This window comes from Helianthus annuus, chromosome 5, assembly GCF_002127325.2.
Source record: "Helianthus annuus cultivar XRQ/B chromosome 5, HanXRQr2.0-SUNRISE, whole genome shotgun sequence".
NCBI lineage: Eukaryota > Viridiplantae > Streptophyta > Magnoliopsida > Asterales > Asteraceae > Helianthus > Helianthus annuus.
Window position 1 is genome coordinate 139,908,545 of NC_035437.2, and position 72,089 is coordinate 139,980,633.

At 38.2% G+C, this 72,089-nt stretch overlaps 1 long non-coding RNA gene across 2 annotated transcripts; it reads right to left on the reverse strand.

Moving 5' to 3' along the window:
• Window positions 1-21,863: 21,863 nt before the first annotated feature.
• Window positions 21,864-31,522, reverse strand: LOC110940264. Of its 2 annotated transcripts, none has more exons than XR_002592942.2 (7): window positions 31,164-31,522; window positions 29,635-29,719; window positions 28,624-28,779; window positions 24,833-27,321; window positions 23,304-23,388; window positions 22,293-22,448; window positions 21,864-22,138 (listed from the first exon to the last, which is right to left on the reverse strand). It is a non-coding gene; the product is annotated as an uncharacterized LOC110940264 (long non-coding RNA). The 2 variants fall into 2 exon arrangements; XR_002592943.2 differs by having other exon boundaries at window positions 22,293-22,453.
• Window positions 31,523-72,089: the final 40,567 nt, after the last annotated feature.

The following is a 72,089-nucleotide window of genomic DNA, read 5'->3' on the forward strand; positions in this document are numbered from 1 at the left end:
ATGTCTGTATATTTCCCGATACACACAATTTTGATCTGATTCTGAAATCTTCTCTGAAAAAAAAGTCGTGTACCTCCTCTGCTGCATCCAGATATATGCTGACCTGGAGGTGCTAGGCAACGACAGCTTCTGCTGCATCCAGATACATGCTGACCTAGCTGTACGTTGTCGCACTATAGATCTAATACACCCGAAAGAGGCCCTCTAGTGCCCAAAAGAAACCCAATAAACCTATATCAAACTGAGAAAATCTCATTTGATTTGTATATTATACCATCTCTACTAAGATCTATTCTTTTCTCTTCTCAACCTAATCCCAGTTAAGATTTCAGAACTCTGGATTGGACTTGTGAAATATGTGGTAGGGAAGATACTTGCATGATAGAGTGTGCTGTTTATATTTCCAGGATTTGATTTGTATTTATTTGGGTGTTCATGGTTACGAAATCAAAACATGATAAAACAGGTTAAATGCAGAACTAAACACAGACAGGATATCTTAATGTATGAATTCAGTATACTCACCTACTACGATGAATCTTTGTGCATACCTTGATCGTGGGGGTATATCCTGAAGTGGGACACGCTCGTATTTCAGAAAATAAAATTACCTTAACGTATCATATGGTAATGGTACTTGAAATGTTCATGCATTTTGTTTAAGTGGACAAACATACTGGTAATCGTCTTGAACTGCTTTTCACGAGAAAAATTAAAATAAAGAATTATATGATTGTGTGAAACAGTTTGCTTGTGCTGATATGATCTTCTTACCAGTGATTCTCACAAAAATAGAGTGTTTATTGTTTTTGTTATTTATTTGCTTTCAGAAAAATATAAAAAATCCAAAAATAGTGTCATTTTTCTGTTTAAAATTCTTAACGTACGGAAAACTGTTATTCTTGGAGGAATTGTTACTAATAGGGGGAGACGGTGTTAGTAAGTGAGCTCAAAATTTTCAATCAGGCAGGTTCTTGTGTGTTGAGCAAAATGTTTTGCGTGTTGATGATTTTGAAAAAGCTCAATCTGTTACACAGTTTAACTAATCTCTTGAAAAATAATAATTTATTTAACTTATGTTGAAAAATTCTTATGGTTTCTCGAGATGTTTGTTTTATAGTATACAGATTGAAGCGGGTTGTTGCTGAGAAGTTGCTGTGAAGTGTGAAGATGAGAGTTTGATTGGCTGCATGGTAGAACCTCCTTTCTAAATTGCAGACAAGTTTGAAGAGTTTGAAGATTGCTTTGCAAATGCTGAACTGGAGTTTACTCAAACGCTAACGTGTTGAAGATTTGGTGATTGGATGCATCAGCTTAGGGGGAGTCTGTTGCTGACAGTCTGTTGCTGACAGAAGCTGTTGAAGCTGAAGCTATCCAAAGACCAAAGACAGTGCAAGATTACTTGAAGATTGCAAGAAGACTGAAGACAGAGTTTTGACTCAAGACAAAGTTTTTATGAAGCTATTGTCAAGGGGGAGTTTGTTGGTGCATATTTGTGACAACAGCTTGGATTTGGTCTTTGGATATCTTGTAATTAGTTAAACGATAAACAGTTAGCGGGTTTAGCTTTGTAATAGTTAGTTGTAATGTTTGGGCTAACTAAACCCAAGGAATTGGGTGATGGGGGCGAATTGGGCCTGTCCAATTCGCAGCCCAAGAGTGTAAACCTAGCCCACTTGTAAACCTTGTGTTATATAAACAAGGTTAGACATTAGGGTTTAGGTTAATCAGCCAAAACAGAGTTTGAGTGACCTTGAAATTCGTGAGAGTTAGCTTGGACGAATTTAGGGTTTGTGGTTAGGGTTTGATTGATTGTAATACGTTTGTTTGATAATCAATAGAAACCCGGTTGAAAGTGATTTCTGTTTCTACACTTTTCTGCTAATTCTGATCAAGAGGATTCCGCACTCTTGATTGGAAAGACGATTCTGTTACGATCCATAGACTCAAGGGGACTTACAATTGGTATCAGAGCATTAGGCTCTGATACCAATTGTAAGTCCCCTTGAGTCTATGGATCGTAACAGAATCGTCTTTCCAATCAAGAGTGCGGAATCCTCTTGATCAGAATTAGCAGAAAAGTGTAGAAACAGAAATCACTTTCAACCGGGTTTCTATTGATTATCAAACAAACGTATTACAATCAATCAAACCCTAACCACAAACCCTAAATTCGTCCAAGCTAACTCTCACGAATTTCAAGGTCACTCAAACTCTGTTTTGGCTGATTAACCTAAACCCTAATGTCTAACCTTGTTTATATAACACAAGGTTTACAAGTGGGCTAGGTTTACACTCTTGGGCTGCGAATTGGACAGGCCCAATTCGCCCCCATCACCCAATTCCTTGGGTTTAGTTAGCCCAAACATTACAACTAACTATTACAAAGCTAAACCCGCTAACTGTTTATCGTTTAACTAATTACAAGATATCCAAAGACCAAATCCAAGCTGTTGTCACAAATATGCACCAACAAACTCCCCCTTGACAATAGCTTCATAAAAACTTTGTCTTGAGTCAAAACTCTGTCTTCAGTCTTCTTGCAATCTTCAAGTAATCTTGCACTGTCTTTGGTCTTTGGATAGCTTCAGCTTCAACAGCTTCTGTCAGCAACAGACTGTCAGCAACACTTTTGCCTCCAGGGTCCACTTAAATCTGTTTGTCTGGAGATAATCCTTCAGTACTTTCATGAAGGGAAGAGTCATGTCTGCCACCTTTGATAGGAAGCGGTTTAAGGCGATTAGCCTTCCATTCAGCTGCTGAATGTCCTTTAGGGACCTGGGGGATCGCATTTCGGCTACAGCTTGAGTTTTCTGCGGATTAGCTTTGATTTCGCCCTTTGTAACTACTACTCCCAGGAATTTCCCTTCTCCTACCCAGAAGCAACACTTCCCAGGGTTCAGCTTCATATTCACATCTTGCATAGCTCGGATGGTTTCGGCTATATCGTCTATCATGGCCATCTCGGTTAGGCTTTTTATGACAATGTCATCGACGTACACTTCAAAGTTCCGTCCCCGCTGCTCTTTGAAAAGGGTATTCAAGAACCTTTGGTAAGTTGCCCCAACATTTTTTTAGCCCGAAGGGCATTTTGGTGTAGCAAAAGGTTCCCTCGTCTGTGATAAAGGCGGTTTTTTCCTCGTCTTCCATTGACATTTGTATTTGATGATATCCTTTGTAAGCATCCAAGAAACACTTTAGGGGATACTGAGATAAGGAGTCCATTTGGACGTCTATCTCTGGGAGGGGATAGCAGTCCTTGGGACATGCTTTATTCAGATCTTGAAAGTCAATGCACATCCTCCACCCCCCGTCTTTCCTCTTGACCATGACTGGGTTGGCAACCCAGGATGGATACTTCACTTCTCTTACTATTCCAGCTCTGAGCAGCTTCCTGGTTTCTTCATAGGCGGCCCTCCTCTTGCTAGGACCCATTCTTTGTTTCTTTTGCTTTACTGGTCTTGCCCAGGTGTATGTATTGAGTCGATGCTCGGTCAGACTCCTTGGGATTCCCGTCATGTCTCTGTACTGAAATGCAAACATGTCTATGTTGAAGAGAAGCAGCTCCTTGAGGGCACTCTTACATTTGTCACTCAGGTGGCTTCCCACCTTAACCGTCTGCTCCGGGAACCTGTCACAAAGGACCCACTCTTCGACCCCATCTTTTTGGGGTTTCTCAGACATCACTCCCTCAGAGACAGAAGATACTACTTCGTATGCAGATTTTACCCAAGCCAAGCCTTTTGGTGTTTGGAACACTAGAGCTCCATGTGGAGTTGATGCCTGTGCTTTTAAATCGCCAATCCCAGGTCTTCCCAGGATTGCGTTGTATTTTGAGGGTGCTCTGACCACTGTGAAAGTTAAATTTATGGTTCGGACACGATCCCCTACCCCGACTGTAAATGGGAGTCTGATCTTTCCCAAGGGGTGTGACACACTGTTGTTGAAACCTACTAGGGGGATAGAATCTTCCTCGAGCTGATCACTCACATCCCTATCAAACCTTACGAAACAGGGTTCATATATTACCTCTACTCCGCTTCCCCCATCCACATGTATTCTGGCTACCTTGTGCCCAGCTATTATGGCTGAAATGTTGAGGGGGAGCCGCTTTACCTCGTTTTCCTCCAGGTGTGGCATCAAAATGGGGGCTTTCATGCGGTCTAGGGGGCCCATGACTCTGGCTTTTACACTCCTAGTAGTATCAAACTCATTCCTTCTCTTGATTATGTCGACATCTGCCCTTCCAGGCTCCCTCACGTCTTTACCCTTGCGGTCCCCTCCCCCTTCCTTAGTTTCTTTAACCAAATGAGTCAGTTTACCCGTTTTTACCGCGGCCTCTATTTCCCACTTTAGATACATACAATCATCAGTTTTATGACCGAATCCCCTATAAAAGTCACAGTATTCGTTCGGTCGTGCCTTTGGCCCTGGTTTTATGGGTGGTGGTCTTGGGAAGGAATTCTTCACCCTCTCCGTGGCCAGTATTTCACTTGGAGTTTTGGTGAGAGGGGTGAAGTAGTCAGAGTAGGGGAATGGGCCTCTCCCCCGAGGCCTATATGGGGAATACGAGGGTCTCGTTCTATCATGCAACATTCTATCGAGAGCTGGTTATCGTGAGTAGGGTGTATCTATTTCGGGAGGTTTTGGAGCTGGGTTGACCCTTCGGGGAGGGGTATCCATTTCTTTAGCTTTGCTGACCGTGTCTTTGCCCCTGACGAAGGCCCTGACCCTGTCCATGAGATTATCGAATGAGTGTGGGAACTCCTCCCTTAGTTTTTCACACAGCTATGCATGCGTTAGCCCGTTGATGAAGCTACTGATCTTCATAACCTCCGGGACGTCTTTGATGTTCATACTTTCCTTAACAAACCTCTCCATGTACTGATCTATCAATTCATTGTCCCTTTGCCTTATATGCATGATTTCGTTTGGGTTTTTTATCACTTTTCTTTGCTGACCGAAGTTCCTCAAAAACTTCTCACTTAACTCTTCATAGCTGTCAATTCCTCCTGGGGGAAGACTGTCAAACCAGAGCCTGGCTCCCTCCATTAGAGTTTGCACAAACATGTGGCACCAAACTGGGATAGGCCACCGTCCCAGTTGTCCTGCAACTTTGAAAGCATGGAGATGATCTTAGGGGGCATGGGTGCTTCAGCGATTCTCCTGGTGAACTTTGAGATTTCAGCTAAGTCCCGAGGGAAGTAAGGCTGATCCAGACCATCATTGCTTTGATTCTCCTTCTCATTTTCTATTCCTTTCTGTTTCTTTCCCGTAATGAGATCTTCTCTCTCCCCCGAGGACATCTGGCAGAGGGCTGTCATGAAGGTTTCTAGTGGGTCATTGCCACCGTTTTTGCCTTGCGGATCCACCCATTCCTGGTTGGATGGCGTGTCAAAGGATAGTCTAGCCCTGAGGCTATCAAGTCTCTCCTATCTTTCTAGATCCTCAAGATGTTTTTTCAACTTTTCCCTGTGCATGGAAACAAAATCTGGAGTGATGGCTTCCTCCCTTTCTAGGGTTTCCACCTGGATTTCATTCTCTTCTTCGTGGGTAATGTCTTCCACTGTGACCTTATCACGATCATTTTGCACCGTCTGGATGATTCGTGAGCTGGGTGGTGTTGCCAGGTTGTTTCTCTTAAAATGGGTTATCACAACGTCAGAGTTTTGGAGTGGGAGCACCAGCTAGACTGAAGGTCCCACGGATGGCGCCAATGTCGAATACCCAAATCCCTGATGACATTCAAAGGGTCTTCGCTGATGTCGGAATATCCCAGCCTTCGTTGCTACAAAAAAAATAAATCGTTAGCCTCGTCACGGAGGGCCCCGAGGGGGGGGGGGGTCGGTGACCAAGCTCCGGTGTGAGAATAAATAACTTACCGGAGAGTATGAGAAGCTTATTCCGATAAGTGTGATCACCGGAATGTTTCTCTATGGTGTGAATCTAATAAATATGTGTGTGTATTTAATGTGGGAGAATTATGGTCGGAATAATTATGAGAGCATTTAGTGTGGTACCTTAAACTTGCCTTCTTGATCGTCTCCTCTCTACCTTATATAATTGAGAGACCTTATCTCACATGTGGGATATTAACAAGATGATCCAACAGATTATGTCAGTCTTCAGGGGGCTCAGACACGTGTCTGACCCCTAACGGTAGGATTTCCTTCTCATTTAATGTTTCCGGCTAAAAAGTACAACGCCAGCCAAAGATCCTCTTCATGTCATGTATTAAATGCAGCTTGTGTTCTCTGATCTTTTCCTTCCCACTCGTTTTCATATAAGGGAAACCTTAATGGGCAAGTTAACCGCTTTTTTGGGCCTTATCTGTTGGGTCTGCATGGTAATAACCCAAGACGGGTAAATGGAGCAATCCATTGGCCCGTCGTCACCGGCAACCTTTATTTTTATCTTGTGGCTTAGATGACTCGGTACAAAAATATAACAGATGCATCCAAAAACATGAATGTAGCTAACATTTAGCTTAACATTAAAAAACAATTCATATAGAGAGACATACTTTAGATTCTATTGTGGTGACCGTTTACTTACACAAGTTGTTTTCATTGATTTGACCTAACACTATAAAAAATATCATTTAGTTACACACAAAAAGTACAAAAAAAAAAAAAACAAAAACGTCTCACTAAAGATCCTTGTAAGAATGGGCGGCAAATAAAAAAAGTGTCACTAGAAGCAGTGACGCCAAAGCCTTTTACTGACACTTTTCGATATGCCGCACATGGACTTTTAGTGACACTTTTTTTTTTTGCCATAATATAAAAGGTAAATTTAGTTACATATCTTTGTTGTTTTAGTGGCACTTTTATTTTCACAATATAATAAAAACCTTTTGTGACACAAATTTTGCTTCAAAAATCACATTTTATATACATACATATATATATATACAATTAAAATATAAAATAAAAGTTCAATCAAATTGTAAATGTAAAAATCATGACATTATAACTTCAACAGTAAGCTCGATTCGAAAGATATTTCAAATGTTATCAAAACATTGTATAATAAGTAACATATTCCAAATTCTAGATATTTACACAAGAAGTCTAAGCATTTTGTTGAGGTAAGAATTTCACTATCATAAAACTTTGCTCCAAAGCTTCTCATGATATCTACCATGCCATCATCAACCATATAAAGAAGCACTATACGCTACTAGAAAATGGGACAATTTTCTATAGAAATTTCCTACACAATTTTTTTCGTCACAGATTACAACACTTTTATGACGAATTGCCTCCAAAATGTTTTTTTCAAGATTTTGTTACAAATTTTCGATGCATCCACGACGAAAAATAAGAAAACCCTAATTAATTTTCAGTTGCGTCACAAATATGTCGGAAATAACCTACAAAAGGTTAATTATTATTCTTTACCGAATAAATATTTATATAAGCCAAAAAATATGGGAAAATGACGACGTTTGCTACACATTTATGATGAAAAATAAAAACCCTAATTAATTGACAGTTGCATCACAAATCTGTCGGAAATAGTCTACAAAAGGTTAATAATTATTGTTTACCGAATAAATATTAATATATGCAAAATAAATAAGGAAAAATAATAACATTTCCTACATATTTATGATGAAATATTTATTTATTAATTATTAACATAAACCATCCGTCAGAATTGCGTCACAATTTATGACACATTTCCGACAAATATCCTTGTATTAAACATAAAGGCCAAAGTGACAACCACGCAGAGTGAACCTCAATACAGATGAAGACATAATAAGATTAGTCAAATGAGCAGGACAATAGTTGGTCTTTAAAATAACACATGATTACCAACTACATGCCTAACTTAACACATAAGGGTAAGGATCAAATAAAAACCACTAATTAATGCGAAAACCCGAAAACTAACTACAAAAGCGAAGAAAAAACATACCATTTTTTAATTATCTTTCGCTATTTTTTGTATATAAAAAAACCTTTTTTTCAAAAAAAAAAAATTTGTAGTGCACATGCGTAATAGTACACATGTGTATGTGTACTACACGTGTGTATTATTACACATGTGCATTACAAAATTTTTTTTTGAAAGTTTTCTTTATATATAAAAAATATCAATTTTTAATAAAAATTTGTAAAAAAATTGGTATGTTTTTTAGGTTTTTTTAGTTTGTTTTCCCGTTAAAAGGGGTTTTCATTTGAACTTTCTCCGGTCAAATGAAAACCACTAGTTAACGCGAGAACTAAATAAAAAAAGCATAACAAACATACCAAATTTTTTTTTACCAATTTTTGCTAGTTTTTTAGTATTAAAAAAAACTTTTTTTTCAAAAAAAAAAAAAAAATTGTTGTGCACATGTATATGTGTACTACACATGTGTATTATTACACATGTGCATTACATTTTTTTTTAAATGTTATATATATGTGTATATATATATATATATATATATATATATATATATATATATATATATATATATATATATATATATATATAGGGAGCCGCTAGAATGAAAACCACCTCGAGTTGTAAGAACCGCGAGAACTACACCCCACGGAGCGCCGTTCGCCATAATTTTTTTTTACAAGTAGATTTGTATATTATAAACACAGCCGTAAAAAATCATGGCAAACGGCGCTCCGTGGGGTGTAGTTTTTTACACCACAAGTTTGGTGAAAAAAAAAAAGAAAAAAGAAAAAAAAATTAAAAACACCAAACTTGTGGTGTAAAAAACTACACCCCACGGAGCGCCGTTCGCCATGATTTTTTACGGCTGTGTTTATAATACACACATCTACTTGTAAAAAAAAATCATGGCGAACGGCGCTCCGTGGGGTGTAGTTCTCGCGGTTCTTACAACTCGAGGTGGTTTTCATTCTAGCAGCCTATATATATATATATATATATATATATATATATATATATATATATATATATACAGAGAGAGAGAGAGAGTAAGCTGCCATTTTGGTCCCTGAGGTTTGGTCACTTTTGTCAATTTAGTCCAAAACTCAAACCTTTTAAATCTCAGTCCCTATGGTTTCACTTTTATTGCCATTTTGGTCCAAAAATGAAATCAGTTGATATTTAGCTAATAAAATCCTGTTATTTTGTCCTTTTTCTCTGGGGCAAAACGGTCAATATAATTTTATTATAACACATTATTAATTAAATCAATGAAATCAGCTAATATTTGGCCATTTTGCCTCTAAGAAAAAAGATAAAATAACAGAATTTTATTAGCCAAATATCAACTGATTTCATTTTTGGATCAAAATAACAATAAAACTGAAACCACAGGGACCCAGATTTAAAAGGTTTGAGTTTTGGACTAAAGTGGCAAAAGTGACCAAACCTCAGGGACCAAAATGGCAGTTTACTCATATATATATATGGTAAGGTTCATGCGAGAACCACCTTTATTGCGAGAACAACGAGAACCAATGTGAACACAACCTAAAATAGCTAAAAAAACCTAACCCCCACCCCAAAAAAAAAAAAAAAAAAAAAAAAAAAAAAAAACCTAAACCCCCCTCCCCCACCCCCTCAAAAACCTAACCCCCCACCCCAAGCTAAAATGCTAAAAACTAAACCCCCAAAAAACCTAAAAAAATCTAAATTTTTTTTTAATTTTTTTATGTTAAAATCGCTACTTTTAGTAGGCAAAAAAAAAATTTTTTTTAAATTTTTTTTTTTTGCTACTAAAAGTAGCGATTTTTTTAAAAAAAAAATTGTGTTTTTTAGCTATTTTTAGGCATTTTTGGTTGTGTTCACATTGGTTCTCGCGGTTCTCGCAATATAGGGTGGTTTCTAACGGATCTTTGTCCTATATATATATATATATATATATATATATATATATATATATATATAATAGCGTTTTTTAATAAAAAACATTGTAAAAAATTGGTATTTTTTTGCGCTTTTTTAGTTAGTTCTCGAGTTCCCGCGATAAAAGGAGTTTTCATTTGAACCTTCCCCTATATAGATATATAGGTGGGGTTTAAGAGAAAACTCCTTTTATTGTGAAAACTAACTAAAAAAGTCTAAAAAACATATCAAATTTTTTTTTTAAATTTTCGCTACTTTTTATATAAAAAATATTCAAATAAAAAATTGTACTTCACATGTGCAATAATACGGAAAAGCCTAAACCACCTAACCCACTCGCCACCGACACCCCTCCCAAAAACCTAAACCCCTCACCCCCCACCCCACAAAAACCTAAATTCACACACCCACCAAAAGCCTAAACCCCCCACCCCTGTCCCACAAACCTAAAACTAAACCCTAAACATAAACCCGAAAAAAAACCTAAAGCCCCCACCCGCACCCCTCCCTACCCCCTCAAAAAAAAAAATAAAAAAAATAAAAAAAACCTTAAACTCCCCTCCCCCTACACCCAAAAACCTAATACTAAACCTCCAAAAAACGTAACCCTAAAAGGTAAAATAAACTCAAAAGCTAACTTTAAGCACATAATGTACATGTGCAGTACATATATAATGCACATGTATAGTATAGTTTTTTTAAAATTTTTTTTATATATATAAAAAGTAGCGAAAATTTGTAAAAAAAATTAACATGTTTTAATTTTAGGATTTTTAGTTAGTTTTCAAGTTTTCACTTTAATTAGGGGTTTTTAATTAAACCATTCTCTCTCTCTCTCTCTCTCTATATATATATATATATATATATATATATATATATATATATATATATATATATATATATATATATATATATATATATATATATATATATATATATATATGTATGTAGGGTCATGATTTAGAGAAAACGGTGGAAAGTGTGAGAACGGAGAGAACACTTATGGATCGTCAGATCAAAACAATCTATGGACTAGATGACGTGGTGGCGTTTTCGTATATAAGATCACTTTTGTTAGTGTGGCGCGATTCATTAAGGGTAAAATGGTCTTTTGACTTCTCTAGACAAAACAACAAATTCACGAATGAAACGCTATTAAAATACCGCCTTAACACACATAGCACACTTCATCCTAATCTAAAACGCCATTAGATATAGAACGCCAAACTTTGTGTATAACAGATAAAGCTGAACAAACACTACTGAAAACGACGGAACTTAATTACTAGCATTTACTATAATAAAAATCGCGCCTGAAATACGTGACAAAAACTTCCTATATAAACAACCACTCAGAGCTACTAAAATCCACACCAAAACCCCAAACGCCATATTTTCCTCTATACCATTTATCTTAGAAACGCCAAAAAACCCAAATATCAAAGATTCCAAACCATGTTTCTTTTATATACACTATTTCCTCAATATAAACGCCAAAACATACAAAAACCACAAAAATTCAAAAATGCCATTTCATGGAGATTCAGTTTTGTTCTCAATAAAGTTTAGCTAAATGGGATGGACAACATTGTTAGACATCTTTCTTGACTGAGGATTAACAATGTTGTCCATCTCGTTCAGCAAAACATTATTGAGTTTTGCATGACCAAAATTAGAGGTTTTTGGTAGTTTTATTTAGTGGCATTGTTTTTTTTTTTGGTGTTTGATTTGCTTGACCGATCTTTTATTGTTTGTTACGTAACTTCGAAGTAGCATGTTATGAACAAATAGGTCGAAAAAAGAATGGAAAAATATGATGTATAAAAATGATGTAAAACGCCAAAACTGAGATCTGTCTGTGTTCTATAGGAATGAAATATACAAAACGCCAAACTACTCTACACTGGCTCTCGAAGACCATCTATGTGTGTTCTGTAAGAATGAAAAATACAAAACGCCAAACTACTCTTCACTAGCTCTCGAAGACCTTGTCGATCTTCTTTTAATTACAACATGTTTGCATGTCGATGCGTAGTGTCCATATCCTTTGCAGTTCTGACACTGTCTTTCTTTGGCCCCGGGTTTCGACTTTGATTTCTTTTTCTCGATTGTTATCTCCTGTTTAGATTTCAGGCGCTTCCGAGAACCAGAACCTTTGGATTTATACCCAACAGGGACTCTTATTGGATACTTGTCATTTTTATATTTAGCGGTTATCTCGGCAAATCTATCCCTAGTACTAGCGGGAGGAGCAACAATCTGCATATCTTGAACCTTCTTCATATAAGATTGAACATGATCCTTGTATAAGGATAGCTCCTCTTTATTACCAGATAAACGGTTCAAAGTATATTCCGTTGAAAAAATAATATCTCGCATCATACTTTGCACATCGGGATCAAGCTCGGTCATATATTCACGACTAATTGAGTATTCGGGAGAGCAATTTGGGGAAGCCTCTTTGCGGCATCTATTCAGAATGTACTGTTTGGAAATTCCCTAATGTCCTTAATTCTCAAAACATAGAATATATGTCTACATAGCAAACCAAACTGTTCAAAACGCCTGCATGAGCAACTGCATGTGCAATCAGACTTACGGAACATTACCTGAAAAACGCCAAAAACAATATCTCTATAACGCCATGCAGAGAATGTTTGTCTAAAAAATAAAAAAAAAACACATTGGATATGATAAAACGCCATTAACAGAAAACGCCATATAAAAACAAAAATCCATTGTTTACCTCAAATAAGGATGTACAAAGCTGTTGGAAGTCATTTATGTAAAACTTAACAAACCCATCGGGTTGATCTTCGTAACGTTGATTTATGCAATCCGCAATTCCAATTAGCTCAGTTTAACGTCACAAAAAATACTTTTTGTGTATATGTCAACAGCTTGGCCTTCCAACAATTGGTAATTACTCTTCAACTGAGGTCGTTTGCATCGAGAATCATGATCATTTTTCCGGTGTGTGTGACGCTGTGCTTCTATTGCAGTTTCATAATGAGTCATGAACTCAAAAAGAGTAGCTTTCGAATTGCACACTTGACCAAAAAAATGATTCTCACTCTTCGACCTCGATGTCGTTCGCATAAGACCCGTCATCTCTTCCATTCTATAGTATGCAGGGATCGAAGATTCCCTGAGTGCAAGAATATCAGATAGCCAGTCATTATCTGCTAAATTGAACCCTGCGATAACCGCTTCCCATTCTGATTCAAACTCTTCAGGTGTGAGAATATCCGTCCACACAACACCACAAATACGTTCTTTAAAATTGGTGGAATTGCAAAGCCTAACACCAACCTATGTATAACACGAAAACGCCATGCATAAAAAACATATAAAATTACACAAAGACAAAACTTAATTAAAAGAACATTAATAAGGTACAAAACGCCATGTATTTGAAAACGCAGTGTATCCTAAAACGCCAAAAGTAAAAATAAGCATACCAACCTTCAGTGAAAGTTTATGCATCACATGCCACATGCATAACTGATGTCTCGTGTCAACAAATACAACAGAAATAGCCTTCTTCATTGCTGGATCTTGGTCAATGACAACAACTTCTGGTTGAGAACCAGCAGCTTTTAGAAAAACTCTCAACAACCAAATATACGTATCAGCAGTTTCCGACGCCAATAATGCTACACCAAATGAACGGTACAAACACCCTAGAGTATCTGCATATGAAAACGCCATGAGAACTGAAACAATAATAAAAACGCTATTGCATGTAAACTAATAAAACGCCATTGCATGTAAAGTAAAAAAAACGCCATATCATGTAAACTAATAAAAACGCCATTCCATGTAAACTCATAAAACGCCAAAAAACAGAAGAAGTTGAGTAATAAAATATTACTTGTTGGAACGATACGTGGCATCAAAAGTAATCACATCACTAAACACGTGGTAATTTCGTTTGGCTTGATCGTCACACCAAAAAAGTCCCTTCAAATGATTTTCTTCATCTGTGAAGTAATCATACGAAAAATTATGTCACACCCCCAAAATACCACATGCGGAACCCCCGCGAGGCGTGTGACGTACCAGGATCTAGCCACCAATCACATTGAACTAACCATAATATGTTTAACAAATTTCCATTCATTAAATAAAACATCCATAGAACATAATCCAAATTAAATAGTGAAAGCGGAAGCAAATAATAATTCATTGTTTAAGTGTTTCAAAGCCCAATGTATATGAATTCAGTAAACAAGACATGCATAGCCCAACACTGCGACCCATGACCACTCCAGCCATCCAGATAGCAAGTTCCCATCCAAATTACCTAACGACCTGCGAGCATACAACAAGTGTATCAGACAAAGCTGGTGAGTTCATAGTTTTATGAAAACGTTGGTTACCAAGTGTTTAGTTTAATCCGTTGAATTTAATGTTGATAATATCCCGAATACAAGACGGCTCCTGATTATTTTTCCCTTTCTCCAACGCTCCTATCAAAGCATTGGTCATGACTAGGTCATTAGTTCACACCCGTCCTCTCAGGTATGGGGTGAGGTTGCCAAACCTAAGTAGCGCTACCAACTAATACCCTGTTACCTCTCAGGTAACAAACAACAAGGAAGGACTTTAATGGTGATAGGATGAGTATATTATCCAACATTCCAGATTTACTCAAAAGACATATTCCTCTCAGGAATACCCATGATTTACCCAAAACCTATCCCTCTCAGGGACACCCACTGACTGTCCCAACCACCGGGACGCATGCTCTAGAGGAATGAACTCACCTTTGATTTGCTCGGTATGTTTTATCACCCTTCCAGTTAGTCAACCAACCCTACCGTGGTTACCAGTAACAATCAGTTTCAAGATTTATCAATTAAGTCATGTATTTCAGAGATTACATTTACCACAAGTATCACAGTACATCACATAACACATACTCAGTTCCCATCCCATGCATGACATACAAATATCTCACAAGCAACCATTAAACATCCTAATTTGTTCCACATATAACAGTTTCATTGGACATAAACATGTAGCATTCACAGACCATACATCATCACCTGTTAATCTATCATGCCATTGTTTCATTGTACAGACTTGTCGGATCATAACACAAACATGAAAATATATCAATCATTTAAACCACCACACCCTATAATCGTTTCACATCAACAGCCTATTACCGAAACCCTAATTATGACGATCTTGACCCGGTTAACCATTAAATCAGAACACACAATTTCACTGTACATAATCACACAGATGTAGTTAACACTTATCCCACAATCTTCATCTAAAATCAAACAATGCATCAGTATATCACGAATTCAGGATTTCATATATGCAATCATCGCACTCATGATCATAGCAATCAAGACACCAAACATAGCAACCAACCAAATGATTACAAAGTAACAGCCGAATTTGATGGGACACTTACCGAGATATTGAAGCACTAGATTGTTCGAAATGGAGGACTTCAAGGACCCAAGGTCGCCGTCGCATAGAGAGAGAGAGTTCTAGGATTTCTTTTGTGATAAAACAGTTACGTGTGATTTATTTACAAGGGTTATGTTTATGACTTTGGGCCGAACAACCTGGGCCGAGGCCCCTTAATGACGAAAAACCATCTATGGCGAAAGACCCTATCTTTCATCATAAGGTGGTTAGCGAAAGTCCCAGACTCTCGTCGAGACGAGTATGAGACGAAAAACTTTACCAATACGTTCCAAAACCTTGAATGGCCTAACACAACGTGGATTAAACTTGTCGCGCTTACCGAAACGCACCACACCTTTCCAGGGCGAGACTTTCAACAAAACACGGTCGCCTACAGCGAACTCCAAGGGTTTCCTATGCTTGTCAGCGTAGCTATTCTGACGGTCGCGCGCCGCCGCCATATGGTTTCTGATCTGTACAATCTTTTCAGAAGTTTCAAGAACAAGTTACGGACCTGTGACCTGGCTGTCACCCACCTCAACCCAACAAAGAGGAGAACGACATTTCCGGCCGTACAACGCTTCAAATGGAGCTGCCTGGATGCTAGTGTGATAACTGTTGTTGTAGGAGAACTCGATCAGCGGAAAATGTTTCTCCCAGCCCTTACCAAAATCAATCACACATGCTCACAGCATTTCTTCAAGTGTCTGGATAGTGCGCTCACTCAGCCCTTATCCATTTCCTTGATCGCAAGGAATTACGCAGATTTCGTGAGGCGCTCAACGATCACCCAGATGGTATCGTTTCCGTTTTGAGTTCTCGGCAAACCAGTGTCGAAATCCATAGCAATCTGCTCCCATTTCCATAAGGGTATTTCTGGTTGTTGCAGCAGGCCTGAGGGTTTTTGATACTCGACCTTGACTTTCACGCACGTCAAACACTTACTCACGTACGTCGCGATGTCAGCTTTCATCTTTGGCCACCAATACAAGACTTTGATGTCCTGATACATCTTATATGAACCTGGGTGAACAGAGTATCGAGACTTGTGCGCTTCGTCCATCACAAGTTCCCTAAGATTTCTAAACAAAGGAACCTATATCCGTTCCATAAAATAGTATATGCCGTCGGATCTCTTTTCAAGTCGTTTCTCCCTACCCCGCAAATACTCAGCTTCCACGTTTTCTTCCCTCAATGCTTCAGTCTGAGCCAAACGGATCTGATCAGGAAGATTCGAGTGAATAGTGAGTTGTAAGGCTCGCACACGCTTTGGCTTCGATTCCTTTCTACTAAGGGCATCAGCTACCACATTAGCTTTACCCGGGTGATACTTGATTGCGCAGTCGTAGTCGTTCAAGAGTTCTACCCGGCGACGCAGTCACATATTCAATTCCTTTTGGTCGAAAATATGCTGAAGGCTCCTGTGATCGGTGTAGATGGTGCATTTGGTACCGTACAGATAATGCCTCCAGATTTTCAACGCAAAAATCACAGCTCCCAGCTCCAAGTCGTGAGTCATGTAATTCTTCTTATGAATCTTTGTTAGGATCTGAGTTTGGATTGATTGTGATTTGTGTTTGAATTTAGATGAACAAATGAAAGAGTAGTGCAGCGGAATTTAAATGGAAGCAAACTTTTCACAATCAAACAGAAGAAATGCTTTCAAGCATACATTTTCACCACTGAATCAAATGATTAAATTTAATTTTAAACTCCGATTACAATGTATGTATGTATGATATGCAAACTCCCCCTCAGCCCGAGCTCAGTGTTTGTTCGTGCAGAAAGAAGATGGTGAAAGAGCTAACAGAACAGTAAAGAGTACTGTTCTATTTATAGGCACTTGCAAACCACTGAGCATCTAAGCTGATGTCACCATGAAAGTGACATCTAACCTCCTAACAAACTCTAACCTCTGATCTATACAAGCACTGCTATGCTAACTACTGATATTACATTTCATTACATAAAGCAAATATGAACTGCTGCTGCATCCTTCCACTGCTATGAACCCAACAATACTTGTCATGATCAGCAGTGCTTGAACCAAGGCAGTAGATTGAGCAGCAGAGCTTTAGTTCTTCAATCAGACTTTGACTTGATCAGCAGTTGTAGGTCAGCAATTTGCATGATCAGCAGATAGGAGGTCTGCAGATGTTGAAACCACTTTCAAGGGGAGTGATTTGCAATCAAACATCTGTTTATTCTGGATCCACTGCCCTGATCCAGTTTTGGCTTTCATTATCTGTTCCTTTGGTAGGGTTCAATCCCAACAATCTCCCAGTGGAACAGATAATGCCAAAACTCTTCATTATTGTAGATCTTTATTGCCTCAACAAAAGTTCCCTTATTTGCCCTTTGAATCGCAATTCAAAAGTTAAGGCATCTGTATCATCATCATCCCTGCTAAGTGGAAGATCAAGGAGATCCTGCAAATCTTCAAGACTCAGGCCAAGAGCTTGTTCTCTTGTTAATTTCTTCACTTCGCCATCAGACCTAATCATAGTCAATACGTGGGTCTGTTTGTCAGTTTGCCACTTTTGTACTTTTGAGCCTGATGGGTTTCTTGGGAGATTTTTATTTGTAGAGGAATTTGGTGATGCTGGCCTGTTCATGACTGGCTGAGCAGTTCTTGCAGATTGCTCTAGTTCAGATTCTTCTTTCAACATTAGAATAATGCCCTTTTTCACAATGTCATTTCCAGCAATTAAATCTCGAACTGTTTCAGCACCCAACTGGCTTTGACTCCTTCTTTTGTAGATAGCAGCACCAGTAGGAGCAGTGGTTCGTTTGGCTTGCAGCTTTGGTTGTCTTTTTGAAACCTCTGCTTTGGAATAGTCAGGTTTTTGTGGAGCTGTTGGATCTTTCTTCCTGAGCTCCTCCAACCTTTTATAGGTGGCCCTGACCCTAGCTTCTCCCCACTTTGACACAGAATTCTTTGACCCATTATCAGCAGTGATTAGCTCCTCTTTCATTCTCTTCAACTCTAGTGCCTTTTCAGCTTCAAACTGTTTGAATTTTTCGGGGGGGAGTCTGCTGGACATCATTTTTTATCATTTCATGAATCCTGGCTACTTCTTTTTCAAGCTCAGGAATGGTCCAGTTTTTATACATGTGTTTCTCCCCCTTGTATTTCTTGTAGGTCATGATATTTTCAAAGTAGTCTTTTCTTAGGGTCTCATCTGCCCTTTCTGAAATTTGTTGACTAACATTTTTGGCAAATTGTTCCATTGATCTGACCTGTGTAAGGAGAAACTGATAGTTTTGCTGAAATTCCCTATCAGATTTCCCTTGTTTGTTTTTGTTAGCGATATCCTCTGCTTGTTTGGCTTTGATTTCCAAATATTCTTCAATGTTGTTTGGCTTGGGATATCCTCTAACTGAAGGCAAGCTCCTTTTGGCAGGGTTGTCCTCATAGTAGAAAGATTTGATTTCATCTCTAACTGCTATGAGTTCTAAAGGAAACACAACACCTGCAGGAGGTAATGGCTTTTGAATTTGAGTTGAAGAGAAAGGAATGGGTTTTGAAACTGTGACAAGTGCTTGGGATTTTGAAGCTGTTGGTGGTGGTGATGGAGAATCATCATCTGATATGATAACCCTTCTCCTTTTTATTTTAGGAGAGGCAGATGATGTTTTGGGTGGATCAGTGGAAGTGATTTGAGTGGCAGTGGTTTGTGACTGACTAACAGCTGTTGAAACAATTGGTGTTTCAACCACTGTTGTCATTACAGCAGATGTTATAACATCTGATGTCTTCTGCTTTATGGCAGGAAGTGATGGTAGAGATGTTGTTTTTGGTGGTGATAAGGCAGTGGTAGTGGTGTGTGTTGAAGTGGTGTGTGTTAAAGTGAGAGCAGTTGTTGTAACAACTGAGGTACCAACAGATGTTGGTACAACAGAGGTTGCAACAGCTGTTTGGGTGGAGATTTGATGTTGGTGGCATTTGGATGGTGGTTTTGGAGTATGCTTTTGAAAACTGGATGGTGTGGATTTGGGTTTCCTTACTTTTCTAGTAAGATTTCTTTTTGGAACAGGATTTTGATCATCCTTTTCACCAGAGCAACCCTGTTCATTCAGCTTCATGAAAGCTCTCTTCTCCCCATTCCACCTTGACTGATCCTTTGCCGCTCTGGGTCACATCAACCTTCTTGCTTCCATCTGGCAAGGGAATTTCTCTGAGCATTGCATCTTTTTCTGTATCAAGACATAGCCCATTATCAATCCCTTTCTTTATCCACTCCTTAATTTTCTCCCCCTTTTTGGCATTATCTGAGGGGATTTCATCAATTAAGAGAACTGTCGGAGGAGCAGTGCCAGTGGTTGTCAACAGATGGGCCTTGAGAGCCTTAATGTCATCCTTTGTATCTTTGTACCTGGACTCCATTACATTTTTGAGCTCTTGAACATGTTTTTCATGCTGCTGCTCAGCCATCTGGTGTTGTTGGCGGAGAAATGGTTGAAAAAAGATTCCAGAGCTCATTTGTAACATCTGCTGGTGGTGGAGCAGGTGCTTGAGGTGGAACAGCAGTGGATTGTACCATTTGAACTGTCAACAACTGATGCAACATGTCTTTGATTTCTACAACAGTTGTATCCAGTTTTTCAACGCGTTCCGTCTATTCCTGGTACTTTAAATCATCACCCAATTTAATGGGATCATCTGATTTCCCACTAGCAGTGGTTTTATCAGATGTTGAGGTAGGGAGTGTACTCCAAACATCAACAACTGATGCTCCTTTTTCTTGGTACTGGGGTCTTCTTCCATCAACACTTGATAATCTTTTGATGGAACCAGTGGTTAATATAAACTCACTAGCAGATAACAGAGATGTTATGGAAGGAATTGCCTCCAAGGAAGTCTTATTGATGTAACCATTGTCCAGGTGTAAACCTGTAGGTTCAACACTTGTAGTGGCTGCTTCACTTGGAATACCACCAAGAGTTACTTGTAACTCAAGGGGTGTAACCTCCTCAGGTTGTGTTGGTGGGTTAGCAAAGATTGATACATCAGGCCCAGTCTTTTGTTGAGGTATGTTCTCATGGATAGGTGATTGAGAAGGACTGGTTTGTGCCAGGTTCAGATCAATTGCATCCAACAGTAGTTTGGTGTTTGGTGGAATTGGGGATGTGAAGGTAGGTTTAGAAAGCGAAATTGCCCCGGGTTGGGTTGTGGAGGATGGAAACGAGTGCTTCCAGAGCCTCATGATGTGGTGACCCTGTTTGTACAACCTGTTCTTTTTGTGAAGAGACAGGAGGAGTTTCAGGTATGGGTTGAGATATTTCTACCAACTGCTGTGAGGAAGTAGCAGCAGTGGTTTGTTGTGACTTTTGTGCTGTCACAGGCAGTTGCTCTGGTATCTCATCCTCCAGAGTTGCCTTTTTGATAGGTTTGGGGGGGTTTTTGATTTTTCTTTTTCGGTGGTTTTTTGGTGATTTTAGGTGTGGGTTTCAAGGCAGTTGTTTGGCTACCTTGATCACCTTGACCAGTGGGCTCAACAGAAGATACCTGAGGAGCTTGTGTTTTGCAAGGTGTTGACATTCTTGTGTTTTGCAAGGTGTTGACATTCTTGTAAATGTTTCAGACGTTAAGCTTTTTATTTGAAAAGAGTCACCTTGATTTACTACCGCAATATCATTCTTACTGATTTTTTTCTCAAAATAATAGCTTATAAATCTTGGAAACAGTAAGAATGATTTCGTTTCAACATTTTTAACCAAATCATTGAAGATTACCTTGGAATAGTTGAAATTCTCTCCTTGTAAAATAGCATATCCCAAGTTTTGAATCTTCAGTGGGATTTCATTAAAAGAGGTGGTTTTATTTGAAACACACGCGAGGAGGGTATGGAATAAAAATCTTGTTGCAGGAGGGAAGAAGCCTTTTTCTAAGGTATCCCTCTTCATCTTTGTGTCTGCATACCCTCGCTCAATGAAGTCAATTTTTAACTCGTTTTTAGGGAAAGAATTTGTACCTTCCAGATCAGCGAGCTGAAAGATCTCAGATATGGATTGCGGTGTTATTCGGACTGCTTTCTTCTGCAGAGTAGAGTTGATGGCTATGACATCTTCTCCTTGTTTTTCAAGGGTACAATTTTTCCAAAACTCTCTCTGAGTTTGTAGGTAAATGAGTGCATCAACGGTTAACAAAGTTTTGTACTTTGATGCGTTGATTATATCAAGGATGGAGTCAAATATATCGATGGTGCCGGGTTTTGTGAGAAGACCCAGTAGATTATGAGACGGTTTGTGTGGAATTTCGGTGGAGGTAGCCTTTCGAGAGGCCCCTTTGGAAGCTTTTGCGGATGACTTCGATTTTGTCATTTTGAAGATGAGAATCGAAGATGAGAATGTGGAGAAATTTGATGGAATGGATTGGAAACTGCTTTGAGAAGAGAATTTTTAAGAATTCAATTCGACAGTGAAACCCTGTTTGGGTTTTGAAAGGGGGTTTTATTGATGAAAAGTGAATGCTGACGTGGCAGCGGTTACAAAAGGTCTGACCACTAAGTACTGTCCGCATGCCATCCCCTGGTGAAGTGAAGGACAGTACTTTTGAACAGTACAGTTTGTGAAAACAACTGGTGAAGACAGTAGTTGTAATGGTGTTACGCCCAAAATTTCATCTTCCTAAATGTGATATTATCATACTATAATTTAACAAAAATCGGGCATGACCCGTCCATAAAACGAGCATACCCCTGTTTTAAACATAAACAAACTAGATACAATTCTACAATTCATTCAACAAGATACTACTAAAAACCAATACAACAAATTTTGGTTCAAAAACATTTGAACAAGCTAGCGGAAGCGTTTGGTATGACATAACATGAACACGCGCTCGCTCCGATTCTCCAAGTCGCCTGAATTGAGGATTTACCTACATTCAATCAACAAAGCTTTAAAAAGTTAGTCATTTACTTATTTACTTATAAAATCGTCACTTTAGTTCCATTCGTGTATGTGCTTTCATTTCTCTCATGCATTCGATTACCCAATTAAATGGGTATGACATATATTTTCAAACAACTAACCCGTTGGTAGATGATGACGACCAAACATAAAATGTTGTATAAACTAAAACGTCCATAGCATATTCTAACCGCATAAGTTACTTCAATCCGATTATCCTTTCAACATTCAACCGTTTCATTATTATATCAACACTTCGAAAGTCCGACATTCATAACCTGCACTTTCAAACATACTCAATAATAACTTGGTTAGCCAAACCCGTAATCTCAACATATTCATTTACTACATCTTCATAAAAAGGACGTCAACCATTTAAATGCATCCAATTAACTTATATTCCAAACCCAAGGGCATTATTAGTAACGCTATTTCTCAAATGCATCCAAATCATGCATTCGCACATACTTGCACACATACAAACTTACAATCATACACATCTACATACCTAATATACATTTAATCATACCTACAATCATGTATTCATATCTACGTGTTCCGTACGTATTTTTGTATACATTTACATGTAATACATGTCCAACTTCATTACATACATCTATCACACTCTTATATAAATTACATGAGGCTTAGACTTGGGTTTACAACTTATAATCGTCAAGGAAACACTCGAAATCATGTTTGGGAGGCCCGTCGTAGTTCACGGATAATATACCGAAGCCTACGGCGCATAAATCACATAAATAATATTTTTGACAGAACCTTCACCCGGCCGTGTCAGTTCACCACCCGGCCGTGTCAACTCTGCACTGTTCCTAGCCATTAATCCTTACCGAAACGGACATAACTCTCTCATTTTTCATCCGTTTTGCGTCACGTTTCTTCCTACATGATTGTAATTTAATATTCTATCATGTGATCTTGAAGTCCAACATCCGAGTTAAGGAATTTCTTAACTTATACATATTCGGCTTGTTATTCATCTATGAATTATTCGACCCATTCGTGCATTTATCGAAATAATCTATTGATTTGACCTCAACTTCATATGAACTTAATAATTAAAACATTATATTACTTAAACAACTAAAGAAGTGATTATAGAAATCACTTACCTTGAGTACTCCAATAAGTGTATTTGTCACCTTGCCTTATCTTGACCCGTTATCCTCCTATGCTTGAGCTCTCCTTGACACGTTCCTATTATCTCATTCCATTACATCCATTCAATAGTTAGTATACGTAATCATACGCACCACTAATCACACTTCTATTCACGTCTCAATCGCTTAACGAGTTCAACATGTATCACAATACTACAATGCTAATCAATCTAACAATTTATCATTCCATCATCACAAAAGTCATACATGAGCTTCTAGCATGCATAATTATGTATTTACATCATGTTCATTATTGTTTCAAAATTCCATACTTAGAATGATAACATTTTCTAAGTTAGGCAACTTGTTTCATACATTAAACATTTCATACCATTTCTTAACACCTTGGTTTTTACACATCCATTCTACTATTTTCTATCAACAACCCGTTTCAACCCGTTGGTGCAATCATATGCATAGACTAGTTGGTAAGTGTTTTAGACACTTAAAAGAATCAAATAACTTACTAATAATTTATTAAAATCAGTAGTTCATGATTCATACAAGTGTGCATAAAAATACAACTATTTTTACTTAATATTTATACTAAAAATGTGCAACAACTTTCTGCGCAGCAGCTGTTCACGACACATTTTAACCCATTTATCTTCTGATTCAGTTCTTCATGTTCAAATATGAAATGATCTACACTCAGAGACCTTTCTAAGCATATAAAGATCGTAACAATCGGACGTTCCTATGATTTTATATGAATTTTACAAAATCAGCACAGAAGCTGAAATGCTTCCAAACAGCTTGCTGTCAAAACAGTATTGCCGACTTTGGGCACTGTTTTGGCCTGTTTAACATCCGAATTCAACAAACATGTTCAAACACAAAACGTAATATGTTTAAATAGCTTTTTGAGCATATAAGGCTCGACCTCACAGGTCCTTCCTATGATTTTATATGATTTTTGCAAAATTGTTGCGCAACAAATTTTAATCCTAATCAGCTTTGTTACTCGATACACATAGCATGTTATTTTGTACACAACATCATCACTAAGCACTTTTCATACTTGTAATACATAATCGCCTTCATTACTATTTAATTAACATTCCATACAAGTGATAACACACACTAACCTATACTAGGCATTTTATCAAACACTTGGTGTGCAATCTACTTTCCAAGCATAGTGTACAAGTGGTTTAAGCATGTTCTTCCCAAATTCATCTCATGAACCATTACATTCAAACAAAATCATATTGTCACCTACATCATATTACTATCAAAACCTAATTCATAACACATGCATCAACATAATCAAAATCATCACTAAACACATGTTCATCATAGTCTTTCTCATACTCATAAACATGGTTTCCTTCTAAATCCCTAAGATTACTAAAATTCAGCCATGATTCGATTTAAACATGATAACATTAGCAAGTATTCATGCCAATTTTTGATCGAATTCATACATTCATCAAAACCCACTTCACGGTTGTTCTCCAAAACTGAGAATCGAGACATACCTTATGATCCCCTTGTGATGGTGATCATTAATCCATGAGAATTCATGAATTTGAGCCTTGAATCATCCCTTAATTTGAAGCTTTTTTTGAAGAACTAGGGCTTGGCTTCTTGAAGCCCCTGTACGTTCGAGAACACACACGAATTGTGTGTTGTGTGTGTTTATTTTTTTTATTTTAATAACTCAACTTCCATTTTACTCCAATTAGTCCCTCATGTTGGCACTTAGAACACATTTGGCATAACTCTCTCCATTTAATAGTTTTGCCATATACTTAAGTAGGTTAATTAGCCTAGTTATTTATTTCATGATGTGTCTTATATGGACATACGACAAATATAAACATTCGGGTTTTGGGGTGTTACAAGTCTACCCCTCTTAAATAAGGTTTCGTCCCCGAAACCTTTTTCATTTAAAATTAAACCAATTCTACTCTTACCCCTTTCAAGTTGTTCATTCACAATACTTATGTTAGATTCTGCTCCAGAGCTCTTATTAGTGTCTTTCACTTCATATTGCTAGTTTCTAGCACATATTATCCCTAGCATTTTATTCATCGAATTTATTCCAATTGTATGCAGTTATTAACCATACATACTAAGTCTATGGCTTGTTTCTAACATCCTATTTAAGCATATTACATTTGTATATTTACTAATTGAAATAAGTCGGTTTATTTCATTCTACTCATACATCATATGATATCTTTCATTTTGTTCACTATGAGCCATCCTAAACATTCCCTTACTATCGTTACTTCCGATTATCCTTAAGCTCATAGGAGGGGTCGATATATTATCATACGCATATTACAATCATTTAAAGACTTATTGTTACAATCAAAATCACCCTTCTTAAACTCTCTTATCCATACTTAACACAAAAATTAAGCATTATTTCCATGGTTACTATCGTTATTTATGCCATGCGTATCTTTTCTACAGTGTCTTGTTCAAATGAACATGGCCAACAAGCCAAGCATCAAGGTTCGTATTTCTTAACGGTACTTGTCATCACTTACATTCTATTAGAATTACCACAGTTACAGGCATTCATGTTCTATACCACTTGACGATCATTACGAACATTTTGAAAGTCATTCTACATCTTTGCATTACGGTTTGTATATATATATATTCTATTCTAACACATCAGCCTCTAGTCGAGTCATAACCTCCTATTTAAGTTATGACTCTTTTTATACACATCTGACGGAAGTAAATTCCATTGATTCGTTATCCATACCTTACGATGATCATTCCTTTCCGGTTAGTGACATTGCGTCTCCATTCTTCAAGCTCACCTATGAGCATGAAACTTGACAAATCATATCATTAACTACCGAGTTCAAATGGCGGTTGCCATCTGACCCGTATGTCCCATTTATCCTTTCTACCATTCTTGCTTACAACACATTTACATAAATATAATCATGTATATATATATACAAAAGTTTAAACATAATTTGGATCATATCACTTAAGGAATATTTATTTGTTTTGGTATGTAATCACTTCACATTCGAATATCTTCCTTCTTATCATTCCTTTGTTCATTTGCATTACATTTACTTATATGTCTTGTTTGACGTAATCATGGTCAAACTATTGACCCTTCTTATGTAGACTAGTTTTCGCCTTTTTATACCTTAAGTCCGCTTCGCGGATTTGAACATTGCATTCATGCCTTTCATTCCTTTAATCCGTCTCGCGGATTCAAGCAGTGCATCCATATCTTTCATTCCTTGAATCCGTCTCGCGGATTCAAGCATCGCATTCGTATCTTTCATTCCTTGAATCCGTCTCGCGGATTCAAGCATCGCATTCGCATATTTCATTCCTTGTATCCGTCTCGCGGATTCAAGCATCGCATTCGCATATTTCATTCCTTGAATCCGTCTCGCGGATTCAAGCATTGCATTCGCATATTTCATTCCTTGAATCCGTCTCGCGGATTCAAGCATTGCATTCGCATATTTCATTCCTTGAATCCGTCTCGCGGATTCAAGCATTGCATTCGCATATTTCATTCCTTGAATCCGTCTTGCGGATTCAAGCATTGCATTCACATATTTCATTCCTACAAAGTACTCTCAATCCCCCGAGAGTCTTACTAACCATTTCACCCACACGCCCAGCTGCTACCAAACTCTATCGGACATACCTGTAATAATTATCACGGTCTCACGAACTTCATACGTTTCTTGTGTATTGGCCAGGTACACATTCCACGTACTAGTTTCGTGTCTTCGCGTAATTGTCACCTTATGTCCGAAGAATTCAGTTTCGGCTCGTGTAACATTTTCAAAAATTATTTACCATGTCGTTATCATAATTTGTTCAAAATTTTTTATTTCACTTGCTTAACCATACCATTTCATACGCCCATACGTTAGGTTTACGTACCTGGGGTCAATTTGTTTCATTACTTGCCTCGATGCCGGTCCTAGACCGCATTCACGGATCATCTCTTCCAACAATTGCGCTTACCCTTCACAAAACATTTAACACATTAGTATCATCGTCATCATTAACGTTGCTTGCATCAGCCATCTACACAATGTCATGTTTACATTTAATACGGATCATAAGCTTTCAACACATCATAGTTCATTAGTCCATATTACTTATTTACATTCTTACATTTCGAGCTTCACTTCATACATTCGTCTTTTGTTTCATACCATTACGCACAACCATTCACTATCAATTTGTTCTATCCCTACACGGCTTACTTAGTCTCATAAGAACTCAATGGAACCATGAATCGGGCTTCCGGGATGGACGGTTAGTTAAAATTATGAAAACTTGAAATTTCAGCGGACTGAAATTATGTAAGCCGTCGGCGACGGATAAGATGCCCGTCGGCGACGGGCTTTTAAAAAGGGCGTCGGCCAGAGTTCCCGTAAGCAGTTAAATAGGGCGTCGGCCCAAAAAGGGGCGTCGGTGACGGATAACATCCCGTCGGCGACGGCCTCACGTTTACTAAAATCGCTGCATTCTTTGTTTTGAGCTTATTAATCGTTTTTCGGTTCGGTCCAGCCATACGGTCCCTGAACTTCTCGTTTAACCTCCAACTTTACTTCCCGTATATATATATATATATATATATATATATATATATATATATATATATATATATATATATATATCTATATATATATATATATATATATATATATATATATATATATATATATATAGCTTAAATATTTACATCATACTCGTATTAAACGAATACTTAAAATTTTACCTCATTGGCGACCTCGGAGCGAGCACACACTTTTGCACGAGCCTTCGGTTTGAGTTCAAGCACTATTACTCTTGCTCGAATCCCTCAAACCTAGGCTCTGATACCAACTTGTTACGCCCAAAATTTCATCTTCCTAAATGTGATATTATCATACTATAATTTAACAAAAATCGGGCATGAGTCGTCCATAAAACGAGCATACCCCTGTTTTAAACATAAACAAACTAGATACAATTCTACAATTCGTTCAACAAGATACTACTAAAAACCAATACAACAAATTTTGGATAAAAAACATTTGAACAAGCTAGCGGAAGCGTTTGGTATGACATAACATGAACACGCGCTCGCTCCGATTCTCCAAGTCGCCTGAATTGAGGATTTACTTACATTCAATCAACAAAGCTTTAAAAAGTTAGTCATTTACTTATTTACTTATAAAATCGTCACTTTAGTTCCATTCGTGTATGTGCTTTCATTTCTCTCATGCATTCGATTACCCAATTAAATAGGTATGACATATATTTTCAAACAACTAACCCGTTGGTAGATGATGACGACCAAACATAAAATGTTGAATAAACTAAAACGTCCATAGCATATTCTAACCGCATAAGTTACTTCAATCCGATTATCCTTTCAACATTCAACCGTTTCATTATTATATCAACACTTCGAAAGTCCGACATTCATAACCTGCACTTTCAAACATACTCAATAATAACTTGGTTAGCCAAACCCGTAATCTCAACATATTCATTTACTACATCTTCATAAAAAGGACGTCAACCATTTAAATGCATCCAATTAACTTATATTCCAAACCCAAGGGCATTATTAGTAACGCTATTTCTCAAATGCATCCAAATCATGCATTCGCACATACTTGCACACATGCAAACTTACAATCATACACATCTACATACCTAATATACATTTAATCATACCTACAATCATGTATTCATATCTACGTGTTCCGTACGTATTTTTGTATATATTTACATGTAATACATGTCCAACTTCATTACATACATCTATCACACTCTTATATAAATTACATGAGGCTTAGACTTGGGTTTACAACTTATAATCGTCAAGGAAACACTCGAAATCATGTTTGGGAGGCCCGTCGTAGTTCACGGATAATATACCGAAGCCTACGGCGCATAAATCACATAAATAATATTTTTGACAGAACCTTCACCCGGCCGTGTCAGTTCACCACCCGGCCGTGTCAACTCTGCACTTTTCCTAGCCATTAATCCTTACCGAAACGGACATAACTCTCTCATTTTTCATCCGTTTTGCGTCACGTTTCTTCCTACATGATTGTAATTTAATATTCTATCATGTGATCTTGAAGTCCAACATCCGAGTTAAGGAATTTCTTAACTTATACATATTCGGCTTGTTATTCATCTATGAATTATTCGACCCATTCGTGCATTTATCGAAATAATCTATTGATTTGACCTCAACTTCATATGAACTTAATAATTAAAACATTATATTACTTAAACAACTAAAGAAGTGATTATAGAAATCACTTACCTTGAGTACTCCCATAAGTGTATTTGTCACCTTGCCTTATCTTGACCCGTTACCCTCCTATGCTTGAGCTCTCCTTGACACGTTCCTATTATCTCATTCCATTACATCCATTCAATAGTTAGTATACGTAATCATACGCACCACTAATCACACTTCTATTCACGTGTCAATCGCTTAACGAGTTCAACATGTATCACAATACTACAATGCTAATCAATCTAACAATTTATCATTCCATCATCACAAAAGTCATACATGAGCTTCTAGCATGCATAATTATGTATTTACATCATGTTCATTATTCTTTCAAAATTCCATACTTAGAATGATAACATTTTCTAAGTTAGGCAACTTGTTTCATACATTAAACATTTCATACCATTTCTTAACACCTTGGTTTTTACACATCCATTCTACTATTTTCTATCAACAACCCGTTTCAACCCGTTGGTACAATCATATGCATAGACTAGTTGGTAAGTGTTTTAGACACTTAAAACAATTAAATAACTTACTAATAATTTATTAAAATCAGTAGTTCATGATTCATACAAGTGTGCATAACAATACAACTATTTTTACTTAATATTTATACTAAAAATGTGCAGCAACTTTCTGCGCAGCAGCTATTCACGACACATTTTAACCCATTTATCTTCTGATTCAGTTCTTCATGTTCAAATATGAAATGATCTACACTCAGAGACCTTTCTAAGCATATAAAGATCGTAACAATCGGACGTTCCTATGATTTTATATGATTTTTACAAAATCAGCACAGAAGCTGAAATGCTTCCAAACAGCTTGCTGTCAAAACAGTGTTGCCGACTTTGGGCACTGTTTTGGCCTGTTTAACATCCGAATTCAACAAACATGTTCAAACACAAAACGTAATATGTTTAAATAGCTTTTTGAGCATATAAGGCTCGACCTCACAGGTCCTTCCTATGATTTTATATGATTTTTGCAAAATTGTTGCGCAACAAATTTTAATCCTAATCAGCTTTGTTACTCGATACACATAGCATGTTATTTTGTACACAACATCATGACTAAGCACTTTTCATACTTGTAATACATAATCGCCTTCATTACTATTTAATTAACATTCCATACAAGTGATAACACACACTAACCTATACTAGGCATTTCATCAAACACTTGGTGTGCAATCTACTTTCCAAGCATAGTGTACAAGTGGTTTAAGCATGTTCTTCCCAAATTCATCTCATGAACCATTACATTCAAACAAAATCATATTGTCACCTACATCATATTACTATCAAAACCTAATTCATAACACATGCATCAACATAATCAAAATCATCACTAAACACATGTTTATCATAGTCTTTCTCATACTCATAAACATGGTTTCCTTCTAAATCCCTAAGATTACTAAAATTCAGCCATGATTCGATTTAAACATGATAACATTAGCAAGTATTCATGCCAATTTTTGATCGAATTCATACATTCATCAAAACCCACTTCACGGTTGTTCTCCAAAACTGAGAATCGAGACATACCTTATGATCCCCTTGTGATGGTGATCATTAATCCATGAGAATTCATGAATTTGAGCCTTGAATCATCCCTTAATTTGAAGCTTTTTTTGAAGAACTAGGGCTTGGCTTCTTGAAGCCCCTGTACGTTCGAGAACACACACGAATTGTGTGTTGTGTGTGTTTATTTTTTTATTTTAATAACTCAACTTCCATTTTACTCCAATTAGTCCCTCATGTTGGCACTTAGAACACATTTGGCACAACTCTCTCCATTTAATAGTTTTGCCATATACTTAACTAGGTTAATTAGCCTAGTTATTTATTTCATGATGTGTCTTATATGGACATACGACAAATATAAACATTCGGGTTTTGGGGTGTTACAAATGGTAATGGAGGATAGTGGATGCTTTTCACTATCAGTAGATAGCTCAGCAGTGGATGCAACACTAATTATGACCATCAGTGGTTAGCAAAGGAAAATGAGAACAAGGGATGACTTTCAGCAGTGGACAGACTTTTGTAGTAGCACAGACTTTTGAACCCATCAGTGGTTATGGCAGACTTTTAGGATTTTAATGAAAAATTCATTTTTAGCTATTTTTAAGGATAGATTTTTGATTTTCTGAAAACATTTTAATGCTTTTATTCATAGAAAAACAGGATTTTGCCTGTTATTCCATGTTGAGCATGCCAATCCTAGAGATCAAGCTTTCAAAGGTGGATGTGTCTAATGCTTTGGTTAGCACATCTTCCAGCTGATCCTTAGTTTGAACATGATGCAGAGAAATCAAACCTTTTTCATAGCAATCCCTCACAAAGTGATGTCGGATGTCGATGTGTTTGGTGGTTGAATGGGAAACTGGATTTTTGATGATATTTTCTGCTGCCTGGCTGTCCAACATAAGTGTTGTCTTCAAGGCAGTGATACCAAAATCCAGTAACTGATTTTGAAGCCAGAGCAGTTGGGCTGTATAGCTTGCAGCAGCTATGTATTCTGCCTCAGCAGTGGATGTGGAAATAGCTGCTTGCTTTTTGCTTTGCCAAGACACTAAGCAATTGCCTAGGAATTGCCACCCTCCTGAAGTGGACTTCCTTGTTTTATCACATCCAGCAAAGTCACTATCTGAGAAACCTGAAAGCTCAATTTTACCATCAGCTGGATACCAGATACCAAGTGTGGGAGCACCTTTGAGGTATCTGAATAACCTTTTTACAGCAATAAGGTTTGACTTTCTAGGGGCTGATTGGGATCTTGCACAGACACATGTTGCAAACATGATGTCTGGTCTAGATGCAGTTAGGTACAATAAAGACCCAATCATGCTTCTATATAAGGTCTGATCAACCAAATCATCCTTTTCTTCAGACATGACCAATTTATTGGTTGCAATGGGTGTACTACATGGCTTACAATCATCCATATCAAATTTCTTTAAAAGTTCTTTGGCATATTTGCCTTGATGGATGAAAGTACCATTTTGCAGTTGCCTTACTTGGAGACCAAGAAAGCACTGGAGTTCACCCATTGCACTCATTTCAAACTCAGCAGTCATGAGTTGTCTGAACTCCTCACACATTTTATTACATGTGCTTCCAAAAATGATGTCATCCACATAAATCTGGACAATCATCAAATCCTTTCCTCTCCATTTTAAAAACAGTGTTTTATCAATCCTGCCTCTGGTGAAACCAATGGAAAGTAAAAAGGTGGACAGAGTTTCATACCAGGCTTTTGGTGCTTGTTTCAGGCCATATAAAGCTTTATTTAGCTTGTAGACATGATCTGGATTAAATGGATCCTCAAAACCTGGAGGTTGACAAACATAAACCTCCTCTTGAATCTTACCATAGAGGAATGCACATTTGATATCCATTTGATACACCTTGATGTTGTGGTTGACAGCAAAGGCCAGAAAGAGTCTGATAGCTTCAAGTCTTACTGCAGGGGCAAATGTTTCATCATAATCAATGCCCTCTTCTTGTCTGAAACCTTGAACCCCAAGCCTGGCTTTATTTTTGACAACAATCATCAGTTTTATTTTTGAAGACCCATTTTGTGCCAATAGGACTCACACCCTCTGGCAATGGAACAAGCTCCCATACTTGTTGTCTTCTAAACTGTTGGAGCTCCTCTTGCATAGCTTCTACCCAGCTGTTGTCTTTCAGTGCCTCTTGGTACTTGACTGGCTGATGAAGTGATAGAAAACCTGCAAAAAGACAAATGTTTTGGGACTGCTTTCTTGTGAGGACCCCTTCATTGATGTTGCCAATGATTTGATCTGGTGGATGAGATTTCAAGAAGATTAGCTCTCCTTGGTATGGAATAATGGCATTGAGTGGTGAAGGCTGCAGATGTGTATCATCTGAGCTAACCACTGCTGGTGACTTTGATGGCCCAGCAGTGGCTTCAGAAGGTGGTGGCATAGGGGGTAAAGGTGTGGACACCTGCTGACTTTGATCCACTGTTTGAGGACTTTTGTCAGCAGTGTTTGATGAGGTGGAAGCAGTGGTTAAAGGGCTACTTTGGTCAACAACTGTCGAGGTAGCAGTGGTTGAGCTTTGACAACTGTTTTGAACAACTGATGCTCTCCCTGTTGACGCAGACTTTTGAGGAATGATGATCTCATATCCATAGTCTGGTGATGAATCTTCTAATGGACCTGCAGTGTTAGTCTTGACAGCAGTATTTTCAAAAGTGAATTTTTCAAGATCAAACAATTCTGCCGGATTTGCAGGGATTTTCATTGATGAAAGTTCATTGAAATTTACATTCAAAGTCTCTTCCACTGCTTTGGTCTGTGTATTAAACACTTTGTAGGCCTTAGCAGTGGTTGAGTATCCTAGGTGATATCCCATATCAATTTTGGCTGCAAACTTTGAGATAGAATCTTTTAAGTTTAAAATGAAACATGGGCAACCAAAAACTTTGAAATATGAGATTAACGGCTTTATTTTATACAGAATTTCATAAGCAGTCTTTTTGTGCCTGGGGTTGATCAAAACTCTGTTTTGGACACAGCAAGCAGTGTTTACTGCCTCTGCCCAAAAAGTTAATGGCAAACCTGAATCTGCAAGCATGGTTCTGGCAGCCTCAATCAATGTTCTGTTCTTTCTTTCAACAACCCCATTTTGCTCTGGTGTTCTAGGGATGCTGTACTGCCTTACAATCCCTTTCTTCACACAGAAGGCATCCAACTCCTTATTTTTGAATTCTGTGCCATTGTCACTCCTGAAGACTTTTACTGGAAGGTCAAATTGCTTTTCAACCTGTATCACAAAGTCTTGCAAAATGCCTGCAGTTTCATCTTTTGAGTGTAAAAAGAAGGTCCATGTAAACCTAGAGAAGTCATCAACAATAACTAAGCAATATCTTTTCTTTTTGAGAGTCATGACTTGCACTGGGCCAAACAAATCCATGTGCAGCATTTGCAAACACTGGGTTGTTTTGGACTCTTCAATGGACTTAAAAGAGCTCTTATGTTGTTTTCCTTTTAAACAGGAAACACAGTGTTCAGGACATGAAAACATTTTTTGTGGTAAGCCTCTTACTAAGCCATTTTTTGAAATTTCATTGATTGTTTTGAGATTTGTGTGTCCCAGTCTTTTGTGCCATAGCTCTGTCTCTTTGTTAGAGGCAGCTGAGAACAGACAGGCATCAGCTCTGGGACACTCTCTTAACATGTCAACAACATAAACATTGCCACTTCTTTGAGCAACAAGTTTTGTTGAGCCTTTCTTGATTATTGCTTCTATCTTACTAACCATTTCTGGTCCAACAATCCTACAACAATCCTTTGTGAAGAATGATCCAAACCCTTTATCACTCATTTAAGATACACTCAGGAGGTTGAATTTCAGATTATCAATAAGATTGACATTTTCAAATTTTACATTTCCAGACTTTACTGTACCAGACCCCAGAACTTTTCCCTTACTATTATTACCAAAGGATATATCACCCCCTCCATGAATTTTGAAATCTTGAAGAAGGGCTTTACATCCTGTCATGTGCCTGGAGCCTCCACTATCTACATACCAAAGATTATCTAAGCATGCAGAAGCTCCCTGCACATGAAGTAAAAGGATTAGTTCATAGAGGTCTCCAAAGCCAACAGGGTTTTGGATGGGGTCTCAACAGTGTCTGGGATGGAGGCAGATGCATGGACAGTGGTTAGCACAGGGGCTTGAACATTTTTGAGAATGTTTTTCTCTAACCACTGTTGGGGGTCTTGGCCCATCATCTGTTGATAACCAAAAGGATGTCTGTTCACTCTTGGTTTAGAGGGCCTTTTGTAAGCCTCATAAACATGTGGAATCCTTTGGTATGATGGTTTTTCCTTGCCTTTTCTGAATTGATTGGCACGGGGTGCATCAGTCACCTGTACATCTCTTTGGACAGACTTTTGGTTCAGCTATTTTGTGACAGCTGTTTGGACAGGGACAAACAGTGGTTGTTTCTTGGTGAACTTGACAGATGATGTTGATGGACTCAAGGATGTTTTTGCAGTGTATTCATTCTTTTTTATGTCAAAGTTTTTGAGATACACACATCCTTGAGTTTTGTGATTATCTTTACCATAGATGGTGCAGCTTTCAGCAGGTAAAATGATGCTTGTTTTGTTGATATCATATGCTTTTAGATGAAAACAATCTTTTGTTAGATGATTCTTCTTTTCACAGAATTCACAAAACAAGTTTTTGATTTTTTTCTCTTTTCTTCCTTTTCTCAGATTCCTTTGCAACAGAGTTTTGAACCTCTGTTGGGATATCTTTGATAGGAATGACCTTTGCTTTTGGAGCTTTGACACCATCAGTGGTTGTGAAATCCATTGGTTTGAAATTTTCAAGGATATCACACTCATCAGACCATGTGGGTTTAAATTGGTATTTCTTAATTTCTTCAAAAGTTGAAGATCCCACAGATCTTTCCAGAGTAATTTTGTTACCAAGTTTGTCAGTTATTTTAACTTCTTGGCCACTTTTGATGGTTGGTATGATTTCAGAAGAAACAGCTTGTATTGCAGCAGTGTTTACAAGATCATCATATTTTCTATGTCCTATACCAAACTTGACATTGCTTTTAAGCTGTTTCTCAAGCATAACATCATACCCTTTACAAGATTCTACCCATCTTTCACAGGTGATCTGTATAGACTCTAACTCCTTTTTGCAAACTTGGTATGTTTCTACCATAGTTTGGAGTTGAGTTTTGGTTATGCTTTGTTCTTCTTTTAAGCTGCTGATTTCTTTATCCTTTTCAGCCAATTTGTTTCTAAGTTCTTTTAATGACTTTTCGAATTTGACCTCATCAGACAAGATTTTATCCCTAAGATTTTCATTCACCTCTTTAATGTTAGCAAATGCAATAATACAATTGTCTGAACACAGTTTTTCAAGAACTTGAGGTGATACCTTAGCAGCAGCCATCATGGCACAATCACATTGATGATCTTCTTCTTCATCAGCTCTCTCTTCTTCCTCACCATCTTTCTTCAAATCTTCTTTCTCTTTGCCATCTTTGGACCAAGGGTCGGTCAGTGGTTCAATCAGGGTTTCTGAATTTTCTTCCAGCAGTAGTTCACCAGCAACTGCAGTAACCAATGCTTCAGCAACTTCATCCAATGTTTCAGCACTTAGCTGTTCTCCTTCAGTTTCAACCCCTTCTGGTATTGATTCTAATGCCATCAAACAAAATTCATCATCAAAAGCATCATTAGAAGCATAGAGAGCAAAATTTTCATCACCAAGTTCATCAGGCATGCTGCTCCAATCAACAAAGCCTTGTATGAAAAAGCTTTGCTGATCTGGTTGTGTCGCTGTTGGAGCAGCTTGTTAGGTGCAACAGGTTGCACTTGTGCCTGAGGAACAGGGGTTTGAACATACTGAATTTGTGGAACAGTGGTTTGAACATAATGCACAGGCACAGGGGTTGCAGCATAATGAGTAATGTTAATATGTGCTGCAGGGGCATATTGGGTATAGTGCATAGTGTTTTGTTGTTGTGGTCTAGGGTTTGAGCCAGGATGAGTGACTATGGGACCAGTGGTTTGACTCCTACATTCCCTAGCAAAGTGACCTAGCCTATTACACTTGTAACATTTGATTTTTGACTTATCCAACCCCACCCTTAAATTCCCATGAAGCCCTGGGAATTTTCTCCCTGTTCTTTTGTAGAATTTTCTTGTTCTAACACTAAGCAAAGCCAATTGATGCAAGATGTCCATCTCTTCTAAGTCAGTGGGATCAAAATGTTGCAAATCATTCAGCTCAAAGCACAGATTATCTGACATCTGGTTTTCAGTATTTGCAGTGAAAGCATAATTTGCAGAGTGAGAATCAGAGTTGTTAAAATTACCCCCAATAGTTATATCAATAAAGTGATCATAACTCTAATCCTTACTGCTGCTACCAGATTCTTCCTGACCAAACAGAGCTGTGCTGCCAAATGAACAGTCATCAGCAACTTTACCAGACTCTTGCAACTTCCTTTCTGGTTTAACTCCCTTTCATAGGTCAGGAGTCTACCATGGAGTTGGGTCAGGGTCAAATCTTTGAATTCAGCTGAATTTCTGGTGACAAAAGCAATTGTGTCCCATTTTTCTGGCAGTGATCTAAGGAACCTGCTATTTTGGGTTGCATTTGGAAATGTAACCTTAACAAGCCTTAGTTCACTGATGAGACAACTGAAACGTTCAAATTGTTGGGTTAGTGATTCCCCTTTGATGTGACAAAATGTTTCATACTGCTGATTCAGAATTTCCCTGTTGTTTTCGATGACCTCTTCCGTTCCCCCGAATTGTTCCTTCAATGCATCCCACAATTCTTTGGCACTGTTACAATGTAACAGCCCAGCATAGATTTCGTTGGGTAGTGCAGAGGCTATGATGCTAAACGCTTTGGCATCAAGTTCGAACTTCTGAAAATCCAATTAAGTGTAATTTTCAGTTGGTTTAGGAACAAACTTTTTAGTGTCCTCTGCGCTTGGCACCATAGGAACATGAGGACCGAAAATGACAGACCTCCAACATCCAGTGTTTTGTTGAGTGAGGATGTGACTCATCCTTCGCTCCCAGATGTTGTACTCATTTCTTTTAAGCATAGGTGGTTTAAACAAAGAGCCAATGTGGTTTTTATCATCTTGTGATTGCGACATCTTTCTCGTTGTTTTACAGGCACTGATTAATCAACTTTGTTGGTGATTAAACCTTGCTCTGTTTTTCAACAAACCGAACAAACGATCAGTATCAACAATTTTGAGCTGAACTATTTACGTCAAAATGATTGTTAAATCAAATTTGACTGCCCAAGCTCTGATACCAATTGTTAGGATCTGAGTTCGGATTGATTGTGATTTGTGTTTGAATTTAGATGAACAAATGAAAGAGTAGTGCAGCGGAATTTAAATGGAAGCAAACTTTTCACAATTAAACAGAAGAAATGCTTTCAATCATACATTTTCACCACTGAATCAAATGATTAAATTTAATTTTAAACTCCGATTACAATGTATGTATGATATGTAAACTCCCCCTCAGCCCGAGCTCAGTGTTTGTTCGTGCAGAAAGAAGATGGTGAAAGAGCTAACAGAACAGTACAGAGTACTGTTCTATTTATAGGCACTTGCAAACCACTGAGCATCTAAGCTGACGTCACCATGAAAGTGACATCTAACCTCCTAACAAACTCTAACCTCTGATCTATACAAGCACTGCTATGCTAACTACTGATATTACATTTCATTACATAAAGCAAATATGAACTGCTGCTGCATCCTTCCACTGCTGTGAACCCAGCAGTACTTGTCATGATCAGCAGTGCTTGAACCAAGGCAGTAGATTGAGCAGCAGAGCTTTAGTTCTTCATGTAGGATCGTATACTGACCCAAACGAGTCGTTCAGAGGCTTTCTCCTTGGTTTCAGGTGCGGAATAACAAGAAACAGGTAGAAATAGCACGCAGATCACTTTAACTACTTGTTTTATTGATTTGACGCTGATTACACTTCAAATCTCGCACCGGCAGCACTTCGGCACGATTTCTACAACTGTTCTAACTATTACAACTGAAATCGCTCATAGGGTATTTATAAAGATCTGGAACCGCTTATTGGACAGGCCCAATAAGCGGTCCATACACAAGACACATAAGCGGTCCAGTATGATTGTCACTCGAGCGGTCCATAGTTGTTGACACATGAGCGGTCCAACAATATGTCGTTCGAGCGTCCAAACCTTAATGGTCCATATGAGTGACCCTAACATCTAATTTGACTCTAAAAGCGATCCAACATCTAAAACCTATACATTATCACTATTTCTATCATTCTAAGACTGTAAGACTCGATACAAGACGGAATCAGCAGATGTAGTGCACCAACAGACTCCCCCTCAGATGTTGATGGAGTCGACTATCGAGTCACACCAATGCTGCATCTTCAGATCTTCTGTCTTGATCAGTCTTTGGGCTTCTCTCTCTTAGGCTTTAGAACACTCTAAGACTCGAACGAAGATGTAGTCGACAGACAACTGCACCAACAGACTCCCCCTTGAATGTTGACGGAATCTTCAGTGAGAGTCTTCACCAAGACATTCTCGGATATTGTTCGGTCTTCTTCAATAATTCTGCCTGGATCTTTCTTTCTTTGGCTATAACTTTCATCAGACTCCCCCTATCACCCTGCTAGGATAGTTGTCTGGGATTTGTTACCACCATAGAAATTATCTCCTGGCTTCTCTCTGTTCAGCTCATCATCTGCATCATCTGCATATATCTCAAACACTCTATCACAAACAAATAAAGTTGTGATTCAACTTAATGAATCAACAAATCATTTGAGAATTTTTACAAATTAAACACTAATCACAAATTTGAAACATTTCAATTTCTAATTCAAATTAAAAAAATTAATGAATCATTTTAAACATTTCAAATGTCTTAACCAACCTGTATGTTCATCAAGTTTAGCCTTTGAGATTTTGAAAATCAGCTCTTCACCATCAGTTGTCGAAAATCTTTTTTGATTTTTGAAAATATGAAACATAAATGCAAAGACAGAAATTTAAATGCAAAACAAACATATTTTTGTGAGTTTGTGCAAGAGGATCATATCAGTTTTTGAGACATAACACAAGCACCGTTAAGCTTTTAATCGTTTTAAGTTCTAAACGATTCACGTAGATTGACGATATAATTGTCCTCTTAAATTTTCATACAATTTTCAATCTATTCAGGATACTATTTAGGTATTTTATGAACTTAGTTCAATTCATGTGTCCCACCTCTTAAATATACTCCCGTATCCAGAATCCCAATATTCAGTCTTACAGGTATGAAGACTACAATGATGTCTGTATATAAATTAGGGGAAAGATGCGAGAACTGAGGGATCTCAGGTCAGAACTTCCGTTCAGCAGAGAGATATCAGCTTCGACTTAGCAGTGTGTCCCCTTTAGAGGATCTTTTCAGCTACAACAGATGATTATCAATTTTATTGTCTAATCAACTGAGGGCTTTATGCTATATTTCAAGCATTTTGCGGAAAGTATTAGCCAAGGACTAGGTCAGAACTACCGTTCAGCAGAAGTCCCGGAATAATACCCCAGACATCATAGAGTATAAACACCTAGTATATCAGAATACGAGACCTTTCAAACGAGATTTCAGGGGTTACCTATATATCCAAGTAGTGTTCCCCACGAATTTCACAAGTTTGAATTTTTAGGTTTATATCCCGAATAAATCTACTAAATGTACAAAAACCTATCGTCACATCATCAGTGAGACCGTTTATCACATTTTACATTACATTTCTTTAGCGTGCTGTGATAGTCCACTGATTTACTATCATTTCCTCTTTTTCACAACAAAACTCGTTTTTAAATTTTTAATGTTTTTGACATTTTCAAATTTTCTAATTTTTTTAAAATTTTTCTCCCCCTAAAATCAAAATATGTTTCAATTTTGATTTTCTGGGAAAATTTGAAACAAACTGTACAAACTTGACAACCTGATGAGAATCACTTCAATTCTCTATCCACCTGGCATAAACAATCAGAACTCCCCTCACAACAAACTATTTTCCCATTGTGATTTCAAAACACTTAAGTTTGTTTTAATCAAAATGGCTTTTCCGGAAAATATTAGTTTGTTTACCAAACATTTTAGGTACGGGGTTACTTCATTATCTTGTTTTCTACACAAAAGTAGGAAAATCCAAGTACAAGTTAATGTCCTTGATTTACCATATGCAGTCCAGAATCCTCTGTACCACTTGTAAAACATTCACAAACACAACCAAACCTCTTTACCGTTTGCATGATTGACGTTACCGAATAAAATTCAAGAAAGATGCCGATTCATGCTCCAAGCTTACCAACCTGGGAGCTCCGGAAATTCCTGCAAAATCTTCAAACACAGATTTAAAAAGATACCGATTCATGCTCCACTCTTACAAACCTGGGAGCTCCGGCAAGTCAGGTTTTTTTCTATTTGAAAAGTTTCACCCAAGCCTGACCAGCCTTGGGTGATTTTGAATTCTTGTTCAACAATGGTGGAAAATTTTTCTCATCCATTGTTAAACTAGAATTCTCGACCTTTACCTCAACACATGGCTCCTCTGGCTTTAACATTCCAGAATCATTGCCTGAATGTGGCTTGTCTGACTGTAATGAATCAGATTCATCGCCGACATGTGGCTCCTTTGTTTTTGAAGAAACAGATTCATCGCCAGGAAGTGAAAACTTCACTTTCTTCTTCTTCTTATCGTCTTTAGTCCTCAGATTTCTATCTGAAGAATTCATCTTGCTTGACTTTGTAGCCGAGGAAGTTGATTCATCAGAACTCTTCTTCGATCTGTCGGGTGAACCCGAGGACAAAATCTTCTCGAGATACTCTCTCGCCTTTTTCCTCTTTTTCCTCAGTCTGTCTTTCTGCCCCTGTGAAAGTTTAACTTTCTTTTCCTGAATTGACTGTTCTTGAACTTTAGGTTTTTTGACTTTCTGTTCTTTGACGTTTTGACCCGAAGCTTTCAATTCTTTGGGCTTGACAACGACTGGTATCTTCTTTGCCATTTTCTGAGAATTGGCCCTCAATCTTTCATGCGATCTCCTTGGGCAATCTCGGGCAATGTGACCTTTGATGTTGCAGTTAAAGCACCTCCTGGTCTCATAACTCCAGTATTGGCAGTTAACAGCAATATGCCCCTGATATCCGCAGCTGTAGCACACCCTGTTATCGTACCTATCACCTTTTTCACACCAAATGCTCAGATCATAGCATTGTCTGGCTTGGTGATATTCCTTCTTCAAGTTTGCTGGTTTTGACGCTTTAGCACTGTAATTCCTCCTGCACACAATAATTTTTTGAATTTTCATTTTCTACTTTTTGTAATTTTTTCTTTTGATTGGATGATCGTACTGATGAGTTTTTTCTTTCATTGTTAAATTTTTGTTTCTGTTCTACAATCTTCTTCACAGGTTTTTGCTTAGAGCATTCACCTTTTTCAGTTGATTGCAGAACAGTTTTCTGAAATTTTTCTTTCAACTTTAAAAACAATTTTTGTTTTTCTTTTTTAACATTTTCATCATCAGACTCTGTCTCAGACTCATCTGCTGAATAAAATTTCTCACATTCCTCATCAGTTTTCTCATCACAATCTTTGACTTTGACTTTATCAAAGTTTGTAGCCTTTTCACTTATCGGAACTGAATTGATCGGTTTTGGACAAGGAATATTCAACTTGTCAGATTTAGTCGCAAAACTGATCAATTTCTTCTCAAGTTCATCTATCTTGATCCTGGAATTCTTAGCTTCTTCCTCAAGCTGAGATATTCTCTCAAGATGAGACTTGATGGAATTTTCATTCTCAACCTTCAAATTTTCAAGAACAGACTTTTCATTTATCAAAACTTTTATCTGTTCCTGAAATTTTGATTCATTCGCTTTCAGATTCTTGTTTTCAAGTTTAATCCAGAAATCTAAATCTTCTAAAGATTTCTGTTTGCTTTCAAGCTCTTTTACCAACTCTTTGATTCTCTTTTGAGCGCTTTCACCTTCTTTTTCAAGTTCGACAATCTTCTGAAGATGGGAATTTAGCATTTTCTGTTTTTCAATGTTGTTTTTACTGAACACATTTCTCCCATCTTCAAGAATTTTCACTTGCCCTTCAAATTCTTGATGTTTCAATGTCAAACTGTTAAAATCAACCAACAGTTTGTCATTTTCAGCTTTCAACTTCTCACAATTTCCTTTCAAAATAAGAATCTGATTTTCAGCAACGTGCTTCTCGTCTTTCAACTTTTTGACTTCGGATGCCAAACTTGCCATATCTTTCACGAGTTTGTCATTGTCTGTCTTAAAGTTGTCACATGTTGAGCACATTGTTTCATTCTTCACCGATTCTTCAGCTTTTGAAGTTTCTTCTTCCTTTGCTACTAATGTACCTGCACAGAACATTTTAACGAAATCAAAAGGATTTCCATTATTATCAATATAACAACCTCGTTTGAAATCGTATTTCAGCACATGTTTTGCCCTGATACATTTAGTAACCCTTTTGTGCATCTCTTCAATCACATCTGAACTTAGATCTAGCACATTATACTCCAAAACCTTGATCAAATCTTTCTTTTTCTTTCTAACTTCAAGTTCATGAGCTTTAAGTTTGCTGATGAATTGATTTAGAGGTAGTTTTGAAAAATTTGAGTTCTCCCTTAAATTCTTCAAACATTCACCCCATTCAATCGGTAATGCATCTGCAAATTTCTCCAATTTTTCAACATTTGATGGATATATCTCATGATCTTTCATATAATTCAGTAAAACACTATATCGGTCTTTAAGATCATCCAACGTTTCGTCTTTTAGACACACAAAATATTTGAACCTTTTTGCCCAACCATCTTTGCTCACTTTTCTATACCCCTCATCTAGAAATCCGTTATTCCAGTTATTAAATCTTTCAAAATAATAGTTCTCCTGTTCATCAAACATCATTGCCATGTTTCGCAAAACAAATCGACACGTGTTTGTTGACGAATAAGCGATCTAAATGTGACAGAAAAGCGAACCAAACAACAATTGTGCCAAATAAGCGGTCCAGATAAGCGATCCGGATGACAAATAAGCGGTCCAAAAATTGTCTGAATAAGCGATTCAGAAATGATCCAAATAAGCGATCCACAATCAGTCTTATAAGCGGTCCAAATCAGTTCGAATAAGCGATCCAGGAACAATTCGACCGAATGAGCGATTCACAATGGTCCGGATAAGCGGTCCAAAAATGAAATTTTGAGCGAACCAGGTCAACCGATCGAATGAGCGGTCCACATAACGTCCGGATGAGCGGTTCAGAACTGTTCGGTCGAGCGGTTCAAGCTATGTTCGAACGAGCGGTCCACATTCAATTCCAATTTTGTCTCACTTAAACTTTGAATTTTGATCTGAAACTTTCTAGGGTTTGTCTCGATACTATTTCGCACAATCTGTGAAAAATTGAGCAAATTCCGACCGTGAAATCTTCCCGAATCAGAAAAAGAAGGTGTAGAAGTAAGAAAAAGTGATGAAATCCGGCTAATTTCTGCAGAGAACCTCCTCCTGAGCTCTGATACCACTTGTAGGATCGTATACTAACCCAAACGAGTCGTTCAGAGGCTTTCTCCTTGGTTTCAGGTGCGGAATAACAAGAAACTAAGGTAGAAATAGCACGCAGATCACTTTAACTACTTGTTTTATTGATTTGACGCTGATTACACTTCAAATCTCGCACCGGCAGCACTTCGGCACGATTTCTACAACTGTTCTAACTATTACAACTGAAATCGCTCATAGGGTATTTATAAAGATCTGGAACCGCTTATTGGACAGGCCCAATAAGCGGTCCATACACAAGACACATAAGCGGTCCAGTATGATTGTCACTCGAGCGGTCCATAGCTGTTGACACATGAGCGGTCCAACAATATGTCGTTCGAGCGGTCCAAACCTTAATGGTCCATATGAGTGACCCTAACATCTAATTTGACTCTAAAAGCGATCCAACATCTAAAACCTATATATTATCACTATTTCTATCATTCTAAGACTGTAAGACTCGATACAAGACGGAATCAGCAGATGTAGTGCACCAACAGACTCCCCCTCAGATGTTGATGGAGTCGACTATCGAGTCACACCAATGCTGCATCTTCAGATCTTCTGTCTTGATCAGTCTTTGGGCTTCTCTCTCTTAGGCTTTAGAACACTCTAAGACTCGAACGAAGATGTAGTCGACAGACAACTGCACCAACACTTCAATCAGACTTTGACTTGATCAGCAGTTGTAGGTCAGCAGTTTGCATGATCAGCAGATTGGAGGTCGGCAGATGTTGAAACCACTTTCAAGGGGAGAGACTTGCAATCAAACATCTGTTTATTCTAGATCCACTGCCCTGATCCAGTTTTGGCTTTCATTGTCTGTTCCTTTGGTAGGGTTCAATCCCAACAATCTTCAGTTGTCGAGAAGCATAAGCGATCACATTGTTGCGTCGCATCAGCACGCAAGCAAGACCCTGAATAGAAGCATCACAGAAAACCACAAAATCCTCGGTACCTTCAGGTAGAGACAAGATCGGTGCACTGCAGAGTTTCTGTTTCAAAAGTTGGACAAAATCCTCGGTACCTTCAGGCATCCTCCTGCTTGTTTCCCCAAGAATATACAACGCCTTTCTGTGTCAACGAGGTAAGAGGTTGAGCGATCTTCGAGAAATCCTTGACAAATCTTCGATAATACCCAGCGAGACCAAGAAATTGTCGCACCTCCGAAGGATTCTTTGGTGCCGCCCAATTCTTGATAGCATCAACCTTAGCAGGATCCACGTGAATCCCCGATTCGTTCATGATGTGACCAAGGAAGTGTACCTCTCGAATCCAGAAGTCACACTTAGAAAATTTTGCGTAGAGTTGCTCCTTCCTCAGGAGCTCCAAGATCAGACGTAAGTGTCGCTCGTGGTCCTTCTTTCTCTTAGAGTAGATCAAGATGTCATCAATAAACACAATAACGAAGTCGTCAAGATACGGTTTGCACACGCGATTCATAAGGTCCATGAAGACTGCTGGTGTGTTTGTCAATCCAAATGGCATAACCAAAAACTCATAATGTCCATATCGCATTCTAAAAGTTGTTTTTGGAACATCCTCCTCTCGGACTCTCATCTGATGATAGCCCGACCTTAAATCGATCTTCGAGTAAAAACTTAACCCCTGCAACTGGTCAAACAAGTCGTCGATACGCGGTAGAGGGTAGCGGTTCTTGACTGTCACCTTGTTGAGTTCTCGATAATCTATACACATACGAAAAAACCCGTCTTTCTTCTTCACAAACAAAACTGGGGCTCCCCAAGGCGATGAAATGGGTCAGATAAAACCTCTATCCAACAGTTCTTGAAGTTGATTAGATAACTCTTGCAACTCCCCTGGTGCAAGACGATAAGGAGCACGGGCAATCGGAGTTGCTCCTGGCATAAGGTCAACCTGGAATTCCACCTGGCGATGTGGAGGTAACCCGGGTAACTCTTCAGGAAACACGTCAGAAAACTCACGAAGTACTGGAAGGTCCTCGATCTTTCTTTCTTCAGGTTGTGAATCGGTAACAAGAGCTAGAATAGCAGGGTAGCCCTTGCGTAGACACTTCTGGGCTTTCATGGTTGAGATGATGCCGACCATGGCACCACTACGATGACCCTGAACCGACAAAGATTCCCCACTGGGGAGAGGGATAAGCACGATTTACTCTTAACAGAGAATTTCCGCATGAAGCTTAGACAACCAATCCATACCAACAACCACATCAAAACTTCCAAGAGTGACGGGGAGTAAGTCAATGTCGAACACTTAACCCATGAGATCAAGTTTACAACAAAAAAGAACATGAGAAGCTTCAGTCGATTTATCATCAGCTAATTCTACTACATGCCTATTTACAAGAGGTGTGGGAGTCAACCCTAACTGGCGACTGAACCCCAAAAGACACATAACTCCAATCGGCACCAGTGTCGAATAAAACCGAAGCAAAAAGATCGTTCACAGAAAACGTACCGGTCACAACATTGCCATCATTGCGAGCTTCTCCAGCGCCAATAGTAAATACTCTTCCACGTGCCCCATTCCCACCATTGTTCCCATTATTGTTATTCCTAGCGTTGTTGTTGTTGCCAGCATTCTGGTTAAGCTAAGGGCAATCCCGCTTAAAGTGACCCTCGTCTCCGCACTGAAAACAGCCCTTACGGTTTCCCTTATTCTGTTGAGGCTGTTGCCTCTCCTGTGGTTGGGGCTCCTACAGCTGTTTTGGGAGCCAGACCCTACAATCTTTAGCCATATGACCCACCTTGTTGCACCTGTGACATACTCGGGTGCACGGCCCGCGATGGTGGAACATAGACTTATTACACTTTGGTAGCTTTCCCGTGTAGGAACCCTGATTTGAATTGTTGCCCTGATTCTGATTCACAGAAGACGACTGGCTAAAACTGCGGTTGATACTGTTGTCTGCCCTTTTCTGAGACTGACTGGCACTGGTTGCTTTGTCTGCATCGTTCCATTTTCGCTTGTTATCACTAGCAGCCGTGGTAGCTGTAGCAACAGGGGTAGTAGTAGATACACGAGGCGGCAATGAGCCACGCTCGACCTCTTGGTCGGTAATCTTGTGTGCTAAATGGATGATCGTGGGCAGATTGTTAAGGTTTGCAGCAGTGACCAAACTCTTTACTGCTGGTGCCAGGCCTTTGATGTACAACTCAATTCTTTGAGGTAGAGGTCGAGACAGGGTAGGGCACAAAATTGCTAGTTCATGGGATCGTTTCGTGTAAGCCTCGATCTCGGACCCTTCAATCTTCAAACCGTAGTACTCGTTCTCGAGCTTCTGAATCTCGTCACGAGGACAGTACTCCTCCCGCATTAACTCCCTGAAGTCATCCCAAGTAGTGGCATTAGCCATCTTGATGCCCAACATTTGCACCTGGGCATTCCACCAAGTTAAGGCACCATCCTCCAACGTGCCTGTAGCATACTTCACACGGTCCCCCTCGGGACAGTTACACATAGCGAACACCAACTCAGCCTTCTCAAACCAACGTAGTAACCCCACAGCCCCTTCAGTCCCACTGAATGTCTGTGGCTTGCAATCCATAAACGTCTTGAAAGTGCAAGCAGGCGGATGGTTTTGATTCTGATTCGCTTGCTGACCTATTGGATGAAAGGAAATACAACACAAGGGTAAGAGTTGTGTACGCGACACAAGAATAAAGAAGATTTGGCACATATCGTACCAGCTTGATAGGCTGCTAATGCCTCAGCCACACGGGTGTTAATCAGATTTGTCAACTCAGCCTGAGTCATCGCAATGTGTCCACGTCCATGGCCTCATTCACTCATGATTCTATATAAGGAGAGGGAACAAGTTTAAGAATCGAGATAAGGTAGGAGTCAAATCTCATGTTGACATCTACAAACTACAAAGTTTACACCAAACAATAGGGCAGAACCCTTCTCACACTCGTTAAGCCTCACTGGGACTCACATGCACCTCACGTTATTATTATGTGTGCACCCGTAATAATAAGGCAATTTGCATGCTTATCTCAGTGCCTCTTAACTTGCGCTAAAAGTTTCCCCCACATTCAAATAGTAAAATGAAAGGTATTACAGGAGTAATAATCACAAGAGTCGAAGGGTAGTGCCACACTATCTGGCTCCACTAAGACATGCAGCACAGGTAATCACATCAAGGTATCAAATATGTTGTTTCATGCAAGTCGTGTGTGTGTAACTACTAAGCAAGTAATGCATAAAGTAAACAGAAGACAAACCTTGCACTCTGGAGCTGAGTGTCATGGTCGATTTTCGAAGTTGTCCGGTTATAGTCTGGTTTTATAAAAACGTTTTAAAACCTAGTTCACTATAACCAGTGGCTCTGATACCAATCTGTCACACCCCCAAAATACCACATGCGGGAACCCCCGCGAGGCGTGTGATGTACCAGGATCTAGCCACCAATCACATTGAACTAACCATAATATGTTTAACAAAATTTCCATTCATTAAATAAAACATCCATAGAACATAATCCAAATTAAATAGTGACAGCGGAAGCAAATAATAATTCATTGTTCAAGTGTTTCAAAGCCTAATGTATATGAATTCAGTAAACAAGACAAGCATTGCCCAACACTGCGACCCATGACCACTCCAGCCATCCAGATAGCAAGTTCCCATCCAAAGTACATAACGACCTGCGAGCATGCAACAAGTGTATCAGACAACGCTGGTGAGTTCACTTTTTTACGAAAACGTTGGTTACCAAGTGTTTAGTTTAATCCATTGAATTTAATGTTGATAATATCCCGAATACAATACAGCTCCTGATTATTTTGCCCTTTCTCCAACGCTCCTATCAAAGCATTGGTCATAACTAGGTCATTAATTCACACCCGTCCTGTCAGGTACTGGGTGAGGGTGCCAAACCTAAGTAGCGCTACCAACTAATACCCTGTTACCTCTCAGGTAACAAACAACAAGGAGGGACTTTAATGGTGATAGGATGAGTATATTATCCAACATTCCAGATTTACCCAAAAGACGTATTCCTCTCAGGAATACCCATGATTTACCCAAAACCTATCCCTCTCAGGGATACCCACTGACTGTCCCAACCACCGGGACGCCTGCTCAAGAGGAATGATCTCACCTTTGATTTGCTCGGTATGTTTTATTACCCTTCCAGTTAGTCAACCAACCCTACCGTGGTTACCAGTAACAATCAGTTTCAAGAATTAACAATTAAGTCACGTATTTCAGAGATTGCATTTACCACAAGTATCACAGTACATCACATAACACACACTCAGTTCACATCCCATGCATGACATACAAATATCTCACAATAGTTATTGGGCTACTTAACCAGGCCCAAACCCAAACAGTTTACCTCTCGGCGAAGACCCGTCCAATGAAAGATCACCATCTTTCGTCGAGGTCTGGTCGGCGAATAACCCCATGTTTCGCCGGGTCAGAGTGGCGAAAAACAACATATTTCGTCGAGTCCCTATGTGGCGAAAGACCACATATTTCGTCGAGTAGATATGTGGCGAAAGACCACCTATTTCGTTGCCCCACATCAGGATGATGAAACAGTTTCTAATCCTAGATCTAACAACAGTTAAAATCCTAACAATTTCAACCACATCGATCATTGCACTTGTGGGTATCCTAGTTATAAGCAACCATTAAACATCCTAATTTGTTCCACATATAACAGTTTCATCGGACATAAACATGTAGCATTCACAGACCATACATCATCACCTGTTAATCTATCATGCCATTGTTTCATTGTACAGACTTGACGAATCATAACACAAATATGAAAATATATCAATAATTGAAACCACCACACCCTTTCATCGTTTCACATCAACAGCCTATTACTGAAACCCTAATTATGACGATCGTGACCCGGTTAACCGTTAAATCAGAACACACAATTTCACCGTACATAATCACACAGATCTACTTAACACTTATCCCACAATCTTCATCTAAAATCAAACAATGCATCAGTTTATCACGAATTCAGGATTTCATATATACAATCATCGCACTCATGATCATAGCAATCAAGAAAATAAACATAGCAACCAGCCCAATGATTACAAAGTAACAGCCGAATTTGATGGGACACTTACCGAGATATCGAAGCACTAGATTGTTCGAAATTGAGGACTTCAAGGACCCAAGGTTGCCGTCGCACATAGAGAGAGAGAGTTCTAGGGTTTCTTTTGTGATAAAACAGTTACGTGTGATTTATTTACAAGGGTTATGTTTATGACTTTGGGCCGAATAACCTGGGCCGAGGCCCCTTAATGACGAAAAACCATCTATGGTGAAAGACCCTATCTTTCGTCATAAGGTGGTTGGCGAAAGTCCCAGACTATCGTCGAGATGAGTATGAGACGAAAAACATTAACAAACCTTAGTTAAACTATACTTAATTATAATTAACACCACACAAATAACAATCACCAATACACACAAACATTAATCATTCAGATAATGTACAGACACCACGTAAACCAATTTGTAAATCAGGATTGCGAGATCAATGATATGTAAACGGAAAGACCTTGAAATCTTGGGTTGTCACAAATTAGGCTGGGAATTTTTTTTTCATTCAAATCTCTCACAACCGTATCGGCGTCATATTCCCCTACAAACAAGTTAATTTGCCTCTTATAGTTCTTAAATTCTACTTTACTTGCACCCACATCTTCAAAACCGCCAAAACAAGTCTTCATAACATTAAACTCCTTGACGGGACCCAAATTCAGCTTAGACATGCTGTGTATAATATGCTTCTGGAGCTGAGTGAGGTGTCGTTCAATTGGAAGAAAATGCTTATCGGGACGTTCAACAAGATCATGGTTGTGCTACTCGACAAACTTATACACCTTCCATGATCCATCCTCAAAAGTTACACCTAACAGTGCACCACAATCAGTCCTCTTTGTAAAGTTGGATCGCACTAATCGCTCCTTTTGATTGGGGTCTAACATATCAACCTTCTTGTCCTTGTATAACCCAGATCTCGTACACAAGTAATACTTAATATGTAACACACCTTTAGAGTTTGTCTTTGTAGTCCCTTTCCTGACTGAAAACCCACATTCCTTGGCATACTTGACATACATTGAATAACAATTATCAAAGCTTGAGAATACCATGTCCATTGTGGGCTTTATTTCTTCACTAACATCAGGAATGATAAATGGTAATCCAGTTTTGGGGCAAAGCCTTTGACTCGAGGAAGCAACTTCGTCTGAGAAAACATATGTGTATACAGGTCGGTATATACCAGACTTATACACTTGTATTATTACATATTGTTTCAACTATGCATATTTTCATCAAACATTGATCTAATACATATATGTATAGAGAATGTAACTAAATATTTTAATCGTGTTCAAGATGGAACAATATTTGATAATGTTTGTATTTTTTTTTAAATTATCAAATATTAAGTTAGGTAATATATGAGAGAAAAAAACATATAGAATGTAATTAAATATTTTTTTAATTAGAAAGAAAAATCAGGAGAGAAAGAAAAAAATCAATTAATTAAATAAAGAGAGAAAAATACAATTATACCTTATGTCTATTAAAATACATGTAAGTTACAAAAGATAATTACAATCTTGCCATTAAAGAAAAAAATCTAGATCTACAAAATCAATGATCAGAATAAGTTCAGTTTATTCACAAATACATCATTGTTCACTCATAAACCCTAATAAAAAGGAACAAAGAGAAATTTCTTTAAACAAAAAAAAAAAGATCTTGTCTACTAGCCCGTCTAAATATTTATGTGAGTTATTATTAAAAAAATCGCCATATGCAAAGTATCATGTTAACTAGTCACCATAGCGAGACATGACAGTATCAAAGTTAGAAATTAGAATTAAATAGAAAGCAGTCAAATGAAAGCGATAATATAAATTTGCCTCCATAAACCTATTTTACAAAAACTATTTCAACAAAACAATTTTTATAAATCACAACATTTAATTCCCATAGTTGTTATACCCAGTTGAAACCTATAAAATTTACCTATGTAATAAACCAAATTAGATAAATTTATAAATAATCACCAAACAGCAGCCATCGAACAGTCTCATTGTTCAACCCAGCGTTCGAATCCGAACGAAATTTGAAGTTCAGGAAACAAAACACCAAACAACAGCCATCAAACTCCTTGTTAAACCACTAAAGAACCAGCACGAGCGGCGGTGATGTCAACGATTGAAATCGACTTAGCTCAATCGGAACTTCACGACCGTGACTGCAATGTCTTCCCTGGCGACGACGACTTCTTCCAACAACCGCGACTTATTCGATTAGGGTTGTTGAACTTAGCTCTGATACCAATTCAAGTCTCAATCGATAATCAAACCGAATAGAAAAGTAGAAGAAAAGAATTTAGATCGAATAACTCTAAATCTTATTAATCAGAAAATAACTCAAAACTGATTACAGACTCTTAAACCATAACTGTTGCCACGTCAGCATTCACTTTTTCACCCTATATAAACCTTGTTTCATCCCCAAACAGAGCTTTTACTGCCGTCTTAAATTCAAAATTCTCCAAAGCGGTTTCCATTATCATCTTCTTCAACCCTACTCACCTTTTTCTCCGATCATGACTCTGATAATAAAAAATCCCCCACAACTACCATCCTAACTTCGAGAAAACTACCAAAAATCTCAGCTTTCACTCAATAATTGACGTTTTAACATCATCAAAATACAAAGCAATACTCACTACCGATGCTCCAATTCATATGGAAACATTCCGACAATTTTGGGCTAATGCTGAAATTCAGTCACAAAACAAATAGCCCTATGCTATCACGTCAAAAGTCGGTGAAACTCTGGTTCAAATTTCCCAATCCTCAATATCCACAATGTTTGCATTGGATGACCAGGCAGGTAAAACATCTTTTGAAAAACATGAACTTCACACAGAGTTCATTGAGAGGGGGTATGGTGGTCAATTGAAGGGAGTTACTACTTTCAAACCAAACTTCCCTGCTGAGATGAAATATTTTTTCCATACCCTCTTGATTTTTCTCTCAGCAAAGACCACCACATTTAATAAGATACAACTAAAAATACAGTACTTGGGATATGCCATTTTAACAAAATCTGACTACAATTTATCCCAGGTATTGTTTTCTGATTTGGTGGCAAATGTGAAGAATGTTAAAAAAAAAGGTGTTAATAGTGCTTTTCTTATGTATCCAAGACTTCAAAGCTACTACTTACAAAAACAAGTGTCATAAAAAGACTTTCAACAAGGTGTAGCTTTTCAAATAAATAGTCCTACCAGTGAAACTTTTACAAGACTTATGGTAAAGAGTTAACAGTTTCCAAAACACAAACAAAAGGGGATGAGCCTGTTTTAGATGCGTCCACATCTGTTGCTCAAACCTCTGTTGTTGAGCCCACTGCTCCTTGTGATTATGACACCACAACCGGTGTTGTGAAACCCACACCAGCAAAAACCAAAAAGAAACCCTCCATCTCCAAAATGCCCACAAAAAAAACAACATAAAAAGCGTCCTCTAGAAGATGAGATCCTAGAGGTTAACCCTGCGACAACACAAAAGTCACTTGAAACCACTGTTGCTACTTCCTCACAATAGTTGGTAAGATCTCCACCTAACCAAACTCCTCATAAATCCTCAAAAAAGGATCATGTTGTAAGCACAGGGACACCACATCAAGAAGCAGACCTTTCACTTGAAAGTATGCTTAAAAAGTCCCTCTCCCAAAGCAAAGTCTCTTTCCACTCCATAACCCTCTCCATCAATTCCACATACATTTATACCTTTGCTTGATGCAATTGAGACTCAGATACAACTTAGTTCCTCTCAACCACCCATTATTGAGAGTACACTCCCACAAGTGACCGAGTCTGAACAATCACAGTCACAATCACAATCTGCTAACCCCCAAGCAACAATTGAGGAAACTACACACCTTGAGTTTCAAGAAACTCTTGGTGATAGTTCAAGTGGAGCAGCCACTCCAACTGATGAACCCATTGGTTTTCAGTTGGATAGTGGTTACATCTTTAAGACTCCCTTGAAGGCAACAACGGTTGAGGCTACAATTGTACCCTCTGCTGCAGTTGGAAGTCCCTAGTACCAAGACAAGGGGCATTTGGTTTTGATGATTTGGAGACTTCTCCTATTATCTGTCACACCCCGAAATATCGGAGCTGGCGTGACTGGACCGGTATCTTCATTGCACAGCGGAAGCAAATAAGCTAAGACTTCTAGAAAATGAACGCCGCTAAGTACTCGAATTCCCATGGGTTCTCCTATTCCAACCGTTCCATAGTTTTGAAAATGTAACCTGAGAAAGAACATGCGAAAAGTCAACATAAAGTTGAGCGAGTTCATAGTTTGTTTTAAAAAGATTTTAAACAAATCTTTTTGGTGTACCGATTTAAAAGTTGTTGAGAAAGCATAGTAAAATCATTTTCTCAGCATGATATATGAAAGTTGTGAGTCTAGCCCACGAGAGTCTTTGTAAGCAGGACCAACTCGTCCTCTTACTTGTACATGAGTTGAAAACATTATCAAAGTTTGTAAATACATGTAATATGAGTTTGCGTCAAATGAATATTAAAACATTTGAAAGTTATAGTGTTGTAAGTTGGTATGTAAAGCGTCTATGAACATGTTGATCATTAATGTTTCGCGAGGACATTAATATATGCGACGACATAGGAGGTACTCAACCCGCGTAGGCAATTTAAGTGTCGAACTCTCGACAGTGGACACAACAGCACTCTAGTGGTCACCCTTGGACCGTGAGTGGGGCTCGCCCGTACCCATTAGATCTAACCTTTGTTCCTTGGTCCTCAAAAGGATTAATGGCACCTCAGTTTCAGCCTATGCTCACATGATCTAAGAGTTCATTCCATAACTTAATCATACCTATGTTTGACATGTATTTCCCCCCGAAAGTTGTAAACCAAAACGTTAAAAGAAAAGGGGGACATGAATCTCACTGAGTTGTCTCGTTTTGCGTACGCAGGCCAACCCAGTCCCGTTGTTGTAACTAGGACATTCTCGTCACTAGTCATGAAAATCATGCACGTTTTGTAGAACCGGTATGTTTAGTATAATTTGTTCGTAAACTTTTCGAGTTCGTTGAAATTCATTTGCAACATAGTTTATAAATATGCGTTTTCGTTCATCGAAATAGCGTTTTCTTTTGCAAAAACTTGCATGTCTTTCCACCCCCGAAAACATTTATAAAAATGTAAAACAGTAAAACGTGGGGGTTATGAACTCACCTTGACATTCCCGTGCAAAACTAGCTTAGCGTGATTCCGTAGTGTCGTTCCAGGAACGTGAATTAGCTAGCGTACAACGATGACATTCCTACGAAGGAATACTTATGAGTTTTCTAATAAAACAACGTAGCTAACTACGTGTCCGAGCTCTACCGAGTCGTTAATAAAACAACTCTGGGAAGGTGTTATTATTCTAAGTCGAAATAACCAAGCTATGGCTATTTGATCTCACTTTATAATTGGAATAAAAACTAAGTCATAGAAACGACTTAGCTTCCGAGCGACTTAGAATGTCTATCTGTATATTATGAAAATACATTCGAGAAGTCGTATTAGTAGTCGCGAATAGTAGGCGTAGATGTATAGTAGTACAGCTCTCCGTAGGCTACGTGAGTTGTAAATAAATAAGTAAATATGTATATACTCGAAATATTGACATTTGAAAATGAATATAAACTACTATATTCAGATTATAAGAATATTCGGATTTTAGATGATCGAAGCAAATATAAATAATTATATTTATTTTATGTGATTTTCGAATAATAAGCGTTGGAAATATAAATTCTGAATTCCATCATTTGGAATCAATATAAACATTATAAACATTATACTTATTGTTTAAAAGTGTTCGGAAATCTTAACGTTCGAACTGATAATAAACATTATATTTACTTTATCAAAGTATTTCAAGTTGTTTCGGATAATAGATTTTTGAAATAAATATAAATAATCACCTTTTTTTATATAAGATTTCCGAGTTTTGCGCGTTTGAAATAATTATAAATAATGATATTTATCTCATAAAAGTTTTGGAGTTTTCGTTGAGTTGTATACCGAAATTGTCGATTTGTTAAAACAAATACTCGTTTTATAAGTTAGGAAATGTCGCCAAAATAAATATATGCTTATATCTATTTTTGTAAAGTACATTGCATTCCGAAAGGCGTCGTTTTTATAACAAAGTACGTTTCATATGTCGGGTTTTTACAAAAAACGGACAGAGTTTCCTCTGTTTTTAGACGCTCCCGACAATCTGAGTGTCGATTTATTTTCCAAAAATTCAATCAATCATTCAACAAACATTATATATAAAGTTTACGTCGAATATATCAAAACGTCAAGTGCAAAAGCGTAGTAGTCACTAACGTATAAAATTTTTGTCGAGTATATAAAAAAGTAAACTAATATCTAATCGATTCGGGTCGAGCTCGGTCGCGTATAACTATGATCTAATGTAAACTATCTCGCTACGCTTAAAACTTTACCGGGTCGGGCTTTGACCGACGTTGACTACTGTTGACCGGCAGTTGACTGTTGACTTTGACCGTGACCCGAAACCGAAACCTGAACCCAAAAATGAACCAACCTAAACCCGGAACATCCAAAGTTGACCCAAGCCAAAATCTGAACCCAAGACAAATTCGTTGACTGATGTTGACCTGCTTTAACCATGGTTGACCGAAAACCAAGTCGTTGACTTGTTAACCGATCCTTGACCCGTGTGGTTTGAACCTGAGTTTGTGGAACCGAACCAAGACCCGATGGAATCTGACTCGACGGTACCCGATGTTGTCCACCTTTAACCGGACCCGAACCCGAATCTTGAACCATGACTGAACATGGTATCACCACCATCCCGCTATCGTCAGGTGGTCACCACCATCACGAAAATGATCATCATACTCGCTGATGTCTTTCTGTCGTGCATCGTAGTCAACCCAACCACCACAGCCGCCGCTTGTGGTGGTTCTGTTGTCGTCCTCCGTTGTGCACCGTTCAGACCCACCGCCGCCGACTCCTCCTCTCTCTTCAACCCATATCTCTCTCTTTCATTTGCTGCCGCCCGACACCATCCACCACAGAACCGTCGCTGTGGTGGTGGTCCTCTTCGTCGCTGTTATACCTCCACCGGAGGTCAAGGAATCAGGGGGGGGGGGTTCGCTGAACATAGTCTCCACCGCCGCCGCTCACGGCGGCGAGTCGGCGAGTCTTCATCCGCTGCCGACAACAGTCAACGAGGGGGGGGGGGAGGTGGTAGATGGCCGGTTGTGTGCTTCAGTTTGAGAAGATGAAGTTCTGAATATCTTTTGTGGGTGTATGTTATCTGTGTTTTGAGTTTGAGAGAAAGAGTGGGAATAGGATAATGTAGGCGGCTGAACACAAGTGAGGTTTTAGGGTTTTCTTAGTTATTTATACTTAGGTTAGTTTAGTGGGTTTTGGGCTTGGGCCCAAGGCCTACAAGCCCAATCCCGCGTTTAAGTGGCCCGTAATTTTTTACGAGACCCGTTATTCAAACCCGAACATTATGTATCGTCATAAAATAAAATTCTAGTATTATGTCACGTAAGATATGGTCGGTAGTTGGCGTTTGACGCCTTCGTTCGTTTGTTTAATTAAAAATTGCGTAAAATACGGCGTTGCTCGTTTTAACCCGTTGTTTTCGATCCGGTTTCAACTACAGATGTAAAATTTTAATTACGAAGCTAAAATATATCGTAAAAATTTAATATTTGTCGGCGTTGTTGGTATTTTGTGCAGTTTTTGTTCGTTATCGTTTAACATCCCACAGATTTCCCGAAAATCCTCATATGCGCATCGTAGTGTCAGATAAGCGCTCCTAGGCATTACAATAGCCTAATTAAGTTAATTCGTGCCTTAAACACTATTTATTATTGACTTAAACGTTGGTTAATCGCGTAATTAGAAGCCGTTAATTACCGGTTGTCACATTCTCCCCCTGTTACAGAAATTTCGTCCTCGAAATTTGTACTACGTTATTTCCTCCAAATTGTGTCGCTTCGCAGGTAAGTCCGAAAAAAACCACAGTGAATGACCGCGTAATCGAATCAAGTCTTACGCGAATTATGTTAATTCAAGGTCATTTTGCATCAATAAGAACCCAATGGTTTGACTGAGTTTGTTCAAGAAATCGATGTCAAGTGAACGAAGCGTAGTGATACTATCACCAATATGACCAAGTTTACAGGGGTCCAACAAAAGAGGAATTTCGACCAATAGAATTCCAAATGAACGTTCAGGACATGCAATTCAATTTTTGAAACAATAGAATTCACTACCAACGGAAACTTGCGTTGGTCGTTGTATGATTGAAACCCGAGTTTAACAAGCTCGAATAAATAGAATCATAAAAATGATTTGTCAACTATCGAACCACTAAATGAACAAAATCAACGTGTTGACATTATTGAGTTGCAAGGATACACCGAAATGAAAATAATCGAATCTGGTGTATCATTGTCTTAATACATAATTGCATTAAGATTACTTAAATGATGTGTCAAACGAAAAGTATATACAGTTTCACATGAGGCAGATGATCGTGATTAGCACAAGCTACAAGTTTATACGACGCCACAAGGTATCGTAGTGAATGAAACAATTCAATAATAGTGGTGACCGAACAAGTATCACCGTGTTTTGCATGAAACGCTCGATCATGATTAGCCCAAGCTACTAGTTTATACCGACACCTCGTAGTGATTTGAAATAATTCAATAATAGCGGTGATCGAACAAGTATCACCGGTGTTTTGGAAAACAAGTGAGAAGTTCAACGAAGTAAATCTGAATATTTGTTTCAAACAATTCTCATAGGATTTTCAACCGAAGATGAAATAAATAAATAATGTTTTTCGATCGAAAATGAAAGAGCGATAAATATCACAAAATGTTTGATCGATGAAAGAACCGTTAGGAGGTACACCAGAATCTATAACATGAATTTGTGTACCATTATCTTAACACACGATTGTGTTAAGATTGCTTTAATATGATAAATCAACAAAGCGGATCTAATGTCAATAAACAAATAAATAAATAATTAAATCCGTACATGAGGTGAGCAACGATATTAGCGCAAGCTTCAAACTTGTGAAAAACGCCACCACAAGGTGATCGTGATCAAAGAAACGATTCAATGTTATGGTTCAAAGCAAATGAAGTGCTTGATGGGATTATTTCGAATATGATGGCCTCAATCCATCATATGGAATCTTGAATCGAATATATATTGTGAGCAAGTTCAAACAATTGAACTTGATTTAGTCACATTACAACAAGGAATGCATGTATCAACACGAAAATTTTTGACATGGTTACAACGAAGAACCATGTATGTAGCTTGAAAGGAAATGAGTTTCAACGAGTTTCGTTGACTCGATATCAAAGAGTCAACATTATGCAATAATGTGGTTTAGCTAGATCACAATGCAAGGAGTGAAGATAGCGAAATAATATTTGAACGTCGATAAAGCAACAATTTAAAGTGAAGCCACATGCGTAAAAAAAAAAAAACAATGCATGTGTAGCATACGAATTTGTTAAGAAATAAGCAAATGAGTGTTCGCTGTCATGAAATAAAATTGTTGTGATGCAATGACCATTAGAGGTAAGTAGAAATGAAAAAAAAATCTACTCACTAGATGCAAAAGTCGGAATTTCAATAAAAGAAGTTTAAGGACTTTACCTGGAACTTCGTGTCATAACTGGTTGTTAGGTGACATTACCATGGAATGCCGAACATAGTGTAGTCGCCATAAATAAGGTAGGGAGAATGCAAAGACGTGTGACTTCTTTTTGCAGCGCCAACAATTATGAGTTTCTTTAGACTAAGTAGCGGCTGTTGGGAAATCTTGTTCTAACGTACCTCAGCGAGATTCGTGTCGTTTGCATGATCACGTGGCAAGGTGCTACATTGCAGTCGGTAGTTCTCCCGCTGCCGGGATTAGCATTGTTGCTATCGTGCCCAATCATGTTTGCCAGAGGCCTTGCCTCGAAAGTCGTGTCCGCTGACGTATAGTTTAAGTTTCATGTATAGTTGCGCAATAGCGTTTCGTTCCGCGTAGGTTACCTGCTCGAGTAACTAAAAAAAAACATAGACAATATAGATAATGGTGTTTGCCCGAGTTGTTAGTCACGGGTTCTAAGTGAGGACCTTTAATGAGTTTCGACATCAGTTTTCCAAGGGTCCTAAATGCACGTTATCCAAAACTCTCTCAAAGTCTTGCTTAATGTATGAATATGTTTCGTGAACCGTGTATCAACACAACACTTGTGTTTGTTAAAAAACAAAAATTGTGGACTCATTGTTTTTGGCAACGGTTGGAACCCATATTCAAGTCCTAGGCGTTCTGTATGTATCCAAAGGCTTAACAATCTAAGTCCCCAAAGTAAAGTGAGGTTAAAGCCTAGGTATCTCTACAGAGACCTAATTCGCTGAAACCTATAGCTCTGATACCAATCTGTCACACCCCGAAATATCGGAGCTGGCGTGACTGGACCGGTATCTTCATTGCACAGCGGAAGCAAATAAGCTAAGACTTCTAGAAAATGAACGCCGCTAAGTACTCGAATTCCCATGGGTTCTCCTATTCCAACCGTTCCATAGTTTTGAAAATGTAACCTGAGAAAGAACATGCGAAAAGTCAACATAAAGTTGAGCGAGTTCATAGTTTGTTTTAAAAAGATTTTAAACAAATCTTTTTGGTGTACCGATTTAAAAGTTGTTGAGAAAGCATAGTAAAATCATTTTCTCAGCATGATATATGAAAGTTGTGAGTCTAGCCCACGAGAGTCTTTGTAAGCAGGACCAACTCGTCCTCTTACTTGTACATGAGTTGAAAACATTATCAAAGTTTGTAAATACATGTAATATGAGTTTGCGTCAAATGAATATTAAAACATTTGAAAGTTATAGTGTTGTAAGTTGGTATGTAAAGCGTCTATGAACATGTTGATCATTAATGTTTCGCGAGGACATTAATATATGCGACGACATAGGAGGTACTCAACCCGCGTAGGCAATTTAAGTGTCGAACTCTCGACAGTGGACACAACAGCACTCTAGTGGTCACCCTTGGACCGTGAGTGGGGCTCGCCCGTACCCATTAGATCTAACCTTTGTTCCTTGGTCCTCAAAAGGATTAATGGCACCTCAGTTTCAGCCTATGCTCACATGATCTAAGAGTTCATTCCATAACTTAATCATACCTATGTTTGACATGTATTTCCCCCCGAAAGTTGTAAACCAAAACGTTAAAAGAAAAGGGGGACATGAATCTCACTGAGTTGTCTCGTTTTGCGTACGCAGGCCAACCCAGTCCCGTTGTTGTAACTAGGACATTCTCGTCACTAGTCATGAAAATCATGCACGTTTTGTAGAACCGGTATGTTTAGTATAATTTGTTCGTAAACTTTTCGAGTTCGTTGAAATTCATTTGCAACATAGTTTATAAATATGCGTTTTCGTTCATCGAAATAGCGTTTTCTTTTGCAAAAACTTGCATGTCTTTCCACCCCCGAAAACATTTATAAAAATGTAAAACAGTAAAACGTGGGGGTTATGAACTCACCTTGACATTCCCGTGCAAAACTAGCTTAGCGTGATTCCGTAGTGTCGTTCCAGGAACGTGAATTAGCTAGCGTACAACGATGACATTCCTACGAAGGAATACTTATGAGTTTTCTAATAAAACAACGTAGCTAACTACGTGTCCGAGCTCTACCGAGTCGTTAATAAAACAACTCTGGGAAGGTGTTATTATTCTAAGTCGAAATAACCAAGCTATGGCTATTTGATCTCACTTTATAATTGGAATAAAAACTAAGTCATAGAAACGACTTAGCTTCCGAGCGACTTAGAATGTCTATCTGTATATTATGAAAATACATTCGAGAAGTCGTATTAGTAGTCGCGAATAGTAGGCGTAGATGTATAGTAGTACAGCTCTCCGTAGGCTACGTGAGTTGTAAATAAATAAGTAAATATGTATATACTCGAAATATTGACATTTGAAAATGAATATAAACTACTATATTCAGATTATAAGAATATTCGGATTTTAGATGATCGAAGCAAATATAAATAATTATATTTATTTTATGTGATTTTCGAATAATAAGCGTTGGAAATATAAATTCTGAATTCCATCATTTGGAATCAATATAAACATTATAAACATTATACTTATTGTTTAAAAGTGTTCGGAAATCTTAACGTTCGAACTGATAATAAACATTATATTTACTTTATCAAAGTATTTCAAGTTGTTTCGGATAATAGATTTTTGAAATAAATATAAATAATCACCTTTTTTTATATAAGATTTCCGAGTTTTGCGCGTTTGAAATAATTATAAATAATGATATTTATCTCATAAAAGTTTTGGAGTTTTCGTTGAGTTGTATACCGAAATTGTCGATTTGTTAAAACAAATACTCGTTTTATAAGTTAGGAAATGTCGCCAAAATAAATATATGCTTATATCTATTTTTGTAAAGTACATTGCATTCCGAAAGGCGTCGTTTTTATAACAAAGTACGTTTCATATGTCGGGTTTTTACAAAAAACGGACAGAGTTTCCTCTGTTTTTAGACGCTCCCGACAATCTGAGTGTCGATTTATTTTCCAAAAATTCAATCAATCATTCAACAAACATTATATATAAAGTTTACGTCGAATATATCAAAACGTCAAGTGCAAAAGCGTAGTAGTCACTAACGTATAAAATTTTTGTCGAGTATATAAAAAAGTAAACTAATATCTAATCGATTCGGGTCGAGCTCGGTCGCGTATAACTATGATCTAATGTAAACTATCTCGCTACGCTTAAAACTTTACCGGGTCGGGCTTTGACCGACGTTGACTACTGTTGACCGGCAGTTGACTGTTGACTTTGACCGTGACCCGAAACCGAAACCTGAACCCAAAAATGAACCAACCTAAACCCGGAACATCCAAAGTTGACCCAAGCCAAAATCTGAACCCAAGACAAATTCGTTGACTGATGTTGACCTGCTTTAACCATGGTTGACCGAAAACCAAGTCGTTGACTTGTTAACCGATCCTTGACCCGTGTGGTTTGAACCTGAGTTTGTGGAACCGAACCAAGACCCGATGGAATCTGACTCGACGGTACCCGATGTTGTCCACCTTTAACCGGACCCGAACCCGAATCTTGAACCATGACTGAACATGGTATCACCACCATCCCGCTGTCGTCAGGTGGTCACCACCATCACGAAAATGATCATCATACTCGCTGATGTCTTTCTGTCGTGCATCGTAGTCAACCCAACCACCACAGCCGCCGCTTGTGGTGGTTCTGTTGTCGTCCTCCGTTGTGCACCGTTCAGACCCACCGCCGCCGACTCCTCCTCTCTCTTCAACCCATATCTCTCTCTTTCATTTGCTGCCGCCCGACACCATCCACCACAGAACCGTCGCTGTGGTGGTGGTCCTCTTCGTCGCTGTTATACCTCCACCGGAGGTCAAGGAATCAGGGGGGGGGGGTTCGCTGAACATAGTCTCCACCGCCGCCGCTCACGGCGGCGAGTCGGCGAGTCTTCATCCGCTGCCGACAACAGTCAACGAGGGGGGGGGAGGTGGTAGATGGCCGGTTGTGTGCTTCAGTTTGAGAAGATGAAGTTCTGAATATCTTTTGTGGGTGTATGTTATTTGTGTTTTGAGTTTGAGAGAAAGAGTGGGAATAGGATAATGTAGGCGGCTGAACACAAGTGAGGTTTTAGGGTTTTCTTAGTTATTTATACTTAGGTTAGTTTAGTGGGTTTTGGCTTGGGCCCAAGGCCTACAAGCCCAATCCCGCGTTTAAGTGGCCCGTAATTTTTTACGAGACCCGTTATTCAAACCCGAACATTATGTATCGTCATAAAATAAAATTCTAGTATTATGTCACGTAAGATATGGTCGGTAGTTGGCGTTTGACGCCTTCGTTCGTTTGTTTAATTAAAAATTGCGTAAAATACGGCGTTGCTCGTTTTAACCCGTTGTTTTCGATCCGGTTTCAACTACAGATGTAAAATTTTAATTACGAAGCTAAAATATATCGTAAAAATTTAATATTTGTCGGCGTTGTTGGTATTTTGTGCAGTTTTTGTTCGTTATCGTTTAACATCCCACAGATTTCCCGAAAATCCTCATATGCGCATCGTAGTGTCAGATAAGCGCTCCTAGGCATTACAATAGCCTAATTAAGTTAATTCGTGCCTTAAACACTATTTATTATTGACTTAAACGTTGGTTAATCGCGTAATTAGAAGCCGTTAATTACCGGTTGTCACATTATCAAACCAAATATAACTACCTCAGGTAGGGATTCAAATGATCCTATTAAATTAGGTGATGAATTGAGATATAAGGAATTGACGGAGAGAATGTCTTCCATGGAGTCTTCAATGATTGAGATGAAAGAAATGATGAAACAAATGGTAGAACATTCTAAAAGTCAACCTAGCACTCAGCAAATTGCCAATGAGCTGTGGAAATCTATGCAATAAATCATCCAAGCTCAAAGGAATTTGGTTGACATCAACCATAACACCCACATGGAACTCACCAGGAATATGGTTGAGGCTAGGTACAAGGTGACTCAAGCAGACATAAAGGCCATAAGGGAACATTTGGTCGAAACTACTGGCTCTGCCCCTGCAACAGTCCTTCAAGATGAAAATGAGGATGATGCCAAAATGGGGAGAAAGATAATTTAAGAAAGTTGCAGCTTGATTCAAAACCAAAACCAAAGGTGCAACAAAAGCCAGAGTCTGCTCAAACAAAATCTTCTGCAAAGGCATCAGAGGATGAAAAACAAAAAGGGATTGATGAGACCCTTAACAAGAAGGCTGAAGAGATTACCTTGGAAAAGCAGAAGAAGCAAGATATAAAAGAAGCCAAAGCTTCCAGTTTGATTGAGTAAGAACAGGCAAAGCAAATGAAGAAAGAGAATATTGGCACTTCAAAAAGAAGGAAGTCTACAAGAAATCTAAGACAGCCAATCACCACACCTCCTAAAACATTTGCTGAACATACCAAAAATGTATCCTCTGCGGAACCCAAAACCCTTGTTGAACCTAAAACCAAACCTTCATCACAAAAACCACCACTAAAGAAGCAAAAGAAAGCTTCACCACTACCATCACCAATTCACCCAACAGATGCTGGTACAACAAATGTATTAGCAGATGTTAGCCAAACCACTTCTGATACCCTAGTTGTTTCAGCAGCTATTAACAAAACAACTGCCATGATCATTTTTTCTACACCACCAACAACTCAACTGCGACATTTGTGCCATTACGATCATCATACAAATACAAATCCAATGAAATCTTGAGTTTCATTCCCGGGATTTGTATAACGACATGTGACAATTACACATATCAAGTCTCGTATGATTTCGAACTCTCGAGAAGTTTTTCTGGAAGTTTTACGCAAACTGTTACGTAAACGTAATCAGTTTAACGTGAAATACACTCCGCAACAGTGACATAAGCTTAACATACCCTAAATATCCTTTACATAACTTAGAAATAAGTTTTGAAGGGTTTGGTATGACAAAAACAAGTTTATTCGATCACAGAGACTATTTGAGACAAACTGCAAAAGTCTGTCAATTCTTATGGCAACGTATACTCTGGAACAAGATCAAAAGCTAAACATACCCTGAATACCCTTTACATAGCTTAGAAATAAGTTTTGAAGGGTTCGGTATGTGAAAATACGCTTATTTGATCACAGGGGCTAAAAGCGTCAAAACTGCGAAAGTATGCAAATGCGTGCATATCTTACGTTCTGACCATATCCGGACATCCAAAAATTTTTGTAATCACTAAAATATTGTATTTTAGTGATAGGAATGCAAAAATACCATTCGTCGCGTAATTTTGATCGTTTTCGCGTCTGTTCAAGTTTCGTCGTAACTAATCGAAAAACATGATCGTACGACCAAACGAACCGACATCCATGATATTTCCAAGCATATTTCAAGTCCCCAATGCTTAAACATCCTTGTAGATCTTTAAAATTGGGTTAACGGGGGTTAAACGCGTCGAAAAACAAGTTCTAAGCTACAGGGACCAGTTCTGCCAAAACTGAAAGTTCTGAACAGCAGACTGGTAGGCGGGCCGCGACTCCTGGGACTATCTGGGTCGCGGAGCGCGAAAGGCAGAGCAGGGAAGAAACCAATTTTGATGAAATCAGCTGAATTAGTTGGTTTTGGTTGCTTGATGTGGTAAATATGGTCTATAAAAACTAACCTAAACTAGACACCCTAGTTTTAAATTTATAAACTAAGACTCTCTAAATGCTAGACCACTGACAGGCAAGTGTACCTATCGTACGTAGTAAAGCCTAATGAAGTCCGAGTATCGAACCCACTAGACACTAGCGACGCTACACTAGACTCTAATTCAACTAATTACTTAACTGGTTGATTTGATTTGATTTTGGGGTTTTAACTAATTAAACTAAAGGAATTAACTAAGACGAACTAGACTATCTACACGCAGGCTGAAGGCTACTAAGGTGAAATCAAGGATGAGAAAGTACTACCCAGGTTTGGAATCCTATTCGCGACTATCGGTTTTCTCTCGGCAATGGTAACTATGATGGAACCAGATTCTAATAACATGACACTCTAAAACTAAAGACAGGTTGAATCTCCTCCCGATCTCATCAACTTCTCCTAAGGTCCTAAAGGTCAAATAAAGCTCACTGGTATGGGTTGGATCACCTCCTGGTCTCTCCAACAATACTAAAGTACCCAAAGACTAGATCTCCTCTCGGTCTCACTAATCACAATACACCCTAGAGTGCACGAGGTAACCTAAAAACACTTGACAAGACTTAGGAAAACAAATAATACTAGGCCACTTAGACAGATCTCCTCCTGGTCTCACCGCACCTAAATACCTAGCACCAAAGATAATCCTAACTATCTATCTCCTTCCGGTCTCAAGAATAGGTAGAGCACTAAACTCCTCTAAATTATCAAACAATGTTCCTATGGGATACGTGCACCATAAACCATAAACTAGTTACAAACACAAAGTAGGTAACCTAACATGCATATATACATGAAAGACATTTACAAAGACACATGAGAAACGATTGAACAATAAATTAGAATAAAGCATGCACACACATCTAGCCAATTATTATTAGGTCTTTTACTTTAATATTTATCCATCACAAAATTACCAAAACCGAGAAATTACCAATTAACACGAATAATTATCACAAACCCGGGTAGAAAAATAACTAGCCAAGAATCATAGTCATAAACAATAAACAAGTCTGAGATATCAAAAACATCATGTTCACAAGTCTAAAAAAAAACACAAAGTCTAATTAAAAACTGTAAAGCTAACTCGTTTATGAACCCAGACTCTAATCTTGAACCGTGGCTTTGAATCTTGAACCAGCTTCTCCTTTTTGAAATCGGCCCTTTATGCTCTGATCGTCAGCCGTCTTCAAAAGAATAATACTCCCTCCTCTCGAATATGTCTATTGTTGCTGCCGTCTACTCTATGCCTTTTATTATTGCTCCTCAAGATGCCCTATGGCCTTAGCAATACATGGAACGGCCCAACAGCAAACTAAAATGGGATCAGATCCTCGAACACAACAGCGGGCCATGCTTCATCAAATGTTTTTTTTTCCTTAACTCGGGCATGGACCTTTTTTGACCAAGAAGCTTCTGGGCTTCTTTTATTTTTTTTTTCTTTGTTACTCGATCACATGAGATATACAGCTCCCTAAATTGATTTATGCCTAACATTTACCATTTAGTCATCCAATAGACTAATAATTCCACTTTAATTCTTCATTCCATGTCATTTTGTTCTCTGGGTCATGTGAGATATGAAATCTCTAATAAATAACATAGAGATAGCGGGCTCGGCCCACTCACAGAAAATAGCGACAAATTTCCTTTGGTCACTGGCGGTCTACTCTACTCAACTGGCTGGTTATTTAATTATTACTCGTTTTCGCTCCATTTGCACCATAACCTGGCCCAAGACAAAATAATATAATATAATACTAAAAACTATAAAAAACAAATAAAAACTATACAATAATTATACATTTTACACGGGACAAATATGTGTATTTTACCACACATCATTGGTTGTTTTCATGTTTGGGGGCCAAGTAAATTGTTTTACAAGTCCGCTAATCAGGTCCTAACAAGTGTATGGTGTAGATCATTCCTTGATCACAACACGAACACTTGTCAAGATCTTATAATTCAAGGATTACTATAAATAGCCAAGACCATTTCATTCTTCACTTGCTCATTTTCTTTCTCTTCCACTCTAGCTCTGAATTGAGGCTACCACACTTTGTTGGAGGCTTCATACCTGAGCTTTCTTAGTCATTTTTCCATCTTAGAGCACTTGTAGGTGTTCTTTCAAGTCTTGTTTATTTATTTCAAGCTAAAAGTCAAACAGTGTTTGACTTTCAGCTTTGACCATGATTTGGTCAAGACAAAGTTCATTTGAACTTTGCAACGTGAGCGTAATCACGATGGTAATAGTACCTTGCGACTATACCTACCGATTACCACGTTGACTAGTCGAAGTGACGAGTCAAAGTTTCAGTCAAAATGCACGATTATGTGCATTTTGCAACGAAACTATTTTCGGGTATCAAAACACTTTGTTTTGATATCAAATCAGTTTTCTAACTTAGTTAAACATGTTTTAACATGTTTAAATCGTCACTTCTAGTTATTGCTTATTTAGGGTTGTAAGTCAAGCGGTCTCGACAACCGCTTAGATTTTCGAACCCGACCCATTTGGTCGATCATTAGGATCCGACCAAACATATCTTGTGATCATAGTTGTATAAGGGATAACCTTCCAAGGTTATACCTTATGGTCACTTCATTTGATTAGTTGTATGATATGTAGTTTATATGCTTTAGGAAAATGACCAAAATGCCCTTTTGTGCATAATTTCAATTTAAGCATGTGTAACCTAAATTTTAACACTTAAACTGATTATGCAACATTATTAAACATGTTTAGGCATATAAGACTTATCATAGGACTAGTTAGACCATCCAAATGCGCATTTGCGCAAATGATACGTTAAAGTAGCGTAAACTACCTTAACGAGTCATAACGGGTCAAAAGCACTTAGGAATGATTTCAAATTAGAACGTTGGCTTTGTTAAACCATATCATATGGGTTCCAACACTCATTTGGTTTACAAGACCTCATTCTATCCGATCTCCCGATTTAGGTCCCGATTTATTAACATAGTTACCGATGTTAGGACACGTTAGGACACGTACGAAGCTTGATACTTCACTTGATTCAAAGATACTTAGCAATCCCAAGTGAGTACATAGCTCCCCTCTTTTATGCTTTCAATTGTTTTGGGGTGACTCATATGTGCTAAATGCTTTTCAAGTTTTCAAAACAAAGACTATGGTTTATATAAAACTTGACGATTTCAATAATGTGAATGAACTTATTGGGGGCGTTAGTCGAAAGACGAGTGGCATTCATTAACAATGATCAAGCCGACCAGTAGTATGTTATGGTACCATAGGATCAGACAAATCCCGTTATCGGGCTATTCAGTGGATTTGGTGGATAGTTTGGGGTAACGACAGAATCTGTCATTTTAACAAACCCTTTAGTGGTTTGTTAGTCGATGTTAAAGAGGTCTTTCAGGGCCTATTAAAGATACCCCATGAGTGGTATATTCGAGTCACACAGGTTTGAATGTATTCATTAAAGAACGACCAAAAGTTGTATTTCACAATTTAAAACACGGACGATTGAACGATGGTTTATAACACAGACGATTTGAACGATTGGTTTATATAACACAAACGATTCGTAACAAGGACGATTTGGACGATTGGGTTATGGTAAGTGATTAGGTAACGAGGCGTGTGTAATGTGATAAAATCATGGTGGATACGCCACTGGTACTTCCTATATATAAGTGCTTTTTTCACATTGCATGTCGTAGCGTTAAGTAGATCACTTGGACGAACGTTTTCAAACGATGTCACAAACGAGGTTTACTTAAAAATATAAACCATACGATGTTTACTTTCAAGACAATTTACTACTTGGTTTTACAAAGACAAATGTTTTCAGTCAAGATTCATGGCTACAATGGTTTTAGTTTTACTTATATCAACTTGTAAAGTTGATAAAACATATTGCAATATCAAACACTTTTTGATTTCAAGGTACATATTCGACAACTCTCATAGTTGGTCGAGGTAGTGCAATATGAATTCAAAGCCATGAATTTGACATACAAAACCAATGTACTCGCCGGCATTTTTCTGCTCACTGTTTTCACATATGTTTCAGGTTCTATTATGTGACGATTGTTGATTGCTTGCTACACATAGGATGGACGCGGGCCTTAGTGACTTAAAACTTGAAAGACAATTGTTGTACTTATTTGGGTTGTATCAAAACAACGAGTCTATAAATGAAATAAAACAAAACTCCAATTACCATCTGTTGTGAAACAATGATTCTGTGACAAAACTCCCTGACGTTTCCGCTGCGGTTTGTTGTATTACGCGGTCGGGGTGTTACAGAAAAGTTGGTATCAGAGCTCATGGTTATAGGGAATTAGGTTATTGGTAATGCTCTTGACCTAGTCTCTAACCTTCCTAGGACCCTAACGTGAGTTCACTTGTGTTTAGATTCTTAATACAATGTTATCACCTATCCTTAGGTGATTACCAAAAACAAAACATAATCCATTTTCTCGAGTCAATTTTTTTCCAAAACTTCACAAGAAATCATCTATCCTTAGATAATTTGTTTTAAGGCTTTTAAGTCTTTGCTACTTTCAAAATCTGGTCAAAGTTTGGGCTTTAAATGTGAACATGTGCAATCCGGAAGGGTGGGTGCCTGTACTCTGAGTTTTCTGTCTAAGGCTAGAGTGTTCGTACAAATCCGCATCATCGGACGAGTCACTCTTACCTGGGAATTCTTGGGGTGAGTGTCCACCTATAGGCTAAAGCATATCTTCTCGATACATTATAAAGACCCATTTACTTTGATTGGTCACTGTGTGTCGTTTGTTTGTTTGAAGTGACAAATAAATGACCACATTCCTTATGTTTCGTCGATATTTTCAATACCACCTTTAATTATCCAAATATCAATCTCACACGTTTCCCATGTTTCCTTATTCTTGTAGAATGCCTCTTAGACACGATCAAACTCAAGATGCTGCAATAGCAGC